General features: G+C 45.7%; 1 protein-coding gene across 36 annotated transcripts; it reads left to right on the plus strand.

Moving 5' to 3' along the window:
• Nucleotides 1-27866: 27866 nt before the first annotated feature.
• LOC137422335 (uncharacterized) lies at nt 27867-58841 on the plus strand. Of its 36 annotated transcripts, none has more exons than XM_078771269.1 (42): nt 27867-27977; nt 28398-28516; nt 28622-28723; nt 28939-29052; nt 29593-29706; nt 29914-30027; nt 30250-30363; nt 30583-30696; nt 30920-31033; nt 31256-31369; nt 31589-31702; nt 31926-32039; nt 32262-32375; nt 32595-32708; nt 32932-33045; nt 33265-33378; nt 33601-33714; nt 33934-34047; nt 34271-34384; nt 34607-34720; nt 34940-35053; nt 35277-35390; nt 35613-35726; nt 35946-36059; nt 36283-36396; nt 36619-36732; nt 36956-37042; nt 37175-37323; nt 37637-37701; nt 40365-40525; nt 41562-41665; nt 42580-42635; nt 42821-42984; nt 43086-43210; nt 44659-44708; nt 45055-45215; nt 45315-45439; nt 50465-50529; nt 50727-50890; nt 51005-51120; nt 51239-51328; nt 58336-58833. In XM_078771269.1, exons 2-42 carry the CDS (start codon nt 28459-28461, stop codon nt 58390-58392), a joined length of 4521 nt encoding a protein of 1506 aa, XP_078627395.1. In that variant the 5' UTR covers nt 27867-27977; nt 28398-28458; the 3' UTR covers nt 58393-58833. The 36 variants fall into 36 exon arrangements, with proteins under 36 accessions (XP_078627395.1, XP_078627416.1, XP_078627419.1 ...); XM_078771290.1 differs by having other exon boundaries at nt 33265-33282; nt 33619-33714; XM_078771293.1 differs by having other exon boundaries at nt 29914-29931; nt 30268-30363.
• Nucleotides 58842-72089: the final 13248 nt, after the last annotated feature.

Genomic DNA, 72089 nt, shown 5'->3' on the forward strand with positions numbered 1-72089 from the left:
GATTCCGTCAAGCCCGTTCCCTTGGCTGTGGCTTCGCTGGATAGTAGATAGGGACAGTGGGAATCTCGTTCATCCCTTCATGCGCGTCACTCATTAGATGACAAAATGGCTGAATTTCATTCATTTTCGCTGCATGATTTTTTTCGGGTGACACCGTCACAATTTCGGTCTTCGAGGCCGGCCGATAGGCAAAGTGTGACCGGAAGGGACGAGGTTCTCCTGACCACGTGGCCCTTGACTTGGTTTGTCCGCACAATGCGGGCGCTTCCAGGATGAACTTTAGCTGGGGAGCGTTTGGGCGCCCCGGTGTGATACTGTCGCCCACTGCGCATAACATCTTGTGAGTGCACATGGGTCCCGGCGGTCCCACTGGCCTAGCGCTACCATGTTTAGACAGCGAACTCCGTCCCCGGGCACCACGTCTGACTCTCTTATTCAGTGAGCCATGGCGACGTGGGCACGGTAGGACACCCGCGGAGCCCCGGCGGACCAGGGATGCGCGAGCCTACGCGTTAGCGTGCTACGGCGGAATCAACGGCTTCGGCCACGGCCAGGCCGATACTCGGCCCGGTCGCACCGGAAATGAACTGGTTCGACGCCCGCGCTAGAGAGGTCGCGGGCGACTGAGATGTATTAACCAATTGATTAATTAATTTGAGACGTCCGATTTCTAGTGTTTGGAAATTTGGAAGAGCTTGACCCTAGCCTTTCCCTTGCGAGGGCAAGGAGGAACTTAACACTTGACACTTAAGCCTAGTTTGAAGCACACCCTGCCAGCGCCCACGGCGGGACGGCAAGGCAACCAGAAGGGACGAGGTTCTCCTGACCAAGTGGCCCTCGATCTGGGAAGCGAGAGGCGTTCCATTAGTGGACGCGCCCCTCACGCCCGACTTTTGGGCGGCCCCGGCAGGCCGTTTGTTTTGACGTTCCGTGACAGGCCCCGCACCCCCAACTCCGGGCCGACCGGGCGACCGGAATGAATCCCGGTGTCCCGATCCGAACCTTCAGAGCGGGCCGGCTGGGGAGTGACTGGCACCCCGTACCTGCAGTTTCCGTCTCTGCGGTCCCAAATACCGGAACCACCCGAATACCACTTTATTCGACAAAATGAGGTGCGGCCTATAGCCTTAGAAAACCAACCCTATATAAGTCAATACCTTCAACGACATAGGCGCGCATTCGTGCCGCGTGACGTGGTGACGTCATCGCGCTTTCACCTTAAAAGACTTATTTGATATAAGTTAATATCTTGATATAAGCCTTAGAAAACCAACCCTATAGAAGTCAAATGGTCCAATAAAGGGTGATGAAAGGGTGATGGGAGGGTGATGGCAGGGTGGTGGGAGGGTGATGGGAGGGTGATGGGAGGGTGATGGGGGGGTGATGGCAGGGTGATGGGAGGGTGATGGGAGGGTGATGGCAGGGTGATGGGGGAGGGTGATGGGGCAGGGTGATGGGAGGGTGATGGGAGGGTGATGGGAGGGTGATGGGGGAGGGTGATGGGAGGGTGATGGGAGGGTGCAATAATCCGGTGCAATAATCGAAAACCGATTCAAAATGGCCCCTCGCTACGATTTTCCACGATCACATTTTATTTTCACCACTTCAAATCGACCGAATTTCACCAAATAAGATACCACACTCGATGCACTGATGTCATTTTTACGGCAAAAGTGAAAACAGATTTTAATTTGGAAATAAAACGAAAGCGTGTGCAATGGAACCATTCGTGCCGCGTGACGCGGTGACGTCATCGCGCTTCCACCTTAAAAGACTTATTTAATATAAGTTAATATTTTGATATAAGCCTTAGAAAACCAACCCTATATAAGTCAATACCTCCAACGACACAGGCGCGCATTCGTGCCGCGTGACGTGGTGACGTCATCGCGCTTTCACCTTAAAAGATTTATTTGATATAAGTTAATATTTTGAATAACTCGGTCAATACCAGTCCGAATTTCGCCAAATAAAGGTTCCCGTTATCCACAGATACCCCTGTGTCCTCCTAGAGGCGAAGTCAGGATGAATTTCGCAAAAAATAAAGTCCTTCGGCGACGAAAATTTAGCATGGGGTTTTCCTATGTAAATTTACCCTGAAGTAATTTTACTGAAAATCCTGGAAATTTCGCGGGGCCAGTTTCTGTCGAGTGTTAAGACGTACTAGCGACTGCGAAATCCGGAATCAGAATTAAAATCCGAGCCTCCGTTAGCTCTAAGGGCCCCCCAAAACAAATCGCATATATTCCTAATGAAAAAACTTCGAAGCTCCTAAATCCCGAATCCCAGACCATCCGATGTCAATCCATATATCCACACCTCGCTACGAACGTTATGCATCTAATGATAAGCATAAGAACCATCAAAAAATATTTTAAAACCACTTTATTGGACAAAATGAGGTGCGGCCTAGCATCTAGTCGAGACCAAGTCACCCAGGCCGACCACCCATTCCGACCCCAAATTCCTAATCGACGATAACTAAACAATATATTATATGACTCGCACCGTACATACCTCCTTCTAGATCTTGTTCTTGTCTTGATATACTCACTCAGACTCACCCTATCACGACTGAGTCCTCTCAGCTCTTCCAAATGGCGTCCGCTCCGCCTCGTGTCCAGTCCAACTCCGAACTCTTCTTCTTCGAAAGACCTTCGACACTCGTGGCGGGGGCGTGATGACGTCACTGCGCTTCAGTCTTAGAAAACTAAGGGCGTGGTGACGTCACTGCGCTTCAGTCTTAGAAAACGAATTTTATATAAGTTAATATTTTCAATAACTCCTAGAGGCGAAGTCGGGATGAATTTCGTAATAAAAATAAAGTCCTTCGGCGACGGAAATTTAACGTGGCGTTTTCCTATGTAACTTTACCCTGAGGTAATTTTACCAAAAATCCCCGAAATTTCACGGGTCCAGCCCTATTGAGTGCCTGCGGCCACTCAAGTCCCCCCACAGAGTCGGGCTAGAGTCAAGCTCAAAAGGGTTTTCTTTCCCCACTGATTCCGTCAAGCCCGTTCCCTTGGCTGTGGCTTCGCTGGATAGTAGATAGGGACAGTGGGAATCTCGTTCATCCCTTCATGCGCGTCACTGATTAGATGACGAAATGGCTGAATTTCATTCATTTTCGCTGCATGATTTTTTTCGGGTGACACCGTCACAATTTCGGTCTTCGAGGCCGGCCGATAGGCAAAGTGTGCCGGAAGGGACGAGGTTCTCCTGACCACGTGGCCCTTGACTTGGTTTGTCCGCACAATGCGGGCGCTTCCAGGATGAACTTTAGCCGGGGAGCGTTTGGGCGCCCCGGTGTGATACTGCCGCCCACGCGCATAACAACTTGTGAGTGCACGTGGGTCCCGGCGGTGCCACTGGCCTAGCGCTACCAAGTTTAGACAGCGAACTCCGTCCCCGGGAACCACGTCTGACTCTCTTATTCAGTGAGCCATGGCGACGTGGGCACGGTAGGACACCCGCGGAGCCCCGGCGGACCAGGGACGCGCGAGCCTACGCATTAGCGTGCTATGGCAGAATCAACGGCTTCGGCCATGGCCAGGCCGATACTCGGCCCGGTCGCACCGGAAATGAACTGGTTCGACGCCCGCGCTAGAGAGGTCGCGGGCGACTGAGATGTATTAACCAATTGATTAATTAATTTGAGACGTCCGATTTCTAGTGTTTGGAAATTTGGAAGAGCTTGACCCTAGCCTTTCCCTTGCGAGGGCAAGGAGGAACTTAACACTTGACACTTAAGCCTAGTTTGAAGTACACCCTGCCAGCGCCCATGGCGGGACGGCAAGGCAACCAGAAGGGACGAGGTTCTCCTGACCAAGTGGCCCTCGATCTGGGAAGCGAGAGGCGTTCCATTAGTGGACGCGCCCCTCACACCCGACTTTTGGGCGGCCCCGGCAGGCCGTTTGTTTTGACGTTCCGTGACAGGCCCCGCACCCCCACCTCCGGGCCGACCGGGCGACCGGATTGAATCCCGGTGTCCCGATCCGAACCTTCAGAGCGGGCCGGCTGGGGAGTGACTGGCACCCCGTACCTGCACTTTCCGTCCCTGCGGTCCCAAATACCGGAACCACCCGAATACCACTTTATTCGACAAAATGAGGTGCGGCCTACAGCCTTAGAAAACCAACCCTATAAGAGTCAATACCTTCAACGACATAGGCGCGCATTCGTGCCGCGTGACGTGGTGACGTCATCGCGCTTTCACCTTAAAAGACTTATTTGATATAAGTTAATATCTTGATATAAGCCTTAGAAAACCAACCCTATAGAAGTCAAATGGTCCAATAAAGGGTGATGGGAGGGTGATGGGAGGGTGATGGCAGGGTGGTGGGAGGGTGATGGGAGGGTGATGGCAGGGTGATGGGAGGGTGATGGGAGGGTGATGGGAGGGTGATGGGAGGGTGATGGCAGGGTGATGGGAGGGTGATGGGAGGGTGATGGCAGGGTGATGGGGGAGGGTGATGGGGCAGGGTGATGGGGCAGGGTGATGGGAGGGTGATGGGAGGGTGATGGGAGGGTGATGGGGGAGGGTGATGGGAGGGTGCAATAATCCGGTGCAATAGTCGAAAACCGATTCAAAATGGCCCCTCGCTATGATTTTCCACGAACACATTTTATTTTCACCACTTCAAATCGACCGAATTTCACCAAATAAGATACCACACTCGATGCACTGATGTCCTTTTTACGGCAAAAGTGAAAACAGATTTTAATTTGGAAATAAAACGAAAGCGTGCACAATGGAACCATTCGTGCCGCGTGACGCGGTGACGTACTACTCCCGGAATGGTGATGGCAGGGTGATGGGGGAGGGTGATGGGGCAGGGTGATGGGAGGGTGATGGCAGGGTGATGGGGGAGGGTGATGGGGGAGGGTGATGGGGGAGGGTGATGGGGCAGGGTGATGGGAGGGTGATGGGAGGGTGATGGGAGGGTGATGGGAGGGTGATGGCAGGGTGATGGGAGGGTGACGGGAGGGTGATGGCAGGGTGATGGCAGGGTGACGGGAGGGTGATGGGAGGGTGAAGGGAGGGTGATGGGAGGGAGATGGGAGAGGGTGATGGGAGGGTGATGGGGGAGGGTGATGGGAGGGTGATGGGAGGGTGCAATAATCCGGTGCAATAGTCGAAAACCGATTCAAAATGGCCCCTCGCTACGATTTTCCACGATCACATTTCATTTTCACCACTTCAAATCGACCGAATTTCACCAAATAAGATACCGCACTCGATGCACTGATGTCCTTTTTACGGCAAAAGTGAAAACAGATTTTAATTTGGAAATAAAACGAAAGCGTGCACAATGGAACCATTCGTGCCGCGTGACGCGGTGACGTACTACTCCCGGAATGGTGATGGCAGGGTGATGGGGGAGGGTGATGGGGGAGGGTGATGGGGCAGGGTGATGGGAGGGTGATGGGAGGGTGATGGGGGAGGGTGATGGGGGAGGGTGATGGGGCAGGGTGATGGGAGGGTGATGGGAGGGTGATGGCAGGGTGATGGCAGGGTGATGGGAGGGTGACGGGAGGGTGATGGGAGGGTGATGGCAGGGTGATGGGAGGGTGACGGGAGGGTGATGGGAGGGTGAAGGGAGGGTGATGGGAGGGTGATGGGGGAGGGTGATGGGAGGGTGATGGGAGGGTGCAATAATCCGGTGCAATAATCGAAAACCGATTCAAAATAGCCCCTCGCTACGATCCTCCACGATCACACCCTACCTTCACCACTTCAAATCGACCGAATTTCACCAAATATGATACCACACTCGATGCACTGATGTCCTCCCCACGGCAAAAGTGAAAACAGATTTTAATTTGGAAATAAAACGAAAGCGTGCACAATGGAACCATTCGTGTCGCGTGATGCGGTGACGTCATCGCGCTTCCACCTTAAAAGACTTATTTGATATAAGTTAATATTTTGATATAAGCCTTAGAAAACCAACCCTATAGAAGTCAATACCTCCAACGACACAGGTGTGCATTCGTGCCACGTGACGTGGTGACGTCATCGCGCTTTCATCTTTAAAGACATTTGATATAAGTTAATATTTTGATATAAGCCTTAGAAAACCAACCCTATAGAAGTCAGTACCTCCAACGACACAGGCGCGCATTCGTACCGCGTGACGTGGTGACGTCATCACACTTTCACCTTAAAAGACTGATTTGATATAAGTTAATATTTTGATATAAGCCTTAGAAAACCAACCCTATATAAGTCAATACCTCCAATGATACAGGTGCGCATTCGTGCCGCGTGATGTGGTGACGTCATCGCGCTTTTACCTTAAAAGATTTATTTGATATAAGTTAATATTTTGAATAACTCGGTCAATACCAGTCCGAATTTCGCCAAATAAAGGTTCCCGTTATGCACAGATACCCCTGTATCCTCCTAGAGGCGAAGTCAGGATGAATTTCGCAAAAAATAAAGTCCTTCGGCGACGAAACTTTAGCATGGGGTTTTCCTATGTAGATTTACCCTGAAGTAATTTTACTGAAAATCCTGGAGATTTCGCGGGGCCAGTTTCTGTCGAGTGTTAAGATGTACTAGCGACTGCGAAATCCAGAATCAGAATTAAAATCTGAGCCTCCGTTAGCTCTAAGGGCCCCCCAAAACAAATCGCATATATTCCTAATGAAAAAACTTCGAAGCTCCTAAATCCCGAATCCCAGACCATCCGATGTCAATCCATATATCCACACCTCGCTACGAACGTTATGCATCTAATGATAAGCATAAGAACCATCAAAAAATATTTTAAAACCACTTTATTGGACAAAATGAGGTGCGGCCTTGCATCTAGTCGAGACCAAGTCACCCAGGCCGACCACCCATTCCGACCCCAAATTCCTCATCGACGATAACTAAACAATATATTATATGACTCGCACCGTACATACCTCCTTCTAGATCTTGTTCTTGTCTTGATATACTCACTCAGACTCACCCTATCACGACTGAGTCCTCTCAGCTCTTCCAAATGGCGTCCGCTCCGCCTCGTGTCCAGTCCAACTCCGAACTCTTCTTCTTCGAAAGACCTTCGACACTCGTGGCGGGGGCGTGATGACGTCACTGCGCTTCAGTCTTAGAAAACTAAGGGCGTGGTGACGTCACTGCGCTTCAGTCTTGGAAAACTAATTTTTATATAAGTTCATATTTTCAACTAGAACGGGCACTCGGTAGAGCGCATACCTTCGCCGCAGCTACTTTTGTTGCCAAAATAAAAGACTACAAGATCTGTGTAGCAAAGCATTTTGGCATTAGTTTCATACAAATTGGACACAAATTGACCGCGCTATGGTAAAAAGACGATTTTGACCTTTTCATGACCTTGACCTTGACCTTTGACCCGATCGATTCCAAAATCTAATCAAATGGTTCCCGGATAATAACCTATCATCCCACCAAATTTCATGCGAATCGGTTGAATACTTTTTGAGTTATGCGAATAACATACACACACACACACACACAGACATACAAATAAATACACAGCGATCAAAACATAACCTTCCGCTTTTGCGAAGGTAATAACTCCTAGAGGTGAAGTCGGGATGAATTTCGTAATAAAAATAAAGTCCTTCGGCGACGGAAATTTAACCCGGCGTTTTCCTATGTAACTTTACCCTGAGGTAATTTTACCAAAAATCCCCGAAATTTCACGGGTCCAGCCCTATTGAGTGCCTGCGGCCACTCAAGTCCCCCCACAGAGTCGGGCTAGAGTCAAGCTCAAAAGGGTTTTCTTTCCCCACTGATTCCGTCAAGCCCGTTCCCTTGGCTGTGGCTTCGCTGGATAGTAGATAGGGACAGTGGGAATCTCGTTCATCCCTTCATGCGCGTCACTCATTAGATGACAAAATGGCTGAATTTCATTCATTTTCGCTGCATGATTTTTTTCGGGTGACACCGTCACAATTTCGGTCTTCGAGGCCGGCCGATAGGCAAAGTGTGACCGGAAGGGACGAGGTTCTCCTGACCACGTGGCCCTTGACTTGGTTTGTCCGCACAATGCGGGCGCTTCCAGGATGAACTTTAGCTGGGGAGCGTTTGGGCGCCCCGGTGTGATACTGTCGCCCACGCGCATAACATCTTGTGAGTGCACATGGGTCCCGGCGGTCCCACTGGCCTAGCGCTACCATGTTTAGACAGCGAACTCCGTCCCCGGGCACCACGTCTGACTCTCTTATTCAGTGAGCCATGGCGACGTGGGCACGGTAGGACACCCGCGGAGCCCCGGCGGACCAGGGATGCGCGAGCCTACGCGTTAGCGTGCTACGGCGGAATCAACGGCTTCGGCCACGGCCAGGCCGATACTCGGCCCGGTCGCACCGGAAATGAACTGGTTCGACGCCCGCGCTAGAGAGGTCGCGGGCGACTGAGATGTATTAACCAATTGATTAATTAATTTGAGACGTCCGATTTCTAGTGTTTGGAAATTTGGAAGAGCTTGACCCTAGCCTTTCCCTTGCGAGGGCAAGGAGGAACTTAACACTTGACACTTAAGCCTAGTTTGAAGCACACCCTGCCAGCGCCCACGGCGGGACGGCAAGGCAACCAGAAGGGACGAGGTTCTCCTGACCAAGTGGCCCTCGATCTGGGAAGCGAGAGGCGTTCCATTAGTGGACGCGCCCCTCACGCCCGACTTTTGGGCGGCCCCGGCAGGCCGTTTGTTTTGACGTTCCGTGACAGGCCCCGCACCCCCAACTCCGGGCCGACCGGGCGACCGGAATGAATCCCGGTGTCCCGATCCGAACCTTCAGAGCGGGCCGGCTGGGGAGTGACTGGCACCCCGTACCTGCAGTTTCCGTCTCTGCGGTCCCAAATACCGGAACCACCCGAATACCACTTTATTCGACAAAATGAGGTGCGGCCTATAGCCTTAGAAAACCAACCCTATATAAGTCAATACCTTCAACGACATAGGCGCGCATTCGTGCCGCGTGACGTGGTGACGTCATCGCGCTTTCACCTTAAAAGACTTATTTGATATAAGTTAATATCTTGATATAAGCCTTAGAAAACCAACCCTATAGAAGTCAAATGGTCCAATAAAGGGTGATGAAAGGGTGATGGGAGGGTGATGGCAGGGTGGTGGGAGGGTGATGGGAGGGTGATGGGAGGGTGATGGGGGGGTGATGGCAGGGTGATGGGAGGGTGATGGGAGGGTGATGGCAGGGTGATGGGGGAGGGTGATGGGGCAGGGTGATGGGAGGGTGATGGGAGGGTGATGGGAGGGTGATGGGGGAGGGTGATGGGAGGGTGATGGGAGGGTGCAATAATCCGGTGCAATAATCGAAAACCGATTCAAAATGGCCCCTCGCTACGATTTTCCACGATCACATTTTATTTTCACCACTTCAAATCGACCGAATTTCACCAAATAAGATACCACACTCGATGCACTGATGTCATTTTTACGGCAAAAGTGAAAACAGATTTTAATTTGGAAATAAAACGAAAGCGTGCGCAATGGAACCATTCGTGCCGCGTGACGCGGTGACGTCATCGCGCTTCCACCTTAAAAGACTTATTTAATATAAGTTAATATTTTGATATAAGCCTTAGAAAACCAACCCTATATAAGTCAATACCTCCAACGACACAGGCGCGCATTCGTGCCGCGTGACGTGGTGACGTCATCGCGCTTTCACCTTAAAAGATTTATTTGATATAAGTTAATATTTTGAATAACTCGGTCAATACCAGTCCGAATTTCGCCAAATAAAGGTTCCCGTTATCCACAGATACCCCTGTGTCCTCCTAGAGGCGAAGTCAGGATGAATTTCGCAAAAAATAAAGTCCTTCGGCGACGAAAATTTAGCATGGGGTTTTCCTATGTAAATTTACCCTGAAGTAATTTTACTGAAAATCCTGGAAATTTCGCGGGGCCAGTTTCTGTCGAGTGTTAAGACGTACTAGCGACTGCGAAATCCGGAATCAGAATTAAAATCCGAGCCTCCGTTAGCTCTAAGGGCCCCCCAAAACAAATCGCATATATTCCTAATGAAAAAACTTCGAAGCTCCTAAATCCCGAATCCCAGACCATCCGATGTCAATCCATATATCCACACCTCGCTACGAACGTTATGCATCTAATGATAAGCATAAGAACCATCAAAAAATATTTTAAAACCACTTTATTGGACAAAATGAGGTGCGGCCTAGCATCTAGTCGAGACCAAGTCACCCAGGCCGACCACCCATTCCGACCCCAAATTCCTAATCGACGATAACTAAACAATATATTATATGACTCGCACCGTACATACCTCCTTCTAGATCTTGTTCTTGTCTTGATATACTCACTCAGACTCACCCTATCACGACTGAGTCCTCTCAGCTCTTCCAAATGGCGTCCGCTCCGCCTCGTGTCCAGTCCAACTCCGAACTCTTCTTCTTCGAAAGACCTTCGACACTCGTGGCGGGGGCGTGATGACGTCACTGCGCTTCAGTCTTAGAAAACTAAGGGCGTGGTGACGTCACTGCGCTTCAGTCTTAGAAAACGAATTTTATATAAGTTAATATTTTCAATAACTCCTAGAGGCGAAGTCGGGATGAATTTCGTAATAAAAATAAAGTCCTTCGGCGACGGAAATTTAACGTGGCGTTTTCCTATGTAACTTTACCCTGAGGTAATTTTACCAAAAATCCCCGAAATTTCACGGGTCCAGCCCTATTGAGTGCCTGCGGCCACTCAAGTCCCCCCACAGAGTCGGGCTAGAGTCAAGCTCAAAAGGGTTTTCTTTCCCCACTGATTCCGTCAAGCCCGTTCCCTTGGCTGTGGCTTCGCTGGATAGTAGATAGGGACAGTGGGAATCTCGTTCATCCCTTCATGCGCGTCACTGATTAGATGACGAAATGGCTGAATTTCATTCATTTTCGCTGCATGATTTTTTTCGGGTGACACCGTCACAATTTCGGTCTTCGAGGCCGGCCGATAGGCAAAGTGTGCCGGAAGGGACGAGGTTCTCCTGACCACGTGGCCCTTGACTTGGTTTGTCCGCACAATGCGGGCGCTTCCAGGATGAACTTTAGCCGGGGAGCGTTTGGGCGCCCCGGTGTGATACTGCCGCCCACGCGCATAACAACTTGTGAGTGCACGTGGGTCCCGGCGGTCCCACTGGCCTAGCGCTACCATGTTTAGACAGCAAACTCCGTCCCCGGGCACCACGTCTGACTCTCTTTTTCAGTGAGCCATGGCGACGTGGGCACGATAGGACACCCGCGGAGCCCCGGCGGACCAGGGACGCGCGAGCCTACGCGTTAGCATGCTACGGCGGAATCAACGGCTTCAGCCACGGCCAGGCCGATACTCGGCCCGGTCGCACCGGAAATGAACTGGTTCGACGCCCGCGCTAGAGAGGTCGCGGTCGACTGAGATGTATTAACCAATTGATTAATTAATTTGAGACGTCCGATTTCTAGTGTTTGAAAATTTGGAAGAGCTTGACCCTAGCCTTTCCCTTGCGAGGGCAAGGAGGAACTTAACACTTGACACTTAAGCCTAGTTTGAAGCACACCCTGCCAGCGCCCACGGCGGGACGGCAGGGCAACCAGAAGGGACGAGGTTCTCCTGACCACGTGGCCCTCGATCTGGGAAGCGAGAGGCGTTCCATTAGTGGACGCGCCCCTCACGCCCCACTTTTGGGCGGCCCCGGCAGGCCGTTTGTTTTGACGTTCCGTGACAGGCCCCGCACCCCCACCTCCGGGCTGACCGGGCGACCGGAATGAATCCCGGTGTCCCGATCCGAACCTTCAGAGCGGGCCGGCTGGGGAGTGCCAGGCACCCCGTACCTGCACTTTCCGTCCCTGCGGTCCCAAATACCGGAACCACCCGAATACCACTTTATTCGACAGAATGAGGTGCGGCCTACAGCCTTAGAAAACCAACCCTATATAAGTTGTTGTGAAAATCAACCAAATCCACAACTCGTCCCATAGATAGGTTTAATTTCAATTAGATCGTAACATCATCCTGTAAAATACACCATGCAACATATATGTCAGGATCAAGGCATCATATGAGAAAGATTGGATATGTCAGTCAATGCAAGCAAGCCTAGAATATAAGTGGGTACGTACCATTCAATTCTACATGTCATTGTATAAAGTCGCAGGAGTGGCCTCGAGTGGCGGACGTCCCGAGGTCTTATAGACACCGCCCAGTGGTTTAAGTGAGCGTCACACCTGGGTTCAACTTACATTTTCACCACATTCTCCCCGCCATTAGAACTATGCTGCCACTAGGCAGGAAGCGAGCGCGCGTCAGCATTAATAGGTAGAGGAAGTCATTATATCATTATTAGGGTGTCAAAGAAATATCCCTATTGATTCTTGTCTTTGCGCTATTGTGTTATGTTTCGCACACTGTCAAAGCGTCTTTAGGGCTTCCTGGAAAGCGCTATACGAAACAAATCCATTATCAGTAGTGCAGGTCAGTCGGTCCAGAGGTCAGTGTGGCGAATTACCCTGCCAGCACAGGTTCGGGAACTACCGGGTACGTCGTCCCCAAATCCGGAGTCCCCTGCTTCGGAGTAGCCGCTGGAGGCAGGTGTCGGAGGGGCACCTCAGTGCCCTCACCGCTTCAGGCAGGGGTGTATCAGGCGAAGGGAGGGACGGCAGATGTTCTCGAGGCGCACTCATAGCCTGGTTAGCAAACATGTCCGATACTGGCAGACGATGAGCCTGTGGGTCACAATAGGCTAGTCTCACAGGCCTATGTGCTGGATAAGGTGTACCTTTGCGATATGCAACTCATTACATAAGGTGTGCCTTGTCGAAGAGCGAATGTCCATTCTTCGCAATGCAACGCATTTCAGGCAGATGTGTCGATGTGGAAGATGTGTAAATCAGTAAGCCTCTTTACAGTAAGTTGTAACAGTAAGTAAGATTACATGACAGGAGGCCATGACAGTGTAAGTCAATTACAGTAAGTCTGTACCGGCCTAGGAGTTGTAACAGTAAGGAAGATTACATGACAGGAGGCCACTACAGTAAGTCCATTACAGTAAGTCTGTACCTGCCTTGGCTCCCAAGGGTACATGGTCGATCCATGTTAGGTCCATGTCATGGAATTGCCGAGGGAGAGAATCGATGAGAGCCATAACGAGAGTTACTCGACACCGGCAGCGGCCCTGTTGAATCACGAGACTCGAGCGTCCTCTGACGGCAGCTCATACGCATTACAAACTCTTGTTTCGGCACGCGAATCTACCGTTGGCAGCGATCCTTCACACGAGACATGAGCGGCCTCTGAAGGCTGCCTGGACGACCGGCATGGCTGATTACGACGACGCACAAAACGACTGGAACGCGCCTCCCCAGCGGAGCGTGCAGAACCTCCGCGATGCATACGGCAATCCCGTCCTGCAGTACAGCGCTCGGAGGATCGGAGAAGACCGGCTTTACCGGCTGCCGAGAGAACGTCCCGGATGGACGACAAAACGACCGAAACGCGCCTCTCCAGCGAAGCGCGCAGAACCTCCGGGATGCATATGGCAACCCTGTCCCACTGTACAGCGCGCGGAGGATCGGAGAAGATCGGCAAACCGAGAGAGATTCCCGGCTGGACAAACCTTGTTTGTCCCAGCGTTGTCCCGGATGGATTGTCTAGATGTCGAGATGATTGTCATGCTAGATGTCCCGGATGGATTGGGTATAACGACTGGGTATTGGGTATAATCCACGGATGTCCGACCGATCCATCCATTCAACGCCTTCATTGCATGGCACGGATCCAGCCGGACCGCGGATGGATCAACCATCCACGGACGCAAAGACTCAGAGACCCAAAGACAGCCCTCGCCCCGGATGGACTGTCCATCCACGGATGTCCGACCAATCCATCCATTCAACACCTTCATTGAATGGCTCGGATCGACCATCCATGGACTCAAAGACTCACTCAAAGACACAAAGACTCACTCAAAGACACAAAGACTCACTCAAAGACACAAAGACATCCATGGACGTCATCCTGGGTCCCCACAAGGGGCGAGGTGGGAGTCGTTATACCGGACGGCATCCGGGCGAGCAACAATAACCTCCTGGGATCCCCCCCCCCCCCACCGAGGTTGCAGCAGCGCGCTGCATACCGAAGGCAGACGACCTTCACAGTCTGGGTCAGCCTGAGTCACAGACAGTCTGGGGCAGAGGGAAAATGGAATCAGACGAGGCGCCTCGCAGTCTCGAAATGTGCGTGGATACGAGCCAAGAGCTCTGTCCGACAAACAACAAGCCCAGAGTCAAGGGCGAGCAGGCAGTACGGTTCCCCCGTTACTTGCGCAGGTGACAAGGGAGTCGGGCGCGACGCTCAATGTCACCATTTCACGAGGTCACCATGTACTCCCTAAACGGCGCGGGCGCGCGACCTTGAGGTAGCGCCGCGTTACGTAGTTTACGTCGTTTACGTAAAGGACATTTGGTACGTAGTTTACCAAGGTACATGGAAATGTAAACAAATCCCCGATGAGATCGCGTGAAGCACGCAATTACGTTAATGACGCCGTAGAGCAAACGCGTGATTAGTCGGTGACGTCATCAATTGGTTCGGGCACGTGCTGTTCGTTGGCGAAACCAGCCAGCGTGGCACGCTGAGACGAGACGCACGCACGAGATGCACGAGATGCACGAGAGGCCTGAAGTAGCGTCTTGTTCGATGGCTTTCGGGCAGGGTTTGTCCGGGGTTGAAGCGGGGGAATAGCGGCCGCAGTGCGGTAGTTATCAACGGTATCTAGCATGATACGATACATCACGCCAACACAAATCACATTTCACAAATCACATTACACAAATCCCCGAGTGCCGTGAACCCCTTAGAACCCTTTAAGATTGTTTATTAATGTTATGACAGCGGAAGAAGATGAAAGTTTAGGAAGACCATGCTCGGCGAGTCCCCGAGTGGAGCCAAACGAGCCACACGCGTTGAGGCGAGTCCGGGCAGCGGTGTTCGCCGGCGAGTCCGGGCAGCGGTGTTCGCCGGCCTCGCTGAGAAGCCATGCGCAGGTGGGATTCCGACCAGCAGCAACGGGGCCACAGAGTAGTGCCAGCAAGGGGAATCGCATGCGCTTCGTGTGAAGAAGGGGTCCATCCAGCGAAGATGCGGCGCGCGCGACTGGCGCGTCGTGCCTAGTGAGGATGCCATCTAGCGATGGTGCAGCGCGTGATTTGTGCGTGAGGAGGTGATTCCGGCGAGCAGCGATAGGAATCGCCGGCCTCACCGAGTAGGGCCCGCGAAGGGAGCAACGTGCGGCTTCGCGGCGAGGAGGTGATCGGAATCAGAATGGAATCATGGGCCTCCCAGAGTATTAGCACGCGATGGGTGCAGTGCACGACGATTCGCGCGGAGGAGGTGATTCCACCGAGCAGCCGGAGTGAGCCGGCCGTGTGAGGCACAGCGTGATTCCGACGAGCAGTGCGCGATTCGCGCGGAGGAGGTGGTTCCACCGAGCAGCGAGGGGATTCACGTGGAGGAGGTGATTCCACCGAGCAGCCGGAGTGAGCCGGCCGTGTGAGGCACGGCGTGATTCCGACGAGCAGTGCGTGATTCGCGCGGAGGAGGTGGTTCCACCGAGAAGCGAGTGGTCAGGGTGAGCCGGCCGTGTGAGGCACGGCGTGATTCCGACGAGCAGTGCACGATTCGCACGGAGGAGGTGGTTCCACCGAGAAGCGAGTGGTCAGGGTGAGCCGGCCGTGTGAGGCACGGCGTGATCCCGACGAGCAGTGCGCGATCCGCGTGGAGGAGATGGTTCCACCGAGAAGCGAGTGGTCAGGGTGAGCCGGCCGTGTGAGGCACGGCGTGATCCCGACGAGCAGTGCGCGATCCGCGCGGAGGAAGCGATTCCACTGAGCAGCGAGTGGTCGGAGTGTGCCGGCCCGCGCGGAGGAGGTGGTTCCACCGAGCAGCGAGTGGTCGGAATGTGCCGGCCGTGTGGAGGCATGGCCGACATGGGAGTCGTGATCACTCGCGTGGGAATCTCATCTCGGGCCGAGGCACGCAAATCTAGGATGATTCTCTCGGACGGAGCCGTTAGCTTTTCGAGCAACCGAGGCTAGACTCGTACCTTCGGCGCCAAGCGGGTCCGTCGTTCCGACGGGGTTGCGGCCCAGGACATTTCCCAGTGGCCTCCTTCAGCAGGCGCCTTGCCGGAGTCCGTCATGCCTGCTCCGGCGTTCGGGCCTCAGGAGAGCAGTTTGCGTTTTGACGACGCGGTCCCGCAAAAGGCTTGCGAGGTCCCCATCGCATCCGGTCCTTTTGTGGCAGACCGGCGGCGAGAGTAGTCGGAGCTCCATAGCTGGAGCAAGCTCGACGGGTCCTCCGCCGGTCATTCTTCTACGAGGTGGGCCTCGCAGGAGCGCGGAGAATGTCGGGAACGCTCGTCTGTGATCTGCGTTCATCCGGCCATCGCAAGATTCGTGTCCCGCCATTTCCGAAGATCATAATTGAAATTAAGTGTTGTGAAAATCAACCAAATCCACAACTCGTCCCATAGATAGGTTTAATTTCAATTAGATCGCAACATCATCCTGTAAAATACACCATGCAACATATATGTCAGGATCAAGGCATCATATGAGAAAGATTGGATATGTCAGTCAATGCAAGCAAGCCTAGAATATAAGTGGGTACGTACCATTCAATTCTACATGTCATTGTATAAAGTCGCAGGAGTGGCCTCGAGTGGCGGACGTCCCGAGGTCTTATAGACACCGCCCAGTGGTTTAAGTGAGCGTCACACCCGGGTTCAACTTACATTTTCACCACATAAGTCAATACCTCCAACGACACAGGCGCGCATTCATGCCGCGTGACGTGGTGACGTCATCGCGCTTTCACCTTAAAAGACTTATTTGATATAAGTTAATATCTTGATATAAGCCTTAGAAAACCAACCCTATAGAAGTCAAATGGTCCAATAAAGGGTGATGGGAGGGTGATGGGAGGGTGATGGGAGGGTGATGGGAGGGTGATGGCAGGGTGATGGGAGGGTGATGGCAGGGTGATGGGAGGGTGATGGGGGAGGGTGATGGGGAGGGTGATGGGGCAGGGTGATGGGGCAGGGTGATGGGGCAGGGTGATGGGAGGGTGATGGGAGGGGGATGGGAGGGTGATGGGAGGGTGATGGGGGAGGGTGATGGGAGGGTGATGGGAGGGTGCAATAATCCAGTGCAATAATCGAAAACCGATTCAAAATGGCCCCTCGCTACGATTTTCCACGATCACATTTTATTTTCACCACTTCAAATCGACCGAATTTCACCAAATAAGATACCACACTCGATGCACTGATGTCATCTTTACGGCAAAAGTGAAAACAGATTTTAATTTGGAAATAAAACGAAAGCGTGCACAATGGAACCATTCGTGCCGCGTGACGCGGTGACGTCATCGCGCTTCCACCTTAAAAGACTTATTTGATATAAGTTAATATTTTGATATAAGCCTTAGAAAACCAACCCTATAGAAGTCAATACCTCCGACGACACAGGCGCGCATTCGTGCCGCGTGACGTGGTGACGTCATCGCGCTTTCACCTTAAAAGATTTATTTGATATAAGTTAATATTTTGAATAACTCGGTCAATACCAGTCCGAATTTCGCCAAATAAAGGTTCCCGTTATCCACAGATACCCCTGTATCCTCCTAGAGGCGAGGTCAGGATGAATTTCGCAAAAAATAAAATCCTTCGGCGACGAAAATTTAGCATGGGGTTTTCCTATGTAAATTTACCCTGAAGTAATTTTACCGAAAATCCTGGAAATTTCGCGGGGCCAGTTTCTGTCGAGTGTTAAGACATACTAGCGACTGCGAAATCCGGAATCAGAATTAAAATCCGAGCCTCCGTTAGCTCTAAGTGCCCCCCAAAACAAATCGCATATATTCGTAATGAAAAAACTTCGAAGCTCCTAAACCCCGAATCCCAGACCATCCGATGTCAATCCATATATCCACACCTCGTTACGAACGTTATGCAGCTCATGATAAGCATAAGAACCATCAAAAAATATTTTAAAACCACTTTATTGGACAAAATGAGGTGCGGCCTAGCATCTAGTCGAGACCAAGTCACCCACGCCGACCACGCATCCCGACCCCAAATTCCTCATCGACGATAACTAAACAATATATTATATGACGCACCATACATACCTCCTTCTAGATCTTGTTCTTGTCTTGATATACTCACTCAGACTCACCCTGTCACGTCTGAGTCCTCTCAGCTCTCCCAAATTACGTCAGCTCCGCCTCGTGTCCAGTCCAACTCCGAGCTCTTCTTCTTCGAAAGACCTTCGACACTCGTGGCGGGGGCGTGATGACGTCACTGCACTTCAGTCTTAGAAAACTAATTTTTATACAAGTTAATATTTTCAATAACTCCTAGAGGCGAAGTCGGGATGAATTTCGCAATAAAAATAAAGTCCTTTGGCGACGGAAATTTAACACGGTGTTTTCCTATGTAACTTTACCCTGAGGTAATTTTACCAAAAATCCCCGAAATTTCACGGGTCCAGCCCTATTGAGTGCCTGCGGCCTCTCAAGTCCCTTCACAGAGTCGGGCTGGAGTCAAGCTCAAAAGGGTTTTCTTTCCCCACTGATTCCACCAAGCCCGTTCCCTTGGCTGTGGGTTCGCTGGATAGTAGATAGGGACAGTGGGGATCTCGTTCATCCCTTCTTGTGCGTCACTGTTTAGATGACGAAATGAACGAATTTCATTCATTTTTGCTGCATGATTTTTCGGGTGACACCGTCACAATTTCGGTCTTCGAGGCCGGCCGATAGGCAAAGTGTGACCGGAAGGGACGAGGTTCTCCTGACCACGTGGCCCTTGACTTGGTTTGTCCGCACAATGCGGGCGCTTCCAGGATGAACTTTAGCCGGGGAGCGTTTGGGCGCCCCGGTGTGATGCTGCCGCCCACGCGCATAACAACTTGTGAGTGCACGTGGGTCCCGGCAGTCCCACTGGCCTCGTGCTACCATGTTTAGACAGCGAACTCCGTCCCCGGGCACCGGCACCTACTCCCGGAAGTCGAGAGAATAGCGGCGCCAGGCACGGTAGGACACCCGCGGAGCCCCGGCGGACCAGGGACGCGCGAGCCTACGCATTAGCGTGCTACGGCGGAATCACGGCCGGGCCGATACTCGGCCCGGTCGCACCGGAAATGAACTGGTTTGACGCCCGCGCTAGAGAGGTCGCGGGCGACTGAGATGTATTAACAAATTAGTTAATTAATTTGAGACGTCCGATTTCTAGTGTTTGGAAATTTGGAAGAGCTTGACCCTAGCCTTTCCCTTGCGAGCTCAAGGAGGAACTTAACACTTGACACTTAAGCTTAGTTTGAAGTACACCCTGCCAGCGCCCACGGCGGGACGGCAGGGCAACCAGAAGGGACGAGGTTCTCCTGACCACGTGGCCCTCGATCTGGGAAGCGAGAGGCGTTCCATTAGTGGACGCGCCCCTCACGCCCGACTTTTGGGCGGCCCCGGCAGGCCGTTTGTTTTGACGTTCCGTGACAGGCCCCGCACCCCCACCTCCGGGCCGACCGGGCGACCGGAATGAATCCCGGTGTCCCGATCCGAACCTTCAGAGCGGGTCGGCTGGGGAGTGCCAAGCACCCCGTACCTGCACTTTCCGTCCCTGCGGTCCCAAATACCGGAACCACCCGAATACCACTTTATTCGACAAAATGAGGTGCGGCCTACAGCCTTAGAAAACTAACCCTATATAAGTCAATACCTCCAACGACACAGGCGCGCATTCGTGCCGTGTGACGTGGTGACGTCATCGCGCTTTCACCTTAAAAGATTTATTTGATATAAATTGATATTTTGATATAAGCCTTAGAAAACCAACCCTACAGAATTCAAATGGTCCAATAAAGGGTGATGGGAGGGTGATGGGAGGGTGATGGCAGGGTGATGGGAGGGTGGTGGGAGGGTGATGGCAGGGTGGTGGGAGGGTAATGGCAGGGTGATGGGAGGGTGATGGGAGGGTGATGGGAGGGTGATGGCAGGGTGATGGGAGGGTGATGGCAGGGTGATGGGGGAGGGTGATGGGGGAGGGTGATGGGGCAGGGTGATGGGGCAGGGTGATGGGAGGGTGATGGGAGGGTGATGGGAGGGTGCAATAATCCGGTGCAATAATCGAAAACCGATTCAAAATGGCCCCTCGCTACGATTTTCCACGATCACATTTTATTTTCACCACTTCAAATCGACCGAATTTCACCAAATAAGATACCACACTAGCTGCACTGATGTCATTTTTACGGCAAAAGTGAAAACAGATTTTAATTTGGAAATAAAACGAAAGCGTGCACAATGGAATCATTCGTGCCGCGTGACGCGGTGACGTCATCGCGTTTCCACCTTAAAAGACTTATTTTGATATAAGCCTTAGAAAACCAACCCTATAGTTACGGCGTTACGCGCGCTGCTTGCGAGCAAGGAGGAAGCGGACAAGCGGTAACTTATAAGCGTCTTTATTTCAGGAGCTCACTGTAACACTGGCGCGCTCCGGGCTGCGCTTCCGGTGTATAGCCTGAGGCCACGCCTACCCCTAGGGCGTGGCCGCCGCCCACTTGGTGCGCGGAATGATGTCACCAAGGCCAGTGGGCTTTCGTGTCCGCCACACGCGCCCCCCCAGAATTCCCGTGCACCTGGAGGGCCAGTTTGCGGGGCAAACGGATGACCCGGCCGAAGCGCCCTCTGGCAACCGGCGGCGTCCGGGGTGCAGGGATGCCAGGTGGGATGCCCCCGGCTGTACCCGGGATGGGTGCCGGACTGGGGGGCGGTGTGCCTGCGGGGCTTCGGCGGTGCCGGGGGTCCCCCTGCAGGGGGGCGGCCCCGACGCGGGGGCCGCGCCACCGGCGGTGGGTGGTCCACGTCAAGGTGGGCCGGCTTGAGGCGGTCTATGGAGACCCGGTCAGGAGTGCCGCCGATGTCCAGGGTGAAATGTTTCACCCCGGTCTCCAGCACGCGGAAAGGCCCGTCGTACGGGGGCCGCAGTGGTGTCCGGTGGGCGTCGTGCCGGACGAAGACGTACTCCGCGGTGCGAAGCTCCGGGGCGACGTGTGTAGGAGGGTGCCCGTGGTGCGCCGTCGGCACCGGGGCGAACCTCCGGGCGGTCTCCTGCAGCGCAGAACGCTCCTGCGCCACGGACCAAGGTGCCGTGGGGTCGGGGAGGAACTCGCCCGGCACCCGCAGCGGTTGTCCAAAGACCAACTCTGCCGCGGATGCGCGCAGGTCCTCCTTGGGCGCCATCCGGAGGCCCAGCAGGACTCAGGGAAGCCTGTCGACCGAGCCGCCGTCGCGGAGGGTGGCCCGGAGCGCGGCCTTCAACAAGCGGTGGAATCGCTCGCACAGGCCGTTGGCCTGGGGGTGGTAGGCCGTGGTTCGGTGCAGCTGGACCCCGAGCCCCCGCGCGACCGCGGCCCAGAGCTCCGAGGTGAACTGGGGGCCACGGTTGGACGAGATGTCCGAGGGGGCGCCGAACTGGGCGACCCAGGTGGCGATGAACGCCTGTGCGACGTCTGCCGCCGTCGTCGCCGCCAAAGGCACGGCCTCCGGCCACCGGGTGGTGCGGTCCACCATGGTGAGGACATGGGTGAAACCCCGCGAGGGGGGCAGAGGTCCCACCAGGTCCACGTGAACATGGTCGAACCGATGTTCCGGCACCGTAAACGGGGCCAAGGGGGCCTGGTTGTGTCGGTGCACCTTTGCGCGCTGGCACGCGAGGCACGTCCTGGTCCAGCCGCGGACGGCCTTCCGGAGGCCATGCCAGACAAACTTGTCGGCGACCAACCGCTGGGAGGCCCTCGTGCCCGGGTGGGACAGGCCGTGGATGGCGTCAAAAACCTGGCGCTGCCCGCCCATGGCACGATGGGGCGAGGCCGCTCGAGGGAGATGTTGCAAACGAGGGCCATGCCCGCGCCGTCGAAGGGCACCTCTGTGACGCGGAGGCCCGTGACGGCGGTCCGCAGGGCCTGGACCCCGGGGTCGGCGGCCTGGTCCGCTGCCATCCGGGCATAGTCGATGCCAAGGTGGACTGCGTGGGTGAAGGCCCGGGAAAGGCAATCGGCCACCGGGTTGTCCTTTCCCGCGACGTGCCGGATGTCCGTCGTGTACTCGGACACGGCCGTGAGGTGACGCTGTTGCCGGGCCGACCACGGCTCAGCGACCTTGCCCATCGCAAAAACCAGCGGCTTGTGGTCGACGAAGGCTGTGAACGCACGGCCCTCGAGCAGATGGCGGAAGTGCCTGACCGCCAGGTGAAGCCCAAGCAACTCGCGGTCGAAGGTGCTGTAACGGCGTTCGGGCGGGCAAAGCTGCAGGCTGAAGAATGCCAGCGGTTGTCACGCTCCATGCACCCATTGCTCGTACACCGCGCCCACCGCGTAGTCCGAGGCGTCGGAGGTGAGGGCGATCAGTGCATCGAGCGCCGGGTGCGCGAGCATGGTGGCGTTGGCCAAGGCGAGCTTCGCGCCCGAGAACGCCGCGTCCATCTGCTCGGTCCAGGTAACGTCACCTTTGCCCGGCTTCCCTCGAAGGGCCTCGTGTAAGGGGCGCAGGAGCTGGACAATGCGGGGCAGGAACCAATGGTAAAAGTTTACCATGCCCAGGAACTCCTGGAGCCCCTTGATCGTGCGGGGGCGCGGAAACCCCTTCACCGCCTCCACCTTGGCCAGTAGGGGGACGGCCCCGTGCCTGGTGACGCGGTGCCCCAAAAAGTCGATTTCAGCAACACCGAACCGGCACTTGGCGGGGTTCACGATCAGGCCGTGCTGGCCCAGACGTTCAAAGAGCGTGCGGAGATGGTGTAGGTGCTCTTCGCAGGACGCGCTGGCGACGAGGATGTCGTCCAGGTAGACGTACAAAAAATCCAAGCCGCGCAAGACGCTGTCCATTAGGCGCTGGAATGCCTGAGCCGCATTTTTCAAACCGCAGGGCATCCGAAGAAATTCGAAAAGCCAGAATGGCGTGATGACAACCGTCTTCGGGATGTCCTCCGGCCTGACAGGGACCTGATGGTAGCCGCGCACGAGGTCCACCTTTGAAAAGAAGGACATATTCGCCAAGCGGGCGGAAAAGTCCTGAATGTGGGGGACGGGGTAGCGGTCGGGGATAGTGGCGTCGTTGAGGCGCCGGTAGTCCCCGCGCGGTCGCCATCCCCCGCCGGGCTTGGGCATGATGTGGAGCGGGGACGCCCACGCGCTCTCGGAGCGCCGCACGATGCCGAGCCGCTCCAGCATGGCAAACTCCGCTTTAGCTACGGCGAGCTTCGTCGGCTCAAGGCGGCGTGCCCAGGCGTAGACCAGTGGCCCGGCGGTGGGGATGTGATGTTCCACCCTGTGCTTGACGGTCCCCACCGAGAAGGTCGGCCGCATGAGGGCCGGGAAACCCGCGAGGAGGCGGGCGAATTCGTCCGCTGCCGGAAGCGTACAGATGAACCTGGCCGGAACGGAACTGCTCAGCAAGCCGCTCGGCGAGCCGCTCGATGAGCCGCTCTGTGAGCTGCTCAACGAGCCGGGCAGCGCACACGCGAGCGAGCTGAACGTCTCAGCCTGGACAAGCCTTCTGCGCTTTACATCGACCAGTAATCCATTTGCACATAAGAAGTCCGCGCCGAGCAGTGCCATGGGCACGTCGGCCGTAACGAACGACCAACGGAAAACCTGCCCTCCGAACCGCAGGGAGAGACAGCGTTTTCCGTACGTGCGTATAGACGTACCATTGGCCACAAGCAGCGCGGGACCTCGGCCCGCGGTGTGCTTGTCGGACGTACCGGCAGGAACGACACTCACCTGCGCTCCCGTATCGCACAGGTAACGGCGCCCGGACAAGGTGTCCGTTATGTACAGCAGGCTGTTGGAATTGTCGACGCTCATCGTTGCCACCGAGCGCCGGCTCGCCCGTTTCCCGACCTGCCGAATGAGCACGGCGGGCGACACTGCCGAGCCTCATGACCGAACTTGGTGTGGAAGGAACACCAGGCGGGCAGCTGCGGTGTCGGAGGCCGCGGTTTTCTTCGTGGCGGCGGCGGTGGTGGTGGTGGGGGGGGGCGGGGCGTGACGGCGGACACGAGGTGCGGTGCATCCGGAGCCTCGGGAGCGGCAACCACGCCAAGACTCGCCTGCGTGTCCAAAGCCGCGTAGTATTTGTCGGCCTCAGCAGCGAGCGCACGGGGTTCCGTTAATGCGGAACCAGCCAAAGCGAGGCGGACTCGTGCTGGCAGCTGGCGTCGAAACAATGCCCGGAATAGAGCGTTCGGGGTTTCGTCGCCCATGAGCGCCAGCATATGGTCCATACGGACCGACGGTCGCGTGTCCCCGATCTCGGGGAGGTCCAAGAGGCGATCGGCCCGTGCGTCCACCGTAAGGCCGAACGTGGCGAGGAGACGACGCTTGACCGCCTCGTACTTGCCGTCGGCAGGTGGATTCCTTAGGACCGATACGACGCGGGTGGCCGTGCCGGGCCCGAGGGCGGAGACCACGTGGCAGTACATGGTCTCGTCCGCCGTGATGCCTCGAAGTCGGAACTGGGCTTCCGCCTGCAGGAACCAAACTTCGGCTTGTGATTCCCAGAATTCGGGGAGCTTGATGGAGACCGCGTTGGTAGCCATTGTTGCGGCGGTTTCGGGGAGTCAGCAACGGCTGACTCGAATGTCGGAGGTCACCAATTTAGCACGCAGTACTACGCGCGTGACTTGCTACCAAGGAGGAAGCGGACAACGCGGTAAGTTTATAGTTCTTTATTCCAAAGCGGTCACTGTAGCACTGGCGCGCTCCTGGCTGCGCGCCCGGTGTATATCCTGAGGCCACGCCTACCCCTCGGGCGTGGCCGCCGCCCACTTGGTGCGCGGAATGATGTCACCACGCCAGTGGGCTTTCTTGTCCTCCACAGTGTGGTATTCTCCATTACCACTTGTTGGGTGCGTTTTTCTTTGCGGAGGATACAGTGATCTCAACAATTTACATGAACATGTTGGAAGGATTCTCCTTCCCACAGATTGAAGACCTGCAACCCGATATCATTTTTAACAGGACAGTGCTCCCTCTCATTGGGCATTAGTTGTTCAAGCTGTTCTGAATGCAAACTTTCCAGGTCGTTGGATTAGCCAGGACGGATCAACTGCCTGGTCCCCAAAAATCACCAGACATAACGCCCCCCTTGATTTTTATGATGCGGCCCATAGGGCAAAGCCGTCTAGAACAGTGTTTGTCCATCTGTATGTATGTATGTATGTCCCCTCAAACGTATACCAATCAGAGCTGGGAATATGGTCACATGACAGGGTAATGTGCTTACGTCTGATGTCATCACGGCATTCAATGGCTGACTCCACACTCCGCCATTTTAATTCCAATGTCGTTCATGCCGAACATATCGTCGAACCTTTCATATATCACAATCGCCATTCTCTACCTTTACATTTTTCATTCAGTGCGAAACACAAACAAACCGATTGTTAAAATGACCATGAAATATCGAAAGCATCGGCGTTACGGATCTTCCAACGACACAGGACTTATAGGCCAGGCAGGAAGGGTCATGTTATTAACCCAACCCTTGTGAGGTACATAGATTACAGTAGATCTTCGCTCAGTTCTGCAAGTAAAACTTACCTCACGGATGTCGGAATTCCTCCAAATTTCTTGTTTAATGTTATAAGCAGCATTAGCGACTGTTTAAAAAGCTAATCATATGTGCTTGTGATTTATAATATTTACAAGCCCGGTTACGCCGCTGTTAGATTCCGGTCTTGTTTTTTTTCTGTGGGGGTTTGTCAAAGATGGTGTGTGTAACACCAATGTAACAAACCTGCAGGATCTTCGTCCTCGGATCACAGCTGCATGCGCACTGGTGGACATAAACATACTGAGCCGAACATGGCAAGAACTCGTGTACCGCTTTGCACCGTCCCCACGATATACAAAAAGTAGATGTAAAAAAACACCAAAAAAACAATAAAAAAGAGGGGGAAAAACGATAACAAGCATTAAGCCTAGGACCCCGTCGGGGAAGTGATGTGAGTTGACAAAGTGGAAGACGCAGAAAACATGTTATGATATGATATTTCGCTCATAAGGTTCAGACATACATGTAGGCGGCCATCTTGGATTTTGACGTGGCAACCCAATTTTCAATAGCGTTCTTCCTTATGCCTCGATACACCCACACACCAGATTAGAAGTTGGTACTACGCTTATTTTTCAAGATATTCAGCTCACAATGTTCAGACATACATGGCGGCGGCCATCTTGGATTTTGACGTGGCGACCCAATTTTCAATAGCGTTCTTCCTTCTCCCTAGATACACCCACACACCAGATTAGAAGTTGGTACTTCGCCTATTTTTCAAGATATTCCGCTCACAAGGTTCAGACATACATGTTGGCGGCCATCTTGGATTTTGACGTGGCAACCCAATTTTCAATAGCGTTCTTCCTTATGCCTAGTTACACCCACACACCAGATTAGAAGTTGGTACTACGCTTATTTTTCAAGATATTCAGCTCACAATGTTCAGACATACATGGCGGCGGCCATATTGGATTTTGACGTGGCGACCCAATTTTCAATAGCGTTCTTCCTTGTGCCTAGATACACCCACACACCAGATTAGAAGTTGGTACTTCGCCTATTTTTCAAGATATTCCGCTCACAAGGTTCAGACATACATGTTGGCGGCCATCTTGGATTTTGACGTGGCAACCCAATTTTCAATAGCGTTCTTCCTTATGCCTAGATACACCCACACACCAGATTAGAAGTTGGTACTACGCTTATTTTTCAAGATATTCAGCTCACAATGTTCAGACATACATGGCGGCGGCCATATTGGATTTTGACGTGGCGACCCAATTTTCAATAGCGTTCTTCCTTGTGCCTAGATACACCCACACACCAGATTAGAAGTTGGTACTTCGCCTATTTTTCAAGATATTCCGCTCACAAGGTTCAGACATACATGGCATCAGACATACATGGCGGCGGCCATCTTGGATTTTGACGTGGGTTGCACCCACACACCAAATTCGAATGCGGTCCTTCACCTACACATGCACGCACACACGTACGCACGCACACACGCACGCACGCACGCACAGACGGACGGACGGACGGACGGACAGACACACGGACGGAGGGGAAAACCATAGTCCCCCTTTCGCTCCGCGGTGCGACGGGGGACAAAAAGAGGGGAAAAAACCAAAAAACCTCCCTAAAAACTCCCTTGTCCCTTGCTGGATGTCCTGCGCTCGACAAATGGAGCTCACGTTGAAGTGTATTGATGATGTGGACAAAACTTTGAGTTTCTGTATCATGTATCGTTGTATCATTTGTGGTTCTTAACATATTAACAACCATAGTTATCGGGGTCTTTTTGGAACACCCTGTATAAGTTAAAATGTAGGAAAGACACGAATAAAAAAGTAAGAAACTACAGTTAAATGAATGGAATGAGAAAAAATTGATACCTTTCAAAGATAAAGATAAAATTATCAAAAAATAAACCTTTGAATGTATTTTTATCTTAAAAAAGTAATAAAAAAAAAATCAAATAAACAAATAAGTGATATTTCAGGTTTTATTGACGCGTTAGGCGTCCACTTTGGACGTCAAAGCAACTGAATCTAATGGAATTTAAACGATTTCGCCTTTCTCACGAGTTTTGAGCGATTTATTGCTGCGAACTCTACATTCTTTCAATGACTTAATGGAAGATTTCATCTTGACGCAAATTGGTGACTCGCAATGACCAAGGTAGGTGTGCTATTGCCAAAGGTATGTGCTATAAAGGGCGGGGCTATGAAGGTGATTTCTCCATATAAACCACCTCCAGGTTCCATGTCATATTTGCGGACAGATCACAGTTGGTTTCTAGTTGGGTTAACGATTCCAGTCTCTGATTGAATAACCAGGTAAAGATAATCGAGTTGTCATTTGGTTCAGAAGAGACTCAAGGTGAGCTCCATTTCCATTTACCTGCAAAGGTCGTTTACCATGCCGTAGGAGGAAAGGAGTGTTTTAATCTTTGTAATTTTCCGGCACAGGTGTGCAAGTCAGTCGTGAATATATGAAAATTATTTATTTTTTGTTGCATTTGTAAAAAGTTTCGAGATTTAATCTTCGAACCTGGATGTGCCGTGATTTCACGAGTTTATCCTGCAAGTGTGACGTCATACTTGTGCATTTCCAATGCAGCAAATCTTAGTCCAAAGAAGAACAAAGATAAACATGAGAATGTAAGAGATAAATGAAACAAGTTCGTTTTTCCTGAAACGTGGAAGGCCGAATTTGTAGGAATGTTACAATGTAAGCAATTACTTACCGTATTACAAACTTAATACAGAAATGAAGAAAAATCTTATGTTCTTTCATCAGACTCGAAGAGTTTTCATCAGAAACGATTTCAGCGATTTTTACACTTTGAAGAAGATTTAAAATGGGAAGATTTATTACAACATTCCTGATGTTTTCCTTCCTTTGGATCGCATTCGCTGGTGAGTACATCCATCCGATATTTGATACCATGTGCATGTTATTATTATTACGATTTAATATGCGGCATGAGGCTCCTGGTTCCATCATTTTCGAAACTTCCACAGGTGCAGCAACCACAGTGTTTTCATTGGTTCAAACCACAGCAGCATCAACAGTGACCTCTACAGGAAGTAATGATACGTCTACAATTACTGGAGCTTCAACAGGTATAACCTGTAAAATGGCCACAGCGTTTCTAGATATTTTTTTCCCCAAACTCGATTCAAGTGTAAAAAACAACAGTTCTCTTTTGAAACATTTTTTTCAAGCATTTTCTGGTAAATGGTAGTGTATCGGCATGTTAAGCATGTTCTTCTGAAAATAAATCGTTTTTATGATATTTTTGTTTTTGGAATAAATGAACTTTGTTGTCCCTTTTCAGGACCAACCACATCAACAGGTTCTACAGCCACAACAACCACTCAAAGTTCTGAGCCATCGTCCTCAACATCACCCAGAACTGGCACAACTACTTCATTCACAGGATCCTCCACAGGTACAGATACGACAACAACCACTTCCACTTGTGCAGCAACCACAATGCTGTCATCGGATCAAACAAAAGTCCTATTTTGAAAAAGTTATTTCAAGCATGTTATGATAATCGGCATTTTAAACCTGTTCTTCTGAAAACAAGTTATTTTTATGATATCTTTGGAATAAATTTTTGTTGTTGGAATAAATTAACTTTGTTATCCATTTTCAGGAGCCACCACATCAGCAGGTTCTACAGCCACAACAACCACTCAAAGTTCTGAGCCATCGTCCCAAACATCCCCCAGTACTGGCACAACTACGTCATTCACGGGAACCTCCACAGGTGCGCATAGGACAACAACCACTTATACTTGTGCAGCAACCACAATGCGGTTATCGGCTCAAACAAAAGTCCTATTTTGAAAAAGTTATTTCAAGCATGTTATGATAATCGACATTATCGGCATTTTAAACCTGTTCTTCTGAAAACAAATTGTTTTTATATCTTTGGAATAAATTTTTGTTGTTGGAGTAAATTACCTTTGTTATCCATTTTCAGGAGCAACCACGTCAGCAGGTTCTCCAGCCACAACAACAACACAAACTTCTGAGGCATCGTCCTCAACATCACCCAGAACTGGCACAACTACCTCATTCACGGAAACCTCCGCAGGTGCGCATACGACAACAACCACTCCTACGAGTGCAGCAACCACAATGCTGTCATCGGCTCAAACAAAAGTCCTATTTTGAAAAAGTTATTTCAAGCATGTTATGATAATCGGCATTTTAAACCTGTTCTTCTGAAAACAAATTATTTTTATGATATCTTTGGAATAAATTTTTGTTGGAGTAAATTACCTTTGTTATCCATTTTCAGGAGCCACCACATCAGCAGGTTCTACAGCCACAACAACAACACAAACTTCTGAGCCATCGTCCTCAACATCCCGCAGTACTGTCACAACTACCTCATTCACAGGAACCTCCACAGGTGCAGATACAACGACAACAACCACTTCTACTAGTGCAGCAACCACAATGCTGTTATCGGATCAAACAAAAGTCCTATTTTGAAAAAGTTATTTCAAACATGTAATGACAACCGAGATTATCGACATTTTAAACCTGTTCTTCTGAAAACAAGTTATTTTTATGATATCTTTGGAATAAATTTTTGTTGTTGGAATAAATTGACTTTGTTATCCATTTTCAGGAGCAACCACATCAGCAGGTTCTACAGCCACAACAACCACTCAAAGTTCTGAGCCATCGTCCTCAACATCCCCCAGTACTGGCACAACTACGTCATTCACGGGAACCTCCACAGGTGCGCATAGGACAACAACCACTTATACTTGTGCAGCAACCACAATGCGGTTATCGGCTCAAACAAAAATCCTATTTTGAAAAAGTTATTTCAAGCATGTTATGATAACCGAGATTATCGACATTTTAAACCTGTTCTTCTGAAAACAAATTATTTTTATGATATCTTTGGAATAATTTTTTGTTGTTGGAATAAATTAACTTTGTTATCCATTTTCAGGAGCCACCACATCAGCAGGTTCTACAGCCACAACAACAACACAAACTTCTGAGCCATCGTCCTCAACATCCCCCAGTACTGGCACAACTACCTCATTCACGGGAACCTCCACAGGTGCGGATACAATGACAACAACCAAATCTACTTGTGCAGCAACCACAATGCTGTTATCGGATCAAACAAAAGTCCTATTTTGAAAAAGTTATTTCAAACATGTAATGACAACCGAGATTATCGGCATTTTAAACCTGTTCTTCTGAAAACAAGTTATTTTTTATGATATCTTTGGAATAAATTTTTGTTGTTGGAGTAACTTACCTTTGTTATCCATTTTCAGGAGCAACCACATCAGCAGGTTCTACAGCCACAACAACCACTCAAAGTTCTGAGGCATCGTCCTCAACATCCCCCAGTACTGGCACAACTACCTCATTCACAGGAACCTCCACAGGTGCGGATACAACGACAACAACCACTTATACTAGTGCAGCAACCACAATGCGGTTATCGGCTCAAACAAAAGTCCTATTTTGAAAAAGTTATTTCAAGCATGTTATGATAATCGACATTATCGACATTTTAAACCTGTTCGTCTGAAAACAAATTATTTTTATGATATCTTTGGAATAAATTTTTGTTGTTGGAATAAATTAACTTTGTTATCCATTTTCAGGAGCAACCACATCAGCAGGTTCTACAGCCACAACAACCACTCAAAGTTCTGAGCCATCGTCCTCAACATCCCCCAGTACTGGCACAACTACGTCATTCACGGGAACCTCCACAGGTGCGCGTAGGACAACAACCACTTATACTTGTGCAGCAACCACAATGCGGTTATCGGCTCAAACAAAAATCCTATTTTGAAAAAGTTATTTCAAGCATGTTATGATAAGCGAGATTATCGACATTTTAAACCTGTTCTTCTGAAAACAAATTATTTTTATGATATCTTTGGAATAATTTTTTGTTGTTGGAATAAATTAACTTTGTTATCCATTTTCAGGAGCCACCACATCAGCAGGTTCTACAGCCACAACAACAACACAAACTTCTGAGCCATCGTCCTCAACATCCCCCAGTACAGGCACAACTACCTCATTCACGGGAACCTCCACAGGTGCGGATACAATGACAACAACCAATTCTACTTGTGCAGCAACCACAATGCTGTTATCGGATCAAACAAAAGTACTATTTTGAAAAAGTTATTTCAAACATGTAATGACAACCGAGATTATCGGCATTTTAAACCTGTTCTTCTGAAAACAAGTTATTTTTTATGATATCTTTGGAATAAATTTTTGTTGTTGGAGTAACTTACCTTTGTTATCCATTTTCAGGAGCAACCACATCAGCAGGTTCTACAGCCACAACAACCACTCAAAGTTCTGAGGCATCGTCCTCAACATCCCCCAGTACTGGCACAACTACCTCATTCACAGGAACCTCCACAGGTGCGGATACAACGACAACAACCACTTATACTAGTGCAGCAACCACAATGCGGTTATCGGCTCAAACAAAAGTCCTATTTTGAAAAAGTTATTTCAAGCATGTTATGATAATCGACATTATCGACATTTTAAACCTGTTCGTCTGAAAACAAATTATTTTTATGATATCTTTGGAATAAATTTTTGTTGTTGGAATAAATTAACTTTGTTATCCATTTTCAGGAGCAACCACATCAGCAGGTTCTACAGCCACAACAACCACTCAAAGTTCTGAGCCATCGTCCTCAACATCCCCCAGTACTGGCACAACTACGTCATTCACGGGAACCTCCACAGGTGCGCATAGGACAACAACCACTTATACTTGTGCAGCAACCACAATGCGGTTATCGGCTCAAACAAAAATCCTATTTTGAAAAAGTTATTTCAAGCATGTTATGATAAGCGAGATTATCGACATTTTAAACCTGTTCTTCTGAAAACAAATTATTTTTATGATATCTTTGGAATAATTTTTTGTTGTTGGAATAAATTAACTTTGTTATCCATTTTCAGGAGCCACCACATCAGCAGGTTCTACAGCCACAACAACAACACAAACTTCTGAGCCATCGTCCTCAACATCCCCCAGTACAGGCACAACTACCTCATTCACGGGAACCTCCACAGGTGCGGATACAATGACAACAACCAATTCTACTTGTGCAGCAACCACAATGCTGTTATCGGATCAAACAAAAGTACTATTTTGAAAAAGTTATTTCAAACATGTAATGACAACCGAGATTATCGGCATTTTAAACCTGTTCTTCTGAAAACAAGTTATTTTTTATGATATCTTTGGAATAAATTTTTGTTGTTGGAGTAACTTACCTTTGTTATCCATTTTCAGGAGCAACCACATCAGCAGGTTCTACAGCCACAACAACCACTCAAAGTTCTGAGGCATCGTCCTCAACATCCCCCAGTACTGGCACAACTACCTCATTCACAGGAACCTCCACAGGTGCGGATACAACGACAACAACCACTTATACTAGTGCAGCAACCAGAATGCGGTTATCGGCTCAAACAAAAGTCCTATTTTGAAAAAGTTATTTCAAGCATGTTATGATAATCGACATTATCGGCATTTTAAACCTGTTCTTCTGAAAACAAATTATTTTTATGATATCTTTGGAATAAATTTTTGTTGGAGTAAATTACCTTTGTTATCCATTTTCAGGAGCCACCACATCAGCAGGTTCTACAGCCACAACAACAACACAAACTTCTGAGCCATCGTCCTCAACATCCCGCAGTACTGTCACAACTACCTCATTCACAGGAACCTCCACAGGTGCAGATACAACGACAACAACCACTTCTACTAGTGCAGCAACCACAATGCTGTTATCGGATCAAACAAAAGTCCTATTTTGAAAAAGTTATTTCAAACATGTAATGACAACCGAGATTATCGACATTTTAAACCTGTTCTTCTGAAAACAAGTTATTTTTATGATATCTTTGGAATAAATTTTTGTTGTTGGAATAAATTGACTTTGTTATCCATTTTCAGGAGCAACCACATCAGCAGGTTCTACAGCCACAACAACCACTCAAAGTTCTGAGCCATCGTCCTCAACATCCCCCAGTACTGGCACAACTACGTCATTCACGGGAACCTCCACAGGTGCGCATAGGACAACAACCACTTATACTTGTGCAGCAACCACAATGCGGTTATCGGCTCAAACAAAAATCCTATTTTGAAAAAGTTATTTCAAGCATGTTATGATAACCGAGATTATCGACATTTTAAACCTGTTCTTCTGAAAACAAATTATTTTTATGATATCTTTGGAATAATTTTTTGTTGTTGGAATAAATTAACTTTGTTATCCATTTTCAGGAGCCACCACATCAGCAGGTTCTACAGCCACAACAACAACACAAACTTCTGAGCCATCGTCCTCAACATCCCCCAGTACTGGCACAACTACCTCATTCACGGGAACCTCCACAGGTGCGGATACAATGACAACAACCAAATCTACTTGTGCAGCAACCACAATGCTGTTATCGGATCAAACAAAAGTCCTATTTTGAAAAAGTTATTTCAAACATGTAATGACAACCGAGATTATCGGCATTTTAAACCTGTTCTTCTGAAAACAAGTTATTTTTTATGATATCTTTGGAATAAATTTTTGTTGTTGGAGTAACTTACCTTTGTTATCCATTTTCAGGAGCAACCACATCAGCAGGTTCTACAGCCACAACAACCACTCAAAGTTCTGAGGCATCGTCCTCAACATCCCCCAGTACTGGCACAACTACCTCATTCACAGGAACCTCCACAGGTGCGGATACAACGACAACAACCACTTATACTAGTGCAGCAACCACAATGCGGTTATCGGCTCAAACAAAAGTCCTATTTTGAAAAAGTTATTTCAAGCATGTTATGATAATCGACATTATCGACATTTTAAACCTGTTCGTCTGAAAACAAATTATTTTTATGATATCTTTGGAATAAATTTTTGTTGTTGGAATAAATTAACTTTGTTATCCATTTTCAGGAGCAACCACATCAGCAGGTTCTACAGCCACAACAACCACTCAAAGTTCTGAGCCATCGTCCTCAACATCCCCCAGTACTGGCACAACTACGTCATTCACGGGAACCTCCACAGGTGCGCGTAGGACAACAACCACTTATACTTGTGCAGCAACCACAATGCGGTTATCGGCTCAAACAAAAATCCTATTTTGAAAAAGTTATTTCAAGCATGTTATGATAAGCGAGATTATCGACATTTTAAACCTGTTCTTCTGAAAACAAATTATTTTTATGATATCTTTGGAATAATTTTTTGTTGTTGGAATAAATTAACTTTGTTATCCATTTTCAGGAGCCACCACATCAGCAGGTTCTACAGCCACAACAACAACACAAACTTCTGAGCCATCGTCCTCAACATCCCCCAGTACAGGCACAACTACCTCATTCACGGGAACCTCCACAGGTGCGGATACAATGACAACAACCAATTCTACTTGTGCAGCAACCACAATGCTGTTATCGGATCAAACAAAAGTACTATTTTGAAAAAGTTATTTCAAACATGTAATGACAACCGAGATTATCGGCATTTTAAACCTGTTCTTCTGAAAACAAGTTATTTTTTATGATATCTTTGGAATAAATTTTTGTTGTTGGAGTAACTTACCTTTGTTATCCATTTTCAGGAGCAACCACATCAGCAGGTTCTACAGCCACAACAACCACTCAAAGTTCTGAGGCATCGTCCTCAACATCCCCCAGTACTGGCACAACTACCTCATTCACAGGAACCTCCACAGGTGCGGATACAACGACAACAACCACTTATACTAGTGCAGCAACCACAATGCGGTTATCGGCTCAAACAAAAGTCCTATTTTGAAAAAGTTATTTCAAGCATGTTATGATAATCGACATTATCGACATTTTAAACCTGTTCGTCTGAAAACAAATTATTTTTATGATATCTTTGGAATAAATTTTTGTTGTTGGAATAAATTAACTTTGTTATCCATTTTCAGGAGCAACCACATCAGCAGGTTCTACAGCCACAACAACCACTCAAAGTTCTGAGCCATCGTCCTCAACATCCCCCAGTACTGGCACAACTACGTCATTCACGGGAACCTCCACAGGTGCGCATAGGACAACAACCACTTATACTTGTGCAGCAACCACAATGCGGTTATCGGCTCAAACAAAAATCCTATTTTGAAAAAGTTATTTCAAGCATGTTATGATAAGCGAGATTATCGACATTTTAAACCTGTTCTTCTGAAAACAAATTTTTTTTATGATATCTTTGGAATAATTTTTTGTTGTTGGAATAAATTAACTTTGTTATCCATTTTCAGGAGCCACCACATCAGCAGGTTCTACAGCCACAACAACAACACAAACTTCTGAGCCATCGTCCTCAACATCCCCCAGTACAGGCACAACTACCTCATTCACGGGAACCTCCACAGGTGCGGATACAATGACAACAACCAATTCTACTTGTGCAGCAACCACAATGCTGTTATCGGATCAAACAAAAGTACTATTTTGAAAAAGTTATTTCAAACATGTAATGACAACCGAGATTATCGGCATTTTAAACCTGTTCTTCTGAAAACAAGTTATTTTTTATGATATCTTTGGAATAAATTTTTGTTGTTGGAGTAACTTACCTTTGTTATCCATTTTCAGGAGCAACCACATCAGCAGGTTCTACAGCCACAACAACCACTCAAAGTTCTGAGGCATCGTCCTCAACATCCCCCAGTACTGGCACAACTACCTCATTCACAGGAACCTCCACAGGTGCGGATACAACGACAACAACCACTTATACTAGTGCAGCAACCAGAATGCGGTTATCGGCTCAAACAAAAGTCCTATTTTGAAAAAGTTATTTCAAGCATGTTATGATAATCGACATTATCGGCATTTTAAACCTGTTCGTCTGAAAACAAATTATTTTTATGATATCTTTGGAATACATTTTTGTTGTTGGAATAAATTAACTTTGTTATCCATTTTCAGGAGCCACCACATCAACAGGTTCTACAGCCACAACATCCACTCAAAGTTCTGAGCCATCGTCCTCAACATCCCCCAGTACTGGCACAACTACGTCATTCACGGGAACCTCCACAGGTGCGGAAACAACGACAACAACCACTTCTACTAATGCAGCAACCACAATGCTGTTATCAGCTCAAACAAAACTCCTATTTTGAAAAAGTTATTTCAAGCATGAAGTTCAAGCATGTCTATGATAACCGAGATTATCGGCATTTTAAACCTGTTCTTCTGAAAACAAGTTATTTTTATGATATCTTTGTTTTTGGAGTGAATTAACTTTGTTGTCCATTTTCAGGAGCAGCCACGTCAACAGCAAAGTATACAGCACTTTCCTCCTCTCCAGTCACTGCTTCAAGAACATCGGCAGCAACAACAGCAAAAGGTATTGAGGCATCATCCTCAACAGCCCCCACTTGCACCATACTTACTGCAGATAAAGACCTATACAGGTACGGAAAAATATACCATTTATTGTTTGATTTTGAGTTTTCTAATTTGCAGTTTTGTTTCTCAGCTTCATCAACGTCGTCTTCAACAACAAAACCATCTGCAAATGTCAACTACGGCTTAAGTTTCAAGATCGTGAATAGGAAATTTAATGACGAACTTAAGACCAGCTCATCACCTGCCTTTAGAACGCTGGCAGGTCAAATTGAACCCCAGGTAAGATACTGTAATTGCGATGTTGTTGTTTCTCCGTTTTCTTTGTTTTTATTGTGATGTCGAAGTTTCCACTGCATTGGGCTGGAATCTCAAATTAATATTGTACATCATGTTTTGATCTCGTTTGTGAATACTCGCTCTTTTCTCGATCATCGGGAACGACTGTCTGTTTGACTGGTGTCTTCACCTGGCCGTCTTGTGTTCGTGTTTATGGGTTGCTATCATTCAAAGAGGCAAAATTTAAAGATTAAGAATGCACTTCCTGTTTTAAAACAGATAAATGATTTTAACACTTGTCCTATTTCCTCTTCAGCTGAATAACATGTTCAAGAACACATATGGATCAAGGTTCATCAAATGCAAAGTCAAAAACTTTAAGTAAGTGGATTCTATGAATCATCTTTTGTAATGTGATATTACCTTTGATTCATGTCTTTTATTAAACCTCTGTGATCGAAACAGATGGGATGTTCACATTAAATTTTACATTTTTGTTTAAAATATTACCTATTTTTAAATTTTTTTTTATTACCTGTTCACTTTAAATAGGTTTTTAAATGTTTATTTATTTTTTAGAATAAAAATTTTATTCTTTAAAAAAAGGTTTTATTACCTATGAACTTTTGTTTAAAATATTTATTATGAACGTCCAAAATTACCAACATATGATTTTATATTTCTGTATAAACTAAATATTACTAAAAAGAAACAAATCATGTCTTCCCTAACTACACAAATGTGTACAGTATTTCGAAATAAAATGAAAACCTTGGTGTGATTATCTCACTTATAAACTAGAACACCACTGAGTAGAGCGCATACTCCCGCCGTGGGTCAAGTTGGAATAGTACGATTTCACAAAAGTTTGAGGGAGTAGTTCAGTGACGACACAAGACAAGACAACACAAGACAGACACTGCACAGATATATATTTAGAATATATAGAAGATAATGTTAAAAAAAACAAGGCAATTTCACTCACATTTTCGGGTTCAGCGTTCAATTCTATATAAGTGAGTGTATTTTGAGGCATGTGTGACTTCAAATAAAATTGTAAGCCAGAAAAACGTTCGTTTCATTCCTTCGGGATACAACATGTAAAACTGGCCCAAACGTGAAAACAAAACTCGCTCATTTTAAGTCGTGCAAGCTAATGCGACCACTCATTCTTCGGGGAAGAATCCCGTGCACATGCTTGTCACACTTATAACTCGCCTAAGTCTTTATAAGTTCATCAAATACTGACACCGCGATTGACATTCGCTGAGGTAAATGTTGATATCTCTTCTGAGGTTAAAAAAAAAAAAAAAAAAAAAAATTTAAAGCATTATACGTATCAAACGATACATTTTATGAAACGGGGAAACGGAATACACACTTTGGTGGTTTTAAAATGACAGAATATGTCTATTAGAAAAAAAAAAGAACCTTGAAGCCGACGGTGCTAACAAAATACACCGCTCTAACGCATAACCACGAGTTTAAACTACATTTACAACAAATATGAAAACTATTTTCATATCACAATGTTAAATATAGAATATATAGAAGATAATGTTAAAAAAAAATGAGCTCGATCTTCCAATGGTAAACAATCCTTCAAAAAATTCCTGCATCCGGAATAATATCGTGAGCTTCACCAAAAACGAATCAATTCTTCCTTATCCCAAGGGCAATCATCCCACCAACTTCCATCCAAATCCGTTCAGAACTTTTCCAGATATCTTGTTCACAAGCACACGAACACACACACACACACACACACACACACACACGGACACGATCGAATGCATGACTCCCTGGCGGGAGTAATGAGAACGGCACTAGGTAGAGCGCATACCTCCGCCAGGCTGAACAGTTTATGTTTTGTTTTCCACTCATCTGGATTCACACCTGAATCAAAATCTCGTCGGCTCCAAATTCGTCCATAACTGTTTGAGATATCCTGCTATGTATCGTTTTTGGTCCCATCTACCAATGATGAAGAATCACTTTAAAAATTCTAGTAGCCGGATCCGAATCCGGAGCTTCACCAAAATCGAATCATTTCGTCCTTGTCACATGCGCTACATCTCTGCCAAATTTCGTCCGAATCCGTCCACAACTTTTTGAGATATTTTGTTCACAAACAAGTAGACAAACAAACAAACATACAGACAGGTGTGAAAACGTAACCTCCACCCACCTTTGGTGGTGGTGGTCACAATGGTTTTTGCAGTCTTTGGTTTTCCATTTCATTACGATTGTACCATATCCTGATGCTGTGTGGCCTCTGCTTCCCCACTGACCTCTGGTAGCTTGTAACTGTTGCTGCGTTTTTGCCTGAGGAAGTAATGCTGAAATCCATATATCTGGGTTCTTCCCAGCATCTTTGTTTCTTTCACATTTCTTTCTACTTTTTCATATTTTCCTTATTCATTTCAAATTGTTTCTTCTTCTTTATTTCTCTCTTTCTTGATCTATTTGTCGAAGGAGAAGTGAATTCTTGCAGAGGTTTTTCTGGAAGGTTCACTTGGCTGCGCCTGGATGGTTTTGAGGGTTGAGGAGTAGCGGCTGAAACCCGAATCCTATCCAGGTTGCTCCTGATGATTTCAATGTAGCATTTGGTTTTCCGTTTCATGATGTGATTTCCTTGTTCCTCAAACATTTTGAACGCTCCGTGTAACAATAAAACGACAAGAAATTTAATTTTGTATCCTTCACGGAGTACGATCGAACTCGGCTCAAAGTAAAAAAAATATATAAAAAAATTAAGATACGGTGACGGATTAGCTCTAAAGTGTTTTAAAGGAATTTCTTTGGATCAAGTATCAGGGATCCTTTTGCAAAACTACCTTGGAATAAAATAATGTAAATTTTCATGTGGGGTGTGGGGGAATGGGGATGGGATGGGTCACGAAGATGAAACTGAAACAAACTGTGACATTGACACGTGTTTATTTTTGGAATAAAAATATTTGGCAATTTTAATTTTAATTTCATTTTTTGGAAAAGTGTTTTTTTTTGTCAACGTCTTGCTCCCTCTTTCTAATTGTTTGCAGGAAAGGCTCTGTTGAAGTTAGCATGCAATCGGAATTCCAAAGAGAGAACACACCGGCCGCTGACAATGTTGTGAGAACTTTATTCAACAAACTCAACAATGAAAACACATCCATTCCCAATACCGATCTTCAGCTCGATAAGAATACCTTGCGAGTCGAAGGTACTTACTCATCATCGTATTTTGAAGCTCAGATAATCATTCCACTGTAAATATAATGTGTGTGTGTGTGTGTGTGTGTGTGTGTGTGTGTGTGTGTGTGTGTGTGTGTGTGTGTGTGTGTGTGTGTGTGTGTGTGTGTGTGTGTGTGTTTAATTGACTTGTATGGACTCTGAAACCACTGGATAGAATGAGTTGAAGCTTGGTAGTTGTTCTTGAGCCTGCCTGGGAAGGTTTCAGGCATGTATAAAAATTCATAGTCACAGGGATTTGAGACGTGGGGGTTTCGGAGAGATGTGGGAGGGGAGATGGACACAAGTTCTCTCTGTAAATATCATCCAGCGCCCCTCCCGGTGTGAGTGTATTACAAGTCACAGCAGTTTGCAGTATTATTAGAGTATCTTTGTATGAAAACCTCATAGAATGGAAAGCCACTGTCAATTTACACATGTGTTCTTCGTTGCATGCGGTCCTAAACCGCTGCATGAAATAAGTTGAAAAGTAGTTGTTGTACTGTGGGTGTGTATACAAACGTTCTACGAAGTTGGGATGGCCACCTCTAACTTGGGTCTTTATTTTTTTTATGTTAAATTGGGGAATTATCATAAGTGGGTGAATTATCATACTTGCTCATGCACTCCTGCCCTGTTGGACAGAACACGTTGAAAAATGGATATTATCGCTAAAAAATAAATTGAACAGGCGCCCGCGGACTACGTAACTTCCGGTTAGTGCACCCTTCGCGACAACAGTCACGTGATTGGATACGTTGAAAACAAACCACCAAAGGGCACGTGTTCCAGCTTACTTCCGGTAGTCTCGCCCTCACCTACTCCTGGAAGTTGCACATATTCCGAATGTACAATATTCCAAAGAAATGTTTTATTTATTATGACTACTTCGACCTCAATATTGAATGATATAAAATGGAGTTTCTCAGACAACCATGATTATCTCGTTCCATTAACTTTTGTTATTGTTGTTTGTTGTTTCTTTTGTTTGAGTTCTAAATAACCTGCTCCCTCTCATCTCTTTGCAGCTGCAACCTTGAATAGCCCGTTGGCCGTGAAGACCACGTTTAAATTGACCAACAACCTTCACGATGACAACAAAGAGGTCATTCGCCAAAAGATCAACTCCCAGGTAAGCAACCCCCCCCCCCCCCCCCCTTAACCCCCCTTGCCCCGCCCAAAACTCATCGACATAAAAGATAGCGGAGAATGTACATACAAGGAGAGAGTTTACCACTTGAGGTATTTGTAGAAATTACAAAGAAGCAATAGGGATCGATCGAAACACACTTTGCACCATAAAAGACAACAAGCGATTGCTGTGAATGCAATTTACTGATGTCACATCATGGGACACAGATGAGGTACAAACCTGTGATAGAGATAAATGTGAATAATTACATGTCCATTTCATTATAACATAATCACGCAATGCTGCGTTGTAGTGAGTGTTTACACATATGGATCTAACGTGGAAGTAACAATCTCAATACCACGTGTGTCCATCTCCAGCAGCAATCACTGCATTGCACTGTCATTACGATGGCCATTTGAACACTCAAATCTGAGAAGAATCATTGAAAAAATTCTAGTAGCCGGATCCGAATCCGGATCTTCACCAAAATCTAATCATTTCGTTCTTGTCACATACACTACATCTCTGCCAAATTTCGTCCGAATCCATCCACAACTTTTTGAGATATCTCGTTCACAAACGGACAGACAAACAGACAGACAGACAGACAGGGGAGAAAACATAACCTCCATCCATCTTTGGTGGCGGAGGTAATTATGTTATGTGGAAACATGCAATCAGTTCTGCACATTCCTCGTGCCATAAAGGTACCTGGAATGAACATTGGAACAGTCCTTCAAAAATGACTATCAATTCCACATGTCCGCATTTTTGTGGTGGAAAGTTACGTCATCACAATAAAACATTAATTCCCATGTAATGTGCATTATTGGTTGAACAATTTGAATTGTGAACATGAGATCATTAGAAACAGCAAAGGTATATTTTGTAACTTTTCTTTCTCCTTATAGTTTGAGTCAATGATGGGAACATATGGAGAAGTCACAAACGTCACTACCGAAATTACGTAAGTGTTTCAACTTATATGTTATCAATGCTCCATTTTCCTGCAGGTATCATGCATACTCTTAAGGCAAGAGAATTCGTCCCCAGTACCCATGTAGACACCATAAGATTAAATGTTGATGGGTTTTATTTAATTCTCGTGCAGTTGGTCTATTAAAACAGAATGTACCTACTTCCTTAATCCAGCAGAGACAAGGATGGCTTTCTCAATATCGGTGTGACGACGTTCGTGAATCGAACGAGCAACATCGTCCAGGCCGAAGTCTTTGATTTAATCCTACAAAACCTGACAAAGGGAGAACTTGGAAACACGGGGATTTTCATCGATGTAACGAGCATCAAGGTCGACGGTACGTACAAGTCCCTCTGTGAGGCTTCAGTCCAATGCAGGAAGTTCTCCCAAAGGTAGTGCACCTATATCCCCACGTGCTGAGACTTGTTGTCATTTCAGGATCCAATTCTGGCTACTACCCCCTCGGCATTGAATTCATCATCATCGATAAGATATTTGTGGCTCAGTTTGGAAACCCAAGCAGCACGGAATATAAAACCCTCGGTGGAAAAGTTGTGAATGCGGTAAGATGCACTTTCACGAACTCTTCTCTTGTAAGGACAAAATGTATTTATTATCTTCGTTTCAAAAACGAACTTTGATTGTGCAGGGCGTGAGCTATCGTTGAGATAATCACATAATCTCACATTTCGTCGTCTTTTAAAACTCCATTCCATTAAGCATTCGCATTGTATAACTCGAATAACAAGAGTATCATTCGTTTTTTTAAATGTATAAAATTATCCACAGGAAGAAATGTAAAAATGAAATTTAATGATATTCCAGGGTGGGTTTAAAATCCCATGTCTCTGAAAAATCATTCGTTTTTTAAAATGTATAAAATTATCCATAGGAAGAAATGTAAATTAAATTTAATGATATTCCAGGGTGGGTTTAAAATTCCATGTCTCCGAAAAATCATTCGTTTTTTTTTTATGTATAAAATTATCCACAGGGAGAAATGTAAATTAAATTTAATGATATTCCAGGGTGGGTTTAAAATTCCATGTCTCCGAAAAATCATTCGTTTTTTAAAATGTATAAAATTATCCACAGGAAGAAATGTAAAAATGAAATTTAATGATATTCCAGGGTGGGTTTAAAATCCCATGTCTCCGAAAAATCATTCGTTTTTTTTTAATGTATAAAATTATCCACAGGAAGAAATGTAAAAATTAAAGTTCATGATATTCCAGGGTGGGTTTAAAATCCCATGTCTCCGAAAAATCATTCGTTTTTTTTGATGTATAAAATTATCCACAGGAAGAAATGTAAAAATGAAATTTTATGATATTCCAGGGTGGGTTTAAAATTCCATGTCTCCGAAAAATCATTCGTTTTTTTTTAATGTATAAAATTATCCACAGGAAGAAATGTAAAAAAGAAATTTAATGATATTCCAGGGTGGGTTTAAAATTCCATGTCTCCGAAAAATCATTCGTTTTTTTTTAATGTATAAAATTATCCACAGGAAGAAATGTAAAAAAGAAATTTAATGATATTCCAGGGTGGGTTTAAAATTCCATGTCTCCGAAAAATCATTCGTTTTTTTTTAATGTATAAAATTATCCACAGGAAGAAATGTAAAAAAGAAATTTAATGATATTCCAGGGTGGGTTTAAAATTCCATGTCTCCGAAAAATCATTCGTTTTTTTAAATGTATAAAATTATCCATAGGAAGAAATGTAAATTAAATTTAATGATATTCCAGGGTGGGTTTAAAATCCCATGTCTCCGAAAAATCATTCGTTTTTTAAAATGTATAAAATTATCCACAGGAAGAAATGTAAAAATTAAAGTTCATGATATTCCAGGGTGGGTTTAAAATCCCATGTCCCCGAAAAATCATTCGTTTTTTTAAATGTATAAAATTATCCACAGGAAGAAATGTAAAAATTAAATTGAATGATATTCCAGTGTGGGTTTAAAATCCCATGTCTCCAAAGGGTTAAATATTTCCCTTTCTTGCAGATGCAAAATATTGTGAACAAGCCGTCGCTTTCATCAAGTTATTCGTTCCTGTAAGTGCCTGCCACCTCTACATGAGCATACAGCTTCCATTCCTGTACACAAACGTACTGTTTGTTCCCACACCTGCACACAAACATATGGTTCCCACACCTGCACATGAGCATACAGCTCCCATTCCTGTACACAAACGTACTGTTTGTTCCCACACCTGCACACAAACATATGGTTCCCACACCTGCACATGACCACACAGCTTCTGCAGCATAATGAGCTTGTTATGTGATGTAGTGAATTGATAAACCATGGTCATCTTTCGTATCTGCTATTCTTAAGTATGTTTTGTCATGTTAAACAAATATCCTGAAACTTTGTTTTTATCCCAAATGTGCTTCTCAGGAACAATTCTGGCAAAACAAAGGTGGTGTACAGTGAACTGTACAATGAAGAGCAAAATATCGAGCCTTTCTTTGGTAGATTTATCAGCAACATCGACAGAAATACGAGTATCTTAAAACCGACAGACCTGGTGGTGGATGAAGATACCGTTCTCATCAATAGTACGTATTGATGCTTTGTCTGTTCTGTGTCTGAATACAACAATAGACAACAATGAATGGATCATTGAGCTCATTCTCTCGCATTGTCTGTCTTCACAGAAAGGCCGATTCCATTCATAAACTTTGATGCCAGATTTAGGATTGTCAACGTACAATATACCTCGTCTCTTTCGGACAAAGACAGCAACGAATACAAGAACATCAGTGGCAAAATAATACGAGCAGTAAGTCAGACAAATGTGATTCATGGGTACAATGATTTCACTTTAGTAACAAATATTTTTCTCCAAACTGAATGAAACAATTCCGAGGAAATGTTCCCCCAATTCTTATTTTTTGTTCATTTGAATGAATGAATGATCGTTTTAAGGCCATTTTCCCCGAGAGAGCGGGGGTTAGCCTTGCGGGCCCCATGACAATCATGGTTCCCTGTTTGAGGCAATGTTTTTATGGCCGGATGCCCTTCCTGACGGCAACCCTTGGTCACGCTCTTACGATGCGCAGGGATACGGTGTACCTATTCTAAATCGGGGTACACACCGTGATCATTCATCCCAGCAAGCTGGTACTCAATTTGCCGACCTCGGAAGGATGACAGGCTGAGTCAACCCCCCTGGCGTTAATTCAGCGATCGACCAGGATTCGATCCTAGGATCCTAAGCCGGCACCCTAACCGCTAAGCCAACACCAGGCTTCATTTCTAATGTTCATTCCTAATGTTGATTTCATTCCGAGAGGTGTTCAACACATTAAAGGAACGAGGTACTCACAATCACCCAAGAAATGCTGACTTTTTCATTCTTTATTATATAATAGATATAGCTGGTGAGGAAATCCTTTTTACCTTAAATAGCAGAAGTATCCGGCATTGCTCTCGGAGTGGGTGGGGTTGGGTGAGAGACTGAGAAAGGGAGCAGGAGAACTGCCGGAGTATGGGGGGCAAGGGCAGAGGAAAAACTGAGAAGGGGACAGAAGAGCCAGTGGGTCAGGGGCAGCAGAACCGCCGTGTGAGTGCGGTGGGTGGGAGGGCGGTTAGAAGGGGTAGGAAAAACCATTGGAACGGGTGGGGCTGTGAGGCCGGAGTAGAAGGGTTTATTTAAAATGGTGAGTTGAGGCGATGCCGGATTGGGTTTATTTAAAATGGTGAGTTGAGGCGATGCCAGATTGGGTTTATTTAAAATGGTGAGTTGAGGCAATGCGAGATTGGGTTTATTTAAAATGGTGAGTTGAGGCGATGCCGGATTGGGTTTATTTAAAATGGTGAGTTGAGGCAATGCTAGATTGGGTTTATTTAAAATGGTGAGTTGAGGCGATGCCAGATTGGGTTTATTTAAAATGGTGAGTTGAGGCAATGCGAGATTGGGTTTATTTAAAATGGTGAGTTGAGGCGATGCCAGATTGGGTTTATTTAAAATGGTGAGTTGAGGCAATGCGAGATTGGGTTTATTTAAAATGGTGAGTTGAGGCAATGCGAGATTGGGTTTATTTAAAATGGTGAGTTGAGGCGATGCCAGATTGGGTTTATTTAAAATGGTGAGTTGAGGCAATGCGAGATTGGGTTTATTTAAAATGGTGAGTTGAGGCGATGCCGGATTGGGTTTATTTAAAATGGTGAGTTGAGGCAATGCTAAATTGGGTTTATTTAAAATGGTGAGTTGAGGCGATGCCAGATTGGGTTTATTTAAAATGGTGAGTTGAGGCGATGCCGGATTGGGTTTATTTAAAATGGTGAGTTGAGGCGATGCCGGATTGGGTTTATTTAAAATGGTGAGTTGAGGCAATGCCAGATTGGGTTTATTTAAAATGGCGAGTTGAGGCGATGCCGGTTTGTTTTTATTTAAAATGGTGAGTTGAGGCGATGCCGGATTGGGTTTATTTAAAATGGTGAGTTGAGGCAATGCCAGATTGAGTTTATTTAAAATGGTGAGTTGAGGCGATGCCAGATTGGGTTTATTTAAAATGATGCGTTGAAGCAATGCCAGATTGGGTTTATTTAAAATGGTGAGTTGAGGCAATGCCAGATTGGGTTTATTTAAAATGGTGAGTTGAGGCAATGCCAGATTGAGTTTATTTAAAATGATGCGTTGAAGCAATGCCAGATTGGGTTTATTTAAAATGGTGAGTTGAGGCAATGCCAGATTGGGTTTATTTAAAATGGTGAGTTGAGGCGATGTTGGATAGGGTTTATTTAAAATGGCGAGTTGAAGCAATGCCAGATTGGGTTTATTTAAAATGGTGAGTTGAGGCAATGCCAGATTGGGTTTATTTAAAATGGTGAGTTGAGGCAATGCGAGATTGGGTTTATTTAAAATGGTGAGTTGAGGCGATGCCGGATTGGGTTTATTTAAAATGGTGAGTTGAGGCGATGCCAGATTGGGTTTATTTAAAATGGTGAGTTGAGGCAATGCGAGATTGGGTTTATTTAAAATGGTGAGTTGAGGCGATGCCGGATTGGGTTTATTTAAAATGGTGAGTTGAGGCAATGCTAGATTGGGTTTATTTAAAATGGTGAGTTGAGGCGATGCCGGATTGGGTTTATTTAAAATGGTGAGTTGAGGCGATGCCGGATTGGGTTTATTTAAAATGGTGAGTTGAGGCAATGCCAGATTGGGTTTATTTAAAATGGCGAGTTGAGGCGATGCCAGATTGGGTTTATTTAAAATGATGCGTTGAAGCAATGCCAGATTGGGTTTATTTAAAATGGTGAGTTGAGGCAATGCCAGATTGGGTTTATTTAAAATGGTGAGTTGAGGCAATGCCAGATTGAGTTTATTTAAAATGATGCGTTGAAGCAATGCCAGATTGGGTTTATTTAAAATGGTGAGTTGAGGCGATGTTGGATAGGGTTTATTTAAAATGGCGAGTTGAAGCAATGCCAGATTGGGTTTATTTAAAATGGTGAGTTGAGGCAATGCCAGATTGGGTTTATTTAAAATGGTGAGTTGAGGCAATGCCAGATTGGGTTTATTTAAAATGGTGAGTTGAGGCAATGCCAGATTGAGTTTATTTGAAATGGTGAGTTGAGGCAATGCGAGATTGGGTTTATTTAAAATGGTGAGTTGAGGCAATGCCAGATTGGGTTTATTTTAAATGGTGAGTTGAGGCGATGCCGGATTGGGTTTATTTAAAATGGTGTGTTGAGGCGATGCCAGATTGGGTTTATTTAAAATGGTGAGTTGAGGCGATGCCGGATTGGGTTTATTTAAAATGGTGAGTTGAGGCAATGCCAGATTGAATTTATTTAAAATGGTGAGTTGAGGCGATGCCAGATTGGGTTTATTTAAAATGATGCGTTGAAGCAATGCCAGATTGGGTTTATTTAAAATGGTGAGTTGAGGCAATGCCAGATTGGGTTTATTTAAAATGGTGAGTTGAGGCAATGCCAGATTGGGTTTATTTAAAATGGTGAGTTGAGGCAATGCCAGATTGAGTTTATTTAAAATGATGCGTTGAAGCAATGCCAGATTGGGTTTATTTAAAATGGTGAGTTGAGGCGATGTTGGATAGGGTTTATTTAAAATGGCGAGTTGAAGCAATGCCAGATTGGGTTTATTTAAAATGGTGAGTTGAGGCAATGCCAGATTGGGTTTATTTAAAATGGTGACTTGAGGCAATGCCAGATTGGGTTTATTTAAAATGGTGAATTGAGGCAATGCCAGATTGGGTTTATTTGAAATGGTGAGTTGAGGCAATGCCAGATTGGGTTTATTTAAAATGGTGAGTTGAGGCAATGCCAGATTGGGTTTATTTTAAATGGTGAGTTGAGGCGATGCCGGATTGGGTTTATTTAAAATGGTGTGTTGAGGCGATGCCAGATTGGGTTTATTTAAAATGATGAGTTGAGGCAATGCCAGATTTGGGTTTATTTAAAATGGTGAGTTGAGGCGATGCCCGATTGGGTTTATTTAAAATGGTGAGTTGAGGAAATGCCAGATTGGGTTTCTTTTAAACGGTGAGTTGAGGCAATGCCATATTGGGTTTATTTATAATGGTGAGTTGAGGCGATGCCGGATTGGGTTTATTTAAAATGGCGAGTTGAGGCGATGCCGGATTTGGTTATTTAAAATGGTGAGTTGAGGCAATGCCAGATTGGGTTTCTTTTAAACGGTGAGTTGAGGCAATGCCATATTGGGTTTATTTATAATGGTGAGTTGAGGCGATGCCGGATTGGGTTTATTTAAAATGGTGAGTTGAGGTGGTGCTGGATTGGGTTTATTAAAAACGGTGAGTGGAGGTGATGCCGGATTGGGTTTATTTAAAATGGCTAGTTGAGGCAATTCCAGATTGGGTTTATTTAAAATGGTGAGTTGAGGAAATGCCAGATTGGGTTTATTTTAAATGGCGAGTTGAGGCGATGCCGTTTTGGGTTATTTAAAATGGTGGGTTGAGGTGATGCCGGATTGGGTTTATTTAAAATGCTGAGTTGAGGCGGTGCCGGATTGGGTTTATTTATAACGGTGAGTGGAGGTGATGCCGGATTGGGTTTATTTAAAATGGCCAGTTGAGGCAATGCCAGATTGGGTTTATTTAAAATGGCGAGTTGAGGCGATGCCGGATTGGGTTATTTAAAATGGTGAGTTGAGGCGATGCCGGATTGGGTTATTTAAAGATTGGGTTATTGGGTTTATTTAAAATGGTGAGTTGAGGCGATGCCAGTTTGGGTTTACTTCAAATAGAGAATTTAGCCCCCACCCTCTCGCCTCTGCAGTCACCCACATCCCTGCGTCCCCCCCACCTTAGGCGATGGCCATATAGCCTATGTTAACCCCCACACAAAGTTGTATTTGTATGTCGAGTTTGGAGTTTGAAGCTTAAAATATGTAGCCGTGTATGTGAGAGAGAGAGACAGAGAGAGAGAGAGAGAGAGAGAGAGAGAGAGAGACAGACACAGACAGACAGACAGACAGACAGATAGAGACACAGATAGAGACACAGACAGAGACACAGACAGAGACACAGACAGAGACACAGACAGAGACACAGACAGACACAGACAGACAGACACAGACAGACACACAGAGACAGACAGACAGACACACACAGACATAGACAGACAGACAGAGATAGAAACAGACAGAGAGAGATAGGGAGATGTATATGTATATTATACATCGTTGTATATTGAAAAGAGGAATTTCATAACGCTGCTCATATACTAATGCGTTGTTGACTTTTGATGCTGATTATTCTCAAACGAATCAGAGGATTTAACGGATTTTCCTGAAAATGTGCGTGTCTGTGTTTGACAGATGAAAAATATTTTTCAAACTAACAAAATTCCAACCTTCAGAAAGTGTTCCATCAAGAAACTTTCGTAAGCGTTTGCTTCTTCCTTCTATTAAAATGCTTGAATATCGAGTTTCCCCATGTTTGGTTTTTTTTTCTCTTTCCTTACAAATGATTATCGTTTGAAGAGTATGCATTTAGAGAAATTCATTTGTTTTATTTTTGATAAAATATTCGCCACAATTGCGCAAATGTTGTTGTAATGATTTTTTTTGTCGATTGCAGGGAGGGTTCTGTGGTGGCAGATACGAGGATGCAGTTTTATAATAGCTCACCTTCAGAAGGTGAAATATATGATTCTATTGTTCAATCTGCTGATGACCAAAATATCTGGGGAATCCTAAAGCTGGATCCAAGTTCTGTTCAAGTGAATGAAACAAACGTCGAAGGTAAGTTGCTTGTATTACACACCTGTTGCTTCTCTGAATGTATTATTCTCCAACTATTCAGACCGTGCGTACATGTCTATAATACTACCAACCCAATGTTCTCCAACACCACAGATAGAGAAATCTGTGACCCAACAACGACAAGATGTAATGCTTTCCCCAAATGGGCGATAGCTCTCATTGTCATGTGCATTCTACTCGTGCTGCTTGCCATTCTGTTCGGCATCTTGGTGAGAGCATAACCTTTCTTGCAGGAAGATTTTTTGGGAGTTTCACCTGGGATTTTGAAAGTCAGGACAAAATCGTAGAATGTTCTTTATTAACGTTATGGTTGTTGTGCTGTTTCAGTATATGAAGGGCTGCCTACCAACACTCAGCATGAGGCATAAAATATACACACTACCAGTACCAAACGCATTCTCACACGGCGGTATTCAGGTACGTGAAGTGTCGTGTCTATAAAGCTTGAGGGAACGGTCCGATTTTGTGTTACCTTTCTGGGACTATAGCACTTTGATGTAATTTTCATGTATTCCACCTGCTTTTTGTATTGGAATGGGATGTTTTCAATCCACACAATTGCCTCCACAGGGTATAATATCCCCATGGACCACTATCCTATAACGAAAGTATGTGCAGTGGGCATATAAGTTAATAATAAACACCAGTCGTGGTCAGAACAAGATATCTCAAAAAGTAGTGGAAAGATTCGGACCAAATTTATTGGAGAGGTTGGGTATGTGACAAGGACGAAATGATTAGATTTTGTTGAAGATCCAGATTTGGATCAGTTAATTTTTTTTTATAGTTAAATGATTCTTCACCATTGAGTGATGGGGCCAAAAACGATAGAGTTCCCCCCATACGTAGTGGAACAGTGAAGTCAAATTTGCTATTATTGCTATGAATTCAAGAAATTTGGATTTGAGATTAAACATGAATATGAGACGTCCTCTGAACAGAAGATCAACTTTCATTTCTTTGAAATGTCCATGCAATTTTCAAAATCGTATGTGGAAATATGTAATTTCGAAATTTCTATCTAATCAATTTCTATACTTCGAAATTTATTTTTATGTTCAGTCCCCCCATTTTCGGTAGTCACAAGTATTGGAACAAATGACTGATAGCTGTTTCTTTTTGCTCAGGTGTTTCTTGTTGCATTGATTGTTGCTTTTGCCTTGGGAGTCTGTCTTTTGCGTCAGTAGGCATAAACCACCATGAAGACCAGAAAACTGTCTATGAAAGAAAAGCAAGCAATTTGAAGCTGAAAGAACAGAATAATTGAATTAGAACCATAGCACAAAAATTGAGCACAGTAAATATAATAATTTGGAATATATTTAAAAAGAAAGAAATCACAAGTATAGTCGGCAATAGACAACGGCCAGGTCAGCCAAGGAAAACAACTGTAGTTGATTACAGAAAAATCATCAGAACTGTGAAGAAAGAAACTAATCAAAACATCAAAACTGTGAAGAAACATAAAACAACTGTCAGTGACATCAGTAACCTACAGAGTGCAGCGGTGGAAATGTCACAATCGACTACTCGCTGAAGACTTCAACAGCAGCATTACAAAGGCTACACCGCAATATGCAAACCTCTTATCAACACCAGAAACAGAAAGGCCAGATTAGAATTTGCCAAGAAGTACAGACGTGAGCCAGTGGAATTCTGGAAAAACGTTTTATGGACAAATGAGACCAAGATAAACCATTACCAAAGCAAATGGAAAAGCAAAAGTGTGGAGAAAGGAAGGAAAAGCATTTGATCCAAAGCATACTACCTCTTCTGTGAGGCCTGGTGGAGGTAGTGCCACGGCTTGGACTTGCATGGCTGCCTCTGGAATTGGCTCACTGATCTTTATTGATGATTTAACTAATGATGGCAGCAGCAGAATTAATTGGAAAGTGTACAGAAACATTTTGTCTGTCTATGTACAAGAAAATGCCTCCAAATTCATTGGGCAGCGTTTCTCCATGCAGCAAGACATGACCCAAAACACACTGCCAACGCAACGAAGGAGTTCATCAGGAGAAAATGTAAAAGGTTTTAGACTGCAAGTCAATCTCCTGATTTAAAGCCAATGTAGCATTCATTTCACTTGCTGAAGAGGAGACTAAAGTTAGAAACCTCCAAAACAAACAACTGAAAATGGCTGCAGTAAAGGCTTGAAAAGCATCTCAAAGGAAGATACAAAGAGTTTGGTGATATTAATGGGTCACAGACTTGATGCAGTTATTGATATGCAACCAAATACTAACTATTCTACTACTTTAATTTACTTTAAGTTAATCTGTTCCAATACTTATGTGTACCTAAAATGGGAAGACTGTACATAAAAAGTGCTATTGGTCTACAATGGCAAAACATACCTGCATACAAATACCATGAAATAAAATCTGACTTTCTGTATTCTTGCCTCATATTAATATTTTGACAAGTCCAATGACAATGTCAAGTTTGACAATGTCAAGTCCAAATTTCTTGAGAATATGTAGAGCAGTCATACTAAAATACGCCATTTGGTGTCTGTCTGATGAATTTTTGACCCCAATACATTCTGTCGTTACTTATCCAATGTCAACCAAACTTGACAGGATGACTACGGGTTACATAATGAAGGTTGTACAGCATTCATTTGCCCCCCTCCCCAAGGGGGGTTTCTCCCCCGAGCGGGTTTTTCCCACCATTGCCGTCAATGGGGTTGCGTGTTGAGGTGTATATCAATATTCAATTAGCTTTATTGTAGCGTTTTTCCAAAGAAGAAGATTTATTGTGGCGTTTTTCCAAACATGCTTTTAATAACAAAATTAATGATAATCACATTTTATTAATGTTATTTCAAAACAATATTAATACTAAGAATGTCCCACTTCCCCATGGCATTTTTCCTGCAGTGATAACATGTATAAATAGCTTGTAGTTATAATGGCGTTTCTGTGGGAGCAACGGCTTCCACAACAACAACAAACAACAGGCATTTTAAGGCCATTTTCCCTGCTATAGCGGGGGTTAGCCTTGCGGTCCCCATGACAATCTTTTCCATTTTGCCCTATTTTCTGCATCTCCCCTTGTTAACCCCCTTGCCTGCATTTCTTCTTCCACCATCTTTAGCCAAGTCTTTCTCGGTCTTCCCCGTCCTCTACTTCCTTCTACATTCATTTCCATCACTCTTCTCAACCAGTCACTTTCATCCTTCCTCAACACATGACCAAACCATCTCAACCTGTTTCTCTTCACAGCATCCATCACAGGCTCTATTCCCATCATCTTTCGCAATTCATCATTTGTCTCCCTCTCTCTCAACGATACTCCACACATCCACCGAACCATTCGCATTTCCACCCTTTCCAGCCTTCGTTGCTGCTCTACGTTAATTACCCATGTCTCTCTCCCGTAAATCATAACACTTCTCACACATGCAGCATACACCTGTCCCTTCAGCTTCAACGACACTCCCCTCCTCGTCAGCACGCCACTAATTTCCCGAAACTTCTTCCATGCACATCTCACTCCAGCAACCGTTGCCGAGTCTGATCCACCTTCTCCATTCAGCATGTCTCCTAGGTAGCAAAATGTTTTCACACCTTCCAGCTTCACGCCATCTTGAAGATCCAACTCAACATTTCCTCCATCTGCAGCTCCCTCTGTGCACACCTTACACTTGAATGTAGCTGCCACACTGGTTAATGACCCTCTCAAACCACTACATTTTTGATGAACCCACTCAGCGCACATTGTACATTGAATGGAGTTCACTCCGACACCCTTCCTGCACACAGCACACGGCCACTTCCCAGTTCTTTCCACCTCACCACATGCTTTACCACTTGCCATCACGTTCGTCTTTCCGATATTCACCTTCAGACCTTTTTTCTCCATACATTCCTTCCACTTGTTCATCTTCTCCTTCAGTCCATCCATACTTTCTGCAATCAACACCAGATCATCTGCATACAACAACTCCCACGGTAAAGCCTCCTTTACATTCTGAGCCAGCACCTCCATCACAGCTACAAATAGTAGTGGACTTAATACCGACCCCTGATGCACTCCCACCTTCACCTCAAACTCACCACTGTTCCCGTCCTCCGTAATTACAGCTGTGCGTGCTCTTTCGTACATTGCCATCCCTACTCTGATCAACCATTCCTCCACTCCTAACTTCCTCAATGCCCATGTCACTACTTCGTGTGGAACCCTATCGAATGCTTTCTCCAGATCAACAAACCCAAGAAACAACTTCTTCCTCTTCTCCATGTACTTCTCCTGCAAGTGCCTTACAATAAAAAGCGCCTCTGTCGTGCCTCTTCCTGGCATAAATCCATAAATCCTAAGGAAGATATTTGGCTATTGGGCCATCACAGATTTGGCCTGTGACAACAATGGCGGCCATTTTTCAAAAAAGGACAAATCTGCAATGGCCCTTTAGCAAAATATCTTTCTTAGGACATACTCTGACTGTGTGCCAAATGCCATGCTTGTATCATCAAAGGCACAATTCCTGCACCCATCTGCCATACCTCTTCCTTTAATTCCATCTGGGTCCACAACGATTTGTCCCACTTCATCCTTCAAGCAACTCACCCTCATCACATCACACCTCTCCTTCGCTATCTGCTTTGCAATCCTGAATACCGCTCTCTGACCCTCTTCCGAATCCGTGTTATCCGAACATTTTCCTACCTGCACCTTTGCTACCTCTTTCTTTGCAGCCTTCTTGGCTGCCTTATAACTTTCATGCTCTGCCTTTTCTGCCCCCGTACCCTTCGCCTTCTGCCACTCCTTGAACTTCTTCCTCTTCTCGTAAATCCTCTTTCCAACTTCATCATCCCACCAGCATGTTTCCGAGTGCCTCGGTGGTCCTTTTGTCCATCCACATACCTCACCAACGGCTCCCAACAGACTGTCTTTCATTGACATCCAACCACTTTCAAGCTCAACCACATCATCCTCTATCATACTTAGCCTCTCTTTTAATGCCTCCCTCATTGTCACCTTTCAACCTCCATACCTTCATTCTCGGTTGGTACTTCACCCGCCGAGCTCTCCTCGCACCTTTCACCCTTATGTCACAGACAACCAAGTGGTGCTGTGAAACAGCCTCCTCCCCTGGGATCACCTTTGTGTCCCAGAGGTGCCCCCTATCTCGCATACGCACCATCAGGTAGTCAACGGTTGTCGTCGACCCACCTGACGTGTATGTAACAAGCTTATTATCCTCTTTCTGGAACTGAGTATTACAAATCAACAAATCAGCTCCATCAGCAAACTCCAAAATCCTTTCACCTTCTCCATTTCTCACACCATATCTGTAACCCCCATAAACTCCCTCAAAACCATCCATACTCCTTCCCACATGTCCATTTAGGTCTCCTCCTACCACAACAACTTCCTCATCTTTCATGTTTTCCATCAGCTTCTCTATCACACACCAGAACTTGTCCTTCTCGTCATCGCTCCGACCAACCTGCGGAGCATATCCCGAGATGACGTTCACCAAGAGCTTTCCAATCATCATTTTCACTTTTCACCATCATCAACCTTTCACTCACTCTAGTCACACTCACCACACTGTCTACAAACTCCTCAGAAAACAGGACACCAACACCATGCACGCCTTCCGGGCACCCTTGCCACACAAACTTGTATTTCTGTACCTGCCTACCCTTCACCATTCTCACACCACTTCCCTTCCATCTCGTCTCCTCCACACAACATATGTCCACTCTTCTTCTGACCAATACTTCCACCACTTCTCCTGATCTCCCTGTCATTGTCTCTACATTCCATGTCCCAAACCTCAGAAATCGATCTCCACGTTGGGCATCAGACGTTTCGTCATCATAAATGGAGTGATTTCCACCCTTGCTTCAATCGGGTTCCCCACCTTGAGTTTTGACGAGAGGGAGTGGGGTCCCACACGGGGTACTTCAGGCTGTACCCTGCCCATATGTAGTTGTAATTGTCATGGTTCCCTTTCTGAGGCAATGTTTTTATGGCCGGATGTCCTTCCTGACGCCAACCCTTTTGGTGTACCTATTCTAAACCGGGGTACACACCTGGGGCTTCTACAGGAAGTAAAAATATTATAAACCACAAACATGTATGATTAGCTTTTTAAACAGTCGCTAATGCTCTTTATAACACTGAATGAAGAAATTTGGAGGAATCCCAACATCCGTGAAGTAATGTTTACTTACAGAACTGAGCGAAGATCTACGGTACTCGATATACCCCACAAATGTTGGGTTAAAACATGGCCCTTTCTGCTGCTACAGTGGCATTTTTCATAGCGAACTTTTGAAACTCGCTCCTGCTGTTTAATACGAATCTGAAAGGGAGAAAGCCGGGTTGTACTCATTTACCAAGCAGCTAGTTTGCGTTTGCCAAGCCAGCCGTTCCTTAACGGTTTTGAATGGAGTGCTCGCTCGAATGCTTCAACCACTTGGTGAACTCTCCCCAAGAAACTTGGTAAATGAACACACACCCAATGTTCTTGAGACCGGACCACAGATTGACTGTAATCTATATACCCCAAAGAGGAATGACCCCTCCTGCTGCTCCTGTAGTGAGCGGGTGGACTAGTAATAACAAATTTGACTTCAATATTCCAATACTTATAGTGGGCACTGTATAGCATGATATTTCCAAAAGTTGTGGATGGATTATGACAAAATTAGGTGGATATGTTGGTTAAGGGTGACGACAACAACAAGCGATTATATTTTGGTCCAGGTCCGGATCTAGATCCAGCCTCTCAGTGGGATACAAAACGTAAACTGTTCAGCCCGGCAGAGGTATGCGCTCCAGCAAGTGCTGTTCTAGTTACTTGTGTTTTATTCACTGACTAGCATGGGATCTGGGTTTAGAGGAGGGGAAGTGGGGAGAGACAGGAGAGGAAGGCGCTGTATTGACACAAAGCCAATTTTGTTTAATTCAGGAATGCCGATTTAGGAATTTCTAAATAAAATAAACCACTGTGAAGGATGGCACCAGAAACAACAATTCTGATTGGCCCGTTTTACATTCCCATATGAGCACCACCTTCCAAGGCAATGAACCACAAATTTAAATCCCACTTTCCGCATTGATTTGTGGATATGATTTGAGTACCAGTTCACTGGTAATTCCCTGTGTGTCGTAAAAAGGCGACAAACAGGGTTGGTGGCAGGAAGGGCATCCGGCCGTAAAACATTGCTTCAAAAAGGGGACCAACAAAAACAACAACCACAGTGCCCGAAAAAGGCCAACCCCCGCTTTGCGGGGAAAAATGGCCTCTAAAGGTGTTTTATTATTATTATTATTATTATTATTATTATTTTTTTTTTTTTCTGCATTGATTTGTACATAGGGTATGTGCAAACTTGATTGACTCTTTGACACAAAAAATACAAAGAGACTCATCTAATGTTGTTATTGTTGTTGTTTCATTGCAGAAACTTCCGCAGTACCGACCACACAAAATGGATGGCATTTACTCTGGATACGATTGAAGGGTCGAAAATGCTTAAAACGGTTGGGTGGAGGGAGAGACTTTATTTATATTTTTGATTTGTACTTAAATACGGAATATATTATACTACTCCTTTAACGGCTGCATTTGATACACCAGGGTGAGCGTTTACAACTGGTTTGAGATTCGATCCCACACTTGGCTGTTCCAAACTATCCTGCGAGCCAAAATCGGTTAATATAATATTCTGTACTGCTAAATGACTGTAACTTGTATTATGACGATGGCAGTTCATGTGATGTTAACAATTGATTCAAAATAGACATTTGTGCACTTTTTCCTCACTTTAAAAATTATTTGGGTTAATATATTGCGAAGTATTACATATGATGAATAGGAACATTTATTTAAAAAAATTATTTTGTTATCCAGTGAATTGTACCTGAAATATGAATGTAATAAAATATGACATTTTTATGAACAATTTGTAAAATTTGTCTGAATACTGCAGTCCGAGATTGTGAAGAAAAATACACTTCATGGTGTCAGTATGTTTTCCACAACCAGAACACCCTCACCTCTTCACTCTAAGACATGGAACTCTTTCACCTTCTCACTCTGGGGCATGGCCCTCTTTCACCTCCTAACTCTAGAACACAGCACTCTTTCACATCCTCACTCTGGGACACAGCCCTCTTTCACCTCCTCATATTCAAAATCATACCAACAGTTGCTAAGAAAAAAAAATCATAATGATCGGTTAAGTGTTGTACTTGTCGAATTATGACGTCATAACGAAGGCACCGATGACATCATCATTAACATATCATATTCCCCATGGGGTGTAGTTGCCAATGAGCCAGGTCTCAATTTTTTTCCATGGAGTGGTTTCAGAGATTATAGAGGTGCGAAGTTTTTCCAGGATGGCGCCTGTACCACGTGACCTATGATGTCATAAATGTCATTAAAATATTCCACAGGAGGAGGCGCTCCGATGGTAAAAAATTACGTGTCAATCGGACCAAGAATTGCAGAGAAAAAAAATTCATACTGATCGAATCAAGCATTGTGCTTGTCTAATTATGACGTCATAATTAAGGTACTGATGACATCATCATTAAGATGATGTCTTATTCCCCCAGGGGAGTACTTGACAATGAGCCATGTTTGAATTGTTTCCATGGAGCGGTTTCGGAGAAATGGAGGTGCAGCTTTTTTATATTTGTTCCAAGATGGCGCCTGTACCACGTGACCTATGACGTCATCATTATCATTACAAAATTCTACAGGAGGAGCCCCTCATATTGAATGCCTAACCGTGTTTTTCGCTTCGTGAGCGCAGGGTAATAAAATGCTATAGATTGCTTAGAGTTTGTTTGACACAAAGGAAATGGACGAGAGACTGGTCAGGACGGAGGAGAGTGTGGCTATCAGACATAGGAATATCAGACATCAAAGCAGAAACTTAACCAAAATCCTATATATTTTTGAGGTCAAAAGATCAAAAGGTCAACATAGGCCAAAGGTCAACCACCCTCCTAAAATCCTCAATTTTCATCCGATTGAATTGAAATTTGAATAGGATTTACATATCAGCTAATTGAATTCAACCACCAACAATTTTGGAGATCCATATGGGCCAAAAGGTAATAACCATATATTTGCCATATATTTGGCCATATAATTATATTATATACCATATTTTATTACCATATTACATATTACATTATTTACATATACCATATTATATATTATATTACAATTACCATATTTGGTAATATTTGGCCATATAGGCCAAAATCAAAATTCAACATAGGCCAAAAGGTCAACAACCTTTTCAAATTTCTAAAATTCTCAATTTTCATCTGATTGACTTGAAATTTGAATAGGATTTTCATATCAGCTAACTGAATTCAACCACCAACTATTTTTGAGATCAACATAGGCCACTCTACTCCACTTTCACTCTACCATTTGGTGAAGTTTCGTGAAGATCGGTTTTTTGTGACCTGTAGGCAAGTATAAGTGAGCGGACAGACAAACACACAAATGGAAAATCACTCATAGAGCGACACTTGGTAAAAGAGAACAAAGTAGAATGGCACTCAGTAGAGCATCCTTTTGACCTCAAAAATAATAAGTGGTTGAATTCAGTGACCTGATATTGCAAATAGCCTTCAAAGTTTCAGTTAATAGGATGAAAATTGACAATTTTAGAAATTTGGTCGATGTTGTCTTTTTGGCCAATTTTGACTTCGAAAATAGTTGGTGGTTTGTTTCAGTAAGCTGATATGAAAATCCTTTTCAAATTTCAAGTCAATCGGATGAAAATTGAGGATTTTAGAATAGGAAATTGTTGTTGACCTTTGGCCTATGTTGACCTTTTGGCCTATGCTGATCTCAAAAAATAGTTGGTGGTTGAATTCAGTTTGCTGATATGAAAATCCTATTCAAATTTCAAGTCAATCAGATGAAAATTGAGGATTTTAGAAATTCCAAAAAAGTGGCTGACCTTTAGCCTATGTTGATCAAAAAAATAGTTGGTGATTGAATTCAGTTAGCTGATATGAAAATCCTATTCAAATTTCAAGTCAATCAGATGAAAATTGAGGATTTAGGACATTGGAAAAAAGTGGTTGACCTTTGGCCTATGTTGACTTTGTGACCTATGTTGACCTAAAAAAGTTGTTGGTTGAATTCAGTTAACTGATATGTAAATCCCATTCAATTTCCACGTCAATCGGATCAAAATAGAGGATTTTAGAAATTTGAAATGGTTGTTGACCTTTGGCCTATGCTGATCTCAAAAACAGTTGGTGGTTGAATTCAGTTAGCTGATATGTAAATCCCATTCAAATTTCAAGTCAATAGGATGAAATTTGAGGATTTTAAAGGTTCCAAAAAAATGGCTAACCTTTGGCCTATGTTGATCAAAAAAATAGTTGGTGGTTGAATTCAGTTAGCTGACATGACAATCCTATTCAAATTTCAAGTCAATCAGATGAAAATTGAGAACTTTAGAAATTTGAAATGGTTGTTGTCCTTTGGCCTATGTTGACCTTTTGGCCTATGCTGATCTCAAATATAGTTGGTGGTTGATCGGATAAGTGTTGTACTTGTCGTTGTACAGCTGATATGAAAATCCAATTCAATTTTCACGTCAATTGGATCAAAATTGAGAATTTTAGAAATTTGAAATGGTTGTTGTCCTTTGGCCTATGTTGACCTTTTGGCCTATGCTGATCTCAAAAATAGTTGGTGGTTGAATTCAGTTAGCTGATATGAAAATCCTTATTCAAATTTCAAGTCAATCGGATGAAAATTGAGGATTTTGGAAATTTGAAAAAAGTGGTTGACCTTTGGACCTCAAAATTACATACGATTTGGTCGGAACACAAACTCTACCATTTGGTGTAGGTTCGGCAAGATCGGTTTAAAATTGTGACCTGTAGGCAAGTATAAGTAGTCTAGTAGGAAGACTAGGTCCCCCTGCACCCCCCGGAGATATACTTCTAATCAGTGTTTCCAGATTGGAAAAAATGTGTAGAAAATGACTAGCTATGGCCCCAAGCTGAAAAAATGTCCCACATACCATTTTTATGCAAATTACTGCTGCAAATTTTATGCAAAATTATGCAAATTTTATGCAAATTTTTGATGAGGAGTAGAGTTGAGGGGTCTTTGAGGGCTTCATCGAGGTGCTCTCGGTTGCAAGACTGGGTCATTCTGAGAAGCACAGCAGGGTCAGAGATCATGATGTTCTCCTCCTCAGTGAATCTCTCCATCAACAGCCTCTCCATTGCCTCACACACTGTTTTGAGGCAAAAGAGGGACTTTGCGTAGGCCTTTCCACTGAGAACACCTTTGAGAGATCCACTTGTTACTAGTTGTGCCTCAAAGAGAATCTCTGCATATCCAGAACCACGCATCTTGTGTCCAGTGAGCATCCCGATGTAGTTCATGGATGTGTGGAAGGGTCCAATCGTTACTACATGACTAGCAAATTCATTTGGCCAGCGCCAGATGATGGGAAGGGCTTTCATGCAGACACCCAGATCAAATGTATTCAGGACCCATCTCTGACCCACCTCAGCAGTTGCTGCCTCGGAACGCTTCAGTAGCTCACGAACAACTGCGTTGTCTGTGATCGGTCTGTGCCTGGTGCCTGCATGGCATGGCAATGGCCTGCAGCCTGTGCCTGGGCTAGGGGGTTTCACCTCTGCAACTGGTTCTCCCCCACCCAGCAAATCAACAGTCGACTACTGCACGCCTATCCACCAACCGATCACAGACAACGCAGTTGTTCGTGAGCTACTGAAGCGTTCCGAGGCAGCAACTGCTGAGGTGGGTCAGAGATGGGTCCTGAATACATTTGATCTGGGTGTCTGCATGAAAGCCCTTCCCATCATCTGGCGCTGGCCAAATGAATTTGCTAGTCATGTAGTAACGATTGGACCCTTCCACACATCCATGAACTACATCGGGATGCTCACTGGACACAAGATGCGTGGTTCTGGATATGCAGAGATTCTCTTTGAGGCACAACTAGTAACAAGTGGATCTCTCAAAGGTGTTCTCAGTGGAAAGGCCTACGCAAAGTCCCTCTTTTGCCTCAAAACAGTGTGTGAGGCAATGGAGAGGCTGTTGATGGAGAGATTCACTGAGGAGGAGAACATCATGATCTCTGACCCTGCTGTGCTTCTCAGAATGACCCAGTCTTGCAACCGAGAGCACCTCGATGAAGCCCTCAAAGACCCCTCAACTCTACTCCTCATCAAAAATTTGCATAAAATTTGCATAATTTTGCATAAAATTTGCAGCAGTAATTTGCATAAAAATGGTATGTGGGACATTTTTTCAGCTTGGGGCCATAGCTAGTCATTTTCTACACATTTTTTCCAATCTAGAAACACTGATTAGAAGTATATCCCCGGGGGGTGCAGAGGGACCTAGTCTTCCTACTAGACTAAAGTGAGTGGACAGACAAACACACAAATGAAAAATCACTCATAGGAGTGACACTTGGCAAAAGAGAAGAAAGTAGAATGGCACTTAGTAGAGCATCCTTTGACCCTAGAAACAATTAGTGGTTGAATTCAGTGACCAGATATGCAAATCGTCTTCAAATTTCTAGTTAATCGGATGAAAATTGACAATTTTAGAAATTTGCCCTATGTTGACCTTTTGGCCCATGTAAAAAAAAAAAAAGTTGGTGCTTGAATTCAGTTAGATGACATGAAAATCCTATTCAAACTTCAAGTCAATCTGATGAAAATTGAGGATTTTTGAAATTTGAAAAAAAGTGATTGACCTTTGGCCTATGTTGACCCAAAAAATAGTTGGTGGTTGAATTCAGTTTGCTGATATGAAAATCCTATTCAAATTTCAAGTCAATCCAATGAAAATTAAGTATTTTTGAAATTTGAAAAAAGTGGTTGACCTTTAGTCTATGTTTACCTTTTGGCCGATGTTGATCTCAAAAATAATTGGTGGTTGAATTCAGTTCGTTGACATGGAAATCCCATTCAAATTCCAAGTCAATCGAATGAAAAGAGGATTTTAGAAATTTGGAAAAAGTGGTTGACCTTTGGCCAATGTTGACCTTATGACCTATGTTGACCAAAAAATAGTTGGTGGTTGAATTCAATTAGCTGATATGAAAATCCTATTAAAATTTCAAGTCAATCAGATGAAAATTGAGGATTTTAGAAAGTGGAAATTGTGGTTGACCTTTGGCCTATGTTGACCTTTTGGCCTATGCTGATCTTAAAAATAGTTGGTTGAATTCAGTGACCAGATATGAATATAGTTGTGTCAGAATAAGTGACAGAGTGCCAGTGAGAGTGTGCCAGAGTGTCAGAATAAAAATTGTGGATTTTAGAAATTTGACAAAGTTGGTGACTTTTGGCCTATGTTGACCTATTGACAGTTTGACCCGAAAAACAACAGGCTTCTTGCTTATGACCAACTCCACCAGTTGGTGAAGTTTCATGAAGATCGGTTGAAAATTGTGACCTGTAGGCGACTGACATACAGGTAGACAAACAGACAGAATAACACGCAAGACCAACTAATATTCTTGAAAAATCTTAGATTTTCATAAGTAACAAGAAACCAGAGTGAAAACTGAGTACAGTTGGACCCTGCTATTCGCGAGGGATGTTTGAAAGTCCGCGAATGCGAAACCTGCGAATAGCGGGGCATTGTTTCAATGGAAAAAAGGGGGATAGGGTCCCGAGTCGCAAAAATCTGCAAATGGAGAGGAACAAACTGCAAATGTCGAGGCAAAATCCGCGAATGGTGAGGCAAATCCCGAGAATGTCGACGATAATCCGCAAAAGGTCGATGAAAGTCCTGGAAATGGCGAGACAAAACCCGCGAATGTCGACGATAATCCACGAAGGTCGATGAAAATCCCGCGAATGTATGCCACAGAATGTATGCCACGGCATTGTTTCAATGGAGAAAAGGGGGATACGATATAGGTTCCTGGCGGTTCCTGATTCACAGAGGAAAATCTTCAAAGTTTAAAATATTTTCAACCCCAAATGCACATGATTAGTTTCATTTAAAAAACTAGGGCATGCCCGTACTATATATATGCCCGTACTATATATCTATCTAAAATTATATCCCCCCCCTCTATTTACATGAAATGTTTTGGTCCATTCGCAACGCCAAAGCGAACGGCGAACGGCTTGCGAGTACAGTGACAATCCCCCCCCCTCTATTTACATGAATGGTTTGGTCCATTCGCAACGCCAAAGCGAACGGCGAACGGCTAAATCGCCATAGCTCGGTAAGTACTTGTCCGATTAATTTCAAACCTTGAAAAGGCACATCCTCGGGTCCCCAGCAATATACCTGGCAAGTTTCAAGTATATCGGACCGGTAGTTGTCGAGAAATCGTTGTCGCATACATACACACACACATACACACAGAGATTAATGGAATTATAGATAGATGCTTACAAATTAAAAAAAAAAACGACAACACCAGGTACCATTCTCAATTTATTGATGGAGTGCACTTGCAGTTGTTTATTAAAATTGCTTAACCATACCACACCGTGAAACTAAAAAAAAACACAACACCATCATGTACCGTTTAAAATTTGCATTTTACAAACACACGCAACTTTCTAATGATGATGAATTAAAATCCCATCACTTCCTCAAACTCTGAGGCTTTTTTAAAATTGATTTTTTTTTGAATACAAGATCAAGGCTCATGAAAGAGCTAACATTAATCACACAAAAAAGTCAAATCGACACATAAAACCCCAAAAATAAGGGGAGCGGTAGACAAGATGGGGAGACAGGGGGAAAGACACAAACACAACATTTGAGAGCAGGGACATTGGGAGAAATGTGGGAGGGGGAGGGCTTGGGGGGAGGTGGGAGAGGTATAAAACATATGAACACTGCAAGGACTTCCAGGAAAGAAGTTGGATTTTCAAAAAACAAAGTTTATCTGGGGTGAATTAGCGGGGGTAGAAAAGATCAAGGTTTTGGATGGGGGAAGATAAGAGATGGTGGTGAACAGCTGTTTTAAAAACCTGGAGGGAGGAGTGGGATTGAAGGGAGTGGGGGAGTTTGTTCCAGAGGCGGGAGAAAAGGGGAATGAAAGAGTGAAGGTGAGCAGAGAGCCTAGATTTTGGCAGTTTAACCATAAGAGGGTTGCAGGCAGATCTTGTGCGACCTGAAGGAATATTGGGGGGACAGAGCACAGAGAGAGCTGGGGGAGCAAGGCCGGAGAGGAGTTTGGTAGAAGACAGAAAGACCACCAACCTGCCTGCGGTGAGTGAGTGAAAGGCCCTCGGAGTTAGCTTCATTGCAGGAGATTCCAATGATTCTGAAAGCTTTGGTTTCAACAACGTGAAGCCGAGCTAGGTGTGAGGCAGGAGCACCGGCCCAGAGGGGGGAACAGTATTCCATTGATCTGCGGATGAAAGCCTTGTATGTGGTGAGGAGCTCAGGTGTGCCAAGGAAGGACTTCGCACGACCGAGGGTGCCCAGTCGGCGACTGGCTTTGGAGGCCAACTTGGATATGTGGTTTTCCCAAGAAAGATCATGGCAGATAGTGAGACCCAAAAGCTTGAGCAACAGAACTTCTTGGAGAGGATTGTTGAGAAAGTAGATGGGAGGGTTTTCCAGTCGGTCCTTTCGGAGAGACATTGTAAGAGTGTGAGATTTGTCAGGATTGAAAGACATGTTCCACTTGTATGACCAGTCTGTGATTTTGTCCAGGTCTGCAGAGAGTGAGGAGGCTGCAGACTGCCAATCTGATGGTTGAGGAATGGAGCAGCAGATAGTGGAGTCGTCAGGAAAAAGATAGAGAGGATTTTCCAGAGAGTCGGAGAGATCATTGATGAAGACCAGAAATAGCACAGGGCCCAGAACACTACCTTGGGGAACTCCAGCCAGAACAGGCAGGGGAGATGAGAGAAATCCATTCAGGGCCACACGTTGCCTTCGACCAGAGAGGAAGTCTGCAAGCAATGAGTGGAGATTTCCATGGATACCATAGGGGGAGAGTTTGGTGAGCAGAGCTGGGTGCCAGACCGTATCGAAGGCACGTGATATGTCATGTGAGACAGTTCAGGAGTATCATTTGAGGATGACCCAAATGATACTCCTGCACCGTTGATTATCGCACTGACGGAGAGGCGGGACAGGCAGGGGCAGCAGTTGAGGGTGTTGGTGAGGATGCTGGTGAGGACACTGAGAGGGTAGCAGGAGAGGGTGCTGATGTCATGGTCTTGAGGTGGAGGGAGAAGGGCTGAAGAAATGGCTAATGGAGAGTTGTCTGGCAGATTGCTGCAGGTTTCGATGCAGCTCTTTGTAAGGGAGAAGCAAATAATCTTAAACTTGAGGTACCTCTCCATGACTGGGTCAGCATCTTCCAACTTGTCGACAAGCACCCTCATGCCATGCAGCAACTAACCCAGGAACTGGACTGTGAGGTTAGACCTCGGCACCTCTTCCTCATCACTGCCTGCCTCCTCCGCTTCGGAAACCGTTATAATGGCCTCCAACTTCACCTCGGTGGGGTTGTCGCCATGTGAGGCAATGAGATCCTCCAACTCCTCAGATTGCATGTCATCAAATCCTTCCCCTCCCAATTGCCGTGCCAACCCTACAATCACATGCCTCTCCTCATTGTTATTGGGAAAGCCAGTAAAGTTTCTGATTGCCTGTGGCCACAGGTTGTGCCAGCACACGTTGATGGTGGAGGCTCTCACCTCATCCAGCGACTCCTTGATGGCACCAATGCAGTGAGCAATGTTGAAATCCTTCCAACACTGCCCGACGGTGGGCCCTCCATCGCATCCAAAATGCGGCGAAAGGTGCGACGGGTGTAATATGTTTTAAACGTTGAAATCACACCTTGGTCGAGTGGCTGGATGAGGGAGGTGGTGTTGGGCGATGAAGGTACAACATCATGGGTTTCAGCATGAAGTCCCCTTTTGCGTTTACACAGAGGAGAAGAGATACCTGGTCCTTGTGTTACGGATTCGGCCCTAATTATTGTTGGTATTATTATTATTGTTGGTTCTCAGTAAGGGTTATTGTGGTTAAAAGGTTTAAAAGCGCTCCTGGTAAAATGTGGCCGGAGATCCGGATCGTGACCCGGAAGAGAAAGGGAGCGAGGGAGAAGAGGCGTGGAAAAGAAGGAAAAAGACGATCTTGGTGGAAGCTCCATACCGAGTGGTCGAGCAGGCAGTGTGAGTGAACTTTGAGTCCTTGAAAGGAAGTTCGTGCGATAGGTGACATCGCCGGAGTGCTGTGGAGCCTGTGTGGTCGGGTATCTGCATTGAGGGTCCGGAGTGTCCTTGCCTGGAAGTCCGGCTCGAGTGAAAGCCGTCCGCCATTTCGCCACGTGCGCTACCTTCAGTGAAAAGGTTTTTGTCGCATCGGCCGGGCATTATTCCCCGGTGGGTTGCTGGGGACGGCTGTGCAAGAAAGTGGATTTTGAGGATTATAAGGGGACTCGCTGATTGAACCGCAAACGTGTACATCGGAGCGCGTCTTTGGGAGGTTTCCCATTCCACCGCTATTGTGCTGGGTGTTGGACCACGTGACCTATGGGTTGCTTCGATCGTCCACGCCTCAATTGATTGTGCTCGGACATTGATCCAACGATCGCTGGAGCGAATCGACTTCACCTTGGAGGGGTACAGAGACATTGGGGGAGTGCTGTGAGTTTGGGTTAAAGGCCTAGATAAGGTGGTACCATCTTTAAAATAGTGATTGTAGGGCGAATTGTTATTATTATTTGTGTCGTGATTCCGGTGTGATTTATAATATATTACTCTTTGTTCATAACCCTTGGTGTGGTTTCATTATTGATTTGATTGATTTCAACCAAGGATAACATATCTTTCTGCCGGGGACCCTCTCGGGGTTCGGAGGTTTACCGAGACCAGGGGATAGGGGAGGACCCCGTAACACTTGGCAGCCAGGGCAGCTGTCTCCTCACGCTTCAAGATGAAAGTTCTCATGGGCATCTTTTTCCAGAAGAGACCAGTCTCATCAGCCTTGAACACTTGTTCTGGGAGGTATCATTCTCTTCGATCAGCCTCGCGAGTTGAGCAGGGAACGCTTTTGCTGCCTCGTGGTCCGCAGAGGCATGCTCCCCTGAGGGTTTCACATTTTTGAGACAGTGCCACTCCTTCAAATGGTAGAATCATCCCCTGCTTGCAGTAAATGAAGTCGTGCTGCTTGTACCATCATCGCTCGGCGCATCACTCGTGCTGGCACCACCCTCACCAGACAGATTATGGTAAATTTGTTTGGCCTTTTCATGAATGAGAAGTCCACTCAAATGCATACTTTTCTGCACGTTGTCCTCTATCCATGTGCTGAGAACCTTCTCCATCCTTTCGATGTGGACATCCCGGACATGGGTGACCACCTTTGTACTCGATACAGCACTTGCTGAAATACTGTAACGGAATGCTTTCTCGTTATTCCGTATGTAGCGACTGGTGAATTCGTTGATGCCATAATGCCTGCCCACAGAGGCCGCACTCTCCGCTCAAAAGTCGGTCGAGCAGCTCCAATTCGTTGCAGAGGCACATCACTTTCTTTTGCCTCTTGGTAGTCGACGCATCTCCGGCACTGATATTGCACTTGGGAGCCATGATTGAATGATGAGCAGAGCGAGAGTCAAAAACACAAGTCGAAGCAACGGCACGAGAACAATGATTGAGATCCAGGGCAGTCTGTTTATGTAGGATTGCGAGCATTGTGGGTAGTTGCGGGAGGTACTCTGCCCATTGTTTGTGGGGGATGTTATCGGATGATGCCGTATTGAGGCTATCTGTTAATTTCAATACGTAAAAGATTTAATGAAGCCTTTTGCATTTGCATAATAGATTTAATGAAACAATTCGTGGTGTTGACATGTTTTTTGTAGCTGATGGAACATCACCCGAAGCGTTTTCATTGTGTAAGATCTCTAATGATCCTTTAAAGTAAATTGCAAACTGTAATCAATTAAATGAAGCGTTTGCATTCTATAATTTGCGGAGTTGACTTGTTTACACATCTGGTGGGATATCCCGCGAAACTCACTTCTAGTGCGGATAAAATTTGTGGCCGCGAAAGCCATGAAAACGCAAATCACACAGCAGTGAATGTTTAAGCAAGTCATGTTCGCGGCTTGTACAAGATGTTTTTTGCGTACGTACGTCCAGCTGCTTTATGCATGGCTGGTGAAAGATGGGTTTTTATAAATACCTGTTAGTCAGGGCCCTTATGGATATTTTGGTTAAAATTCTTCCAAAAGCATCAAATTTGGCGCAGATGTTGCCCATGCCATACTCTTTCGATTTTTGACGGGCGCCAAGGGCGGTATGATCCGGGGACCATACCGGTCCATCCCGCCATGTCACCTGACCTATGACGTCATAATTAGGATATGCATCCAATCACATGGCGTACTATAAGTGGTCAAAGTTCAAAATGAATCGATCGAAAAATGAAGGCAGGGATCCATTTTTAAGGTTTTCATAAAATCCAATATGGCCGCCAGGTCACATGACTTATGACGTCATATTTATGACATGTATACAATCATGTATACATGAACCCGGATCATGATCGCACAAAAATTAAACACAAGGATATGGCATACAGTTCATAAAACATCAAAATCCATACCTTTGTAATTAGACTGATGAACTGCATATGCCTGAAAATTAGGAAATAGACATGTAAATATTTCCTCTAATTGTCAAAAATAAGGTCAGAGTTCGATTACCCAACCCAGAAACATAAAATGGTGAACCTCGCGTAAATCTTGACAAAAAACTCAAAAACAGACATGTTTGACTCAAAAATGACCTTTAAAATGACCTTGAGGGTTGACCTTGACCTCGAATCATCATTTTGGTTATTGAACTGATTTTCCTCTAATCCGGGTGGCGGCCATTTAGTATTTCGCCAATATGGGCCCCCGGGGGGGGGGGGGGGCGCCCGTCAAAAATCGAAAGAGTATGGCATGGGCAACATCTGGGCCAAATTTGGTGCTTTTGGAAGAATTTGAACCAAACGGCCCCAAAATATCCCTAAGGGCCCTGACTATGTACCGTATGTCAAGCTAACAGCTCGTGAATAATTTTTTTTTGCACCCCTGAAACACCAACCCCAATTCGCGGATCACGGCCGCGAATAGGAAAAAAAAAACTGCGATTTCGCGGAACACGGCCGCAAATAGCAAAAAAACCCCGTGAATTTGTGGGACACTTTTCCGCGAATAGAGAAATAGGTCGCATTTTATCAATCGTGAAAAGCGAAACCACGAATAGCGGGTCCGACTGCACTCCCTTTCAGCATGCGTCATTGCCGGCCCCCTTCGGTGCCAAGTGACGACATCATGCAGCGCTGGAGATGGAGTAGGACAGGAGAGGTGCACAAAAACAATCTCACTGTGTTTGTATGTTCTTTTTGTCCCCCGTTGCACCGCGGAGCGAAAGGGGGACTATGGTTTTCCCTGCTGTTCACGAGATCTGCCAAGGTTTGGACAGGAATCGCTTGCCATGCAGTGACAATAGCCTGCTGCAATTCACGCACAGAGGTCGGCTGCTGGTCCAAGTGGTCGATTTGACGCGTTAATTCTGCCCACAAGTTCTCTATCGGATTCATATCCGGGGACATGGCAGGCCACTCCATATGCTCTACACCACGGTCAGCAAGAAAGTGTTGGATCATGCGAGCACGATGAGGCCGTGCATTGTCATCTTGGAAGACAAAGTTTCCTCGAAAGGCTGCACGAGCAAATGGAAGCAATGTTTCTTCCAGAATGGCCCTGTACTTGAACTGGTTCAGGTTTCCATTCAGAACAACCAGGTCAGTTTTGCCCCCTGCATGAAAAGCAGCCCAAACGGTCACCTCACCACCTCCAGCTTGGACTCTTGGCACTACACAATCTTTGTTGTAGGCTTCATGCACTTGTCTGTGCACTCGGACGCGGCCATCTTGACAATAGACCAGAAATCTAGACTCGTCACTGAAGATCACGTGATTCCAGTGTCCTGGCTGCCATTGACGGTGCTCTCTGGCCCACTGCAATCGGCGCTGGCGGTGTTGTCTGGTCAGGCGTGGCTTTCTCAGGGGACACCTGGCACGATAGCCTGCTTGAACCAGTCGTTGGTTGACTAGCCTTCTGGATACAGGCACATTTGTCAGTTGCTGCCACTCAGCCCAAAGCCGATTAGCTGACCTGGTACG

The sequence above is a fragment of the Myxine glutinosa genome, chromosome 2 (assembly GCF_964187855.1).
Source record: "Myxine glutinosa chromosome 2, kmMyxGlut1.1, whole genome shotgun sequence".
NCBI classification, from domain to species: domain Eukaryota; kingdom Metazoa; phylum Chordata; class Myxini; order Myxiniformes; family Myxinidae; genus Myxine; species Myxine glutinosa.

Coding starts and splice junctions, on each gene's coding strand:
- LOC137422335 (XM_078771269.1), top strand. CDS start 28,459: ATGGGAAGATTTATTACAACATTCCTGATGTTTTCCTTCCTTTGGATC. Junction 29,707..29,913: donor ATTCACGGAAACCTCCGCAG/GTGCGCATACGA, acceptor ATCCATTTTCAG/GAGCCACCACATCAGCAGGT. Junction 37,702..40,364: donor TGCAAAGTCAAAAACTTTAA/GTAAGTGGATTC, acceptor AATTGTTTGCAG/GAAAGGCTCTGTTGAAGTTA.